We start from the raw sequence: 72,089 nt of genomic DNA, 5'->3' as shown, positions 1-72,089 counted from the left end.
TTCAATCTTGATTTCTTGCCTCATGGTAACACGAGTGCCCACCATGTCTTCCAAGCAACTCACCCTTTCATATCAATGTACTTTCCATTGATCAAGGTGCTTTGTCTTTATGCATTCAAATGAGAACTCATAGAACTCACATGCATAATTAACTCAATTGGAATGGCACAGAAAAAGAGTATGTCATCCACGATAGGCTTTAAACCTCAAGTCGTGTGCTAGTGATGATCAACTAGGTTTAACTCTTGATTTGTTCTTGAAACCTTTCAAGACCATTAAGACACTCACTGACTCCTTGACATATAAGATTCTCTTGTCAAGAAACATTCCTTGACAAAACAAATATTCAAGAGTTAGTGTAGTTTTTATCAAGACTATCACTTCACATAGTTGGTTCTAGTTGGTCTTTGTCTTATCCAAGACATCACAACTTACCAATATCAAATGTGCAGGAATAAGAAGACTTTTTCCAATTCCACATTTGTTGAGTGTTATAAACCTACTAAAGACGTGTCACTCAATTCGCAATCTTGGAGTATGACTCTAAGATTCGATATTGGAACGAAGTATGATTGACTTCTTGATTTAACCATTTCCTCAATTCCCGATTCCTCTTCTTAGACATACAAATGTACTAAGACTCACTTAGATGATCAATTGAGATATGGTTCTTAATCATTAATACTTTATCATAAAACACAATAAAAGGTACTCTCCCTTCTTCTTAGAACAGAGAAACTTTTATCTTTCTGCCTTCTTGATTCTTCTTATTCGTTCTGCCATTTATTGAAACCTTTTCAATCAACTCAGAATTACACTTAGTCTTATAAGTATAATCATATTTACTAAACTTTAGTAAATCATGACGAATATCTTTATCACTCTTGTGGTGGACTTGATCAGCGCACAACCAAGTGTACCTGATCCCTAGCCCTTCACTTGACTCTTTGTCAAGGAATTGGTCTAATTTCCAAAATATGAAGTTTCTCATTCATCACGCAACCAGGTTGTATGATTCCAAGTTTCTGTCCAATTGAAACTTGGGCGATGCGAAACGCTCCCTATTTGGTAAATTCTCGACATTTCACAAATAACATAATCAAGAATCACACCCAATTCAACATTGCTAAAATTAGAAATACATAAACATCCATTTTCACATATGCCATTGCAAGGATAAATAAATAGGATGAAATCAAAATTCATTTTATTGCGGAAAAACTTGTCCTTACAATGCAATTCAAATGAAAACTATGCTATTTCAATTTCTAAGCAATCTATTTAACTCTAAAGTAGTAGCTCAAAAATCCGATCTTCAAGCAATGCGATCAAAATCCATTTCCTCACGATCAGGTTCAGCCTACTTCTTCCCTTAAGTTTCCTATCTTTTCTTCGATCCTACAAAACATCAAAATGTAATCTTATCACATCATGTATTGAAAATCAAAGAATAGGAACTTATTGTTGGATTAATGTCTAAGTCCATAACTATAATTGGTAAGACTTGACCCGACCCGGCATGGTCCATTTGGGTTGCATGGCATCATGCATTTGGATAGACTATAATGAGAGAAATAACACTTAAGGTTGGTTAATATATTATAAGTTCTAATATATTAATAAGGTTATTTAATTAGTATTGATCAAGAATTAATTTGGAATTAATTAAGTGATCAAAAGGAGACTAATTAAATATATGGGTTGATTGTGTAAATCATTCATTCTTATATATGTGGGCTTGTGATCCAAGATTCCTTATGTTGAACTAAGTCCATGGGGTGACCCATGGATACTCCATGGAGGTTAAAATCCATGGAGCATAAGGAATGGGTAAAGTTATGAGTTACATGGTGTAACCCTAATAGCCACCATATAAAAGAATCCCATGGCTCAAGAAATCGTGCACTAATGTGTGAATATGAGGGCTAGACGATTTCAAGGAGTGTTCCATTTCTCTCAAGTCATTCCATGTGCATTTGGTGTTGTGTGAACCATTTGAGGTATCACACTTGGGGCACTAGGCACTCAAGCTTCATGGAGACAAGCTACATCAAACAAAGGTATGTATTCTATCCATTTGATTACCCAAGTATCAAGTATTGTATGCTAGATAGGGTAATACCTTGGAAAGTTCATAATTGCATATATAATAGAGAAAACATAGATCCAAGGTATTTAGGGTTGCATGTACACTTAGGAGTGTTAGAATGCTCAAAACCCATCAGTGGTATCAGAGCCAAGGCTTGTTTTCTTGTTATACTTGCAAAATTAGCTGAAAAATCAAATTTTGGAACCCCTTACAGCATATATTCGACTGTTTTGGCTAGAAATGGACTAGGAACATTACCCTTAGATGTTTTTGGACTTATAAACTTGTTTTTGATGTGGTAATGTTCATGCTAATCCAATTTCAAATATAATTGTCAATAGATTCATGTTTTGTATTAGTTTAAAAGTTATGCTAATTACTTGAAAAAACATTTGATGTGAATTATCTTTGTTCATATGAGTTTATTAGATTAATAGAAAAGTTAATTGATTATGTGTTTTCAATCCATTTTAATCTAAGAGTTGATTCTAAAATGTGTTTTTGTAACTTGTCCTCAAGTTATATGAAAAGTCACATTTAAGTTTCATAAAACTCATAAAAAGTTGGCAATGGTTACAAAAATGAAGAATCTTGTCCTCATTAAATGGTTTTATGACTCCATAACTTGTCCTCAAGTTATGGAGGTTCAAGAGTTACTTCATTAAATGATAAAATGTGTAAACTTAATTAGTTCCATAAGTTACAAAAATAAAAAAAAGTTACATTCTTTTATTAGTTTAAAGTCTTCCATAACTTGTCCTCAAGTTATGGAACTTGAAGAGTTTTTTTTAATTAAAACTACTTTAAACACATAAGTTACGGAATTAATTAGTTTTGAATATTTTCAAAACTTGCCCTCAAGTTTTGGAATTTGTAAAGTTTTCCCCATGAATACTTTAATTCCAAGTTAGCCCTTCGAATTTTAAAAGTTAAAATTCAACCCTTATACTTTATAGTATTATAAGTTAATAATAAATATATGTATAAGAGCAAGTCAGTCGTACCGTTAGTAGGCCTCATTCACGAAGCCGGTCTATAAGGGGGTATAAGGTTACTGCCTATAAAATGGCAGTTTAATGGGTGTCCACTCTCACCCACCGCTTCCTTGACTGGTGGAGGGTCGTTAGCCGAACGGGTAGGACAAGGACTATAATTCTCCCTTCATTAAAAGTATTAATGATAAATACTAAGTAACTAAACTTTTTAAAAATTCCCAATCTTAGTTACTTAGGAAAATGTGAATAAGGTGCTAATCCATGAAATTACACTTTGCACTTTGTTTAAGCTGTTAGTGGAGCGTGTGTGGTTAACCGGCACACTAACCTGGACTTAACAAGGTAGGCAAAGGGTAACTTAATGTTTATCATAGTATCGTTGGAACGTGTGTGGTTAACTGGCACATCGATTGAGGGGTAAATATTAAGGGTACCAAGTAATTTGCATGGTTACTTCACACCTTGTTTTGTGATCCTCGGCATCCCAGTCACAAAACCTGAAGGGCACACTCGAGATCGAAACATGCCATTGAAAAGTTCAATGAATCTCAAAAGATCTAGGAGTTTCAAATCCAATTAAAACCTAATAATACATTTCGTTTTTCGTGGTGGAAATTGGTGAATCGTCATTCACCTACCTTCAAATATTTTATAGCCTGGATTACGGCATCCCTCTTCCAAGTTATAAAATATTGTGTTGGGTCCTAGCCTTAATATCTCATATTGGGTGTTATATTAAGGACTTAGATCAACTATCTTGAATATCTCCCAAAAGATGTCTAGTTCAGACATCTATGATCTTCCCAATCTCTTGAAACTTCACTTCCTTCTCCTCCTCCAATTATTCTCCCTAACTCACAAGTTCTTGAAAAATTTAAGGTCACTCAATCCCTATTGGCAAGCAAGGTCTATGTGTGATCACATCTTGGAGATGAAGTCACATATTGACAAGCCGGGAGAGTTGGGGTGCTTAATCAGCAATGATTTGGAGCATTGGCAGAGCAAATCTGATTAGAAGATCAACTTCTCAATGGACATTGACAATGGTAACGTTGGATACCCAGAAAAAGCATTCTCTTCCCAATGGAAAGGGATTGGCCATAGTCAACCCGGTTGACCAAATGGTAAAGAGAAAGGCTAAGTCTGAGATAGTCCCATTACTAAAGAGTCCATATGTTTATCTTGCCAAAGGAAGGGGCATTGATTGTGAAGCTGCCTATTTACCTGAAAGATCATAAGGTTGATCAAGTCAAGAAGTTTGACTCTACTTTAGGTAAAAGTCCACTATCTAACTCTGTTAAGTTTCTATTTTGAGATTCTTATTACATGATGTGACTGGGTCACATGTTGATGTTTTAAGAATCAAAGAAAAGTGAAGAAACTTAAAGGAAGTATATGCTGATTCTGATCGCGAAGATGGATTTCAATCGCATGGTTCAGTGATCAGAATTTTTGTAGCTGTTACTTAGGAGTTATGATATATTGCTTAGGAATAGATAACAACAAGTTTTTCATATGCATTTGCACTGTAAGGATAAGTTTTTTCCGCAAAGTTTTGAAATAAAATAAAAGGTTTTAATTTTATATTTATTTTAAAATATCCTTACGAGTGGCATTTGTGAAAAATGGTTGTTTATATGATTCCATTAATAGCAATATTTAGAAAAAAAATGGACTTGATTCTTTCGTTTGTGGTAGTGTCATAATTTACCAAATAAGGAAAGATTCTCATTCCCAAGGCTTCAGTTGGATAGAAACTTGGAATCATGCAAGTTGAATAGTATGATGAATGTGAACTTTCAAGCATTGGAAAATTAAGACTTGTTCACATGGATGTGTGAATCAAGTAAAGGACTAAAGGGATCGAGTACACATTCTTGTGCACTGGTCAAGTCCACCACAAAGATCGATAAGACTGTTCGTCATGATTTACTAAAGTTTAGTAAATATGGTTATACTTACAAGATTAATTATAATTCTGAAACATTGGAAAAGTCTCAATGTATGGCAGAACGAATGAGAAGAATCAAATTAGGCAGAAAGATAAAAGTTTCTCAAATCTGAAAAGATGGGAGAGTACTTTAGTATCATGTTTTGTGATCATCTTAATGATTTAAGAACCACATCACAATTGGTCTTCTAAGGACATCTTAGTGCATTCTTATGACTAAGAAGAGGAGTCATGAATTGTTGAAATGGTTAGATCAGGAAGATGAGTCATACTTCGTTCCAAAACAATTCTTAGAGTCATACTCCAAGATTGTAACTTGAGTGACATATCTTAAAGAAAGGTTTAAAACACTTGTCAAATGTAAGAGTAAAAGTGTCCTACTCTTGTACATTTGAAATTGGTAAGTTGTGATGTTTTGGATAAAACAAAGACCAACTAAGGCCAATTGTGTGAAGTGTTTGTCTTGATAAAGAATCCGTACTATCTCTTGAATATTTGGCAAGATAGTCTTATATGTCAAGAGGACAGTGGGAGTCTTAAAGATCCTAAAAAGAATTTCAAGAACTAATCAAGAATAAAACCTGAGGTTCTTCACTAGCACACGACTTGAGGTTTATAACCTATCGTGTTGACATATTCTGTGCCCATTCCAGTTAAAGTTGGCTTTGCATAGGAGTTCTGAAAGTTCTCAATTGGTTGCATAACAACTTGGAAGCAATGGCAGGCCCTGTACTGCCAGGTGGTAAGAATTTAAGATTGCATAAGTTCAGTCCATATGAGTTTGGATTTGTCATTATCCTTGTCTTGTGACTATGGTTTTGACGATTCACATGGATAAGAACACATACACCATAAAATCTAAGGGTCATAAGGTTTCTCTCCGATTCATGAAAATGATGGTGAGGAAACACTTCCACCAAGTAGATTTGAAGCAGATGGCAAAAGGTCTAAACAATTGAGACTATGATTACGGCATCCCTTTTCATAGTTCTGAAATTGTTTAGACACACATCCATGCTATCTAAGGTAAGGTGTATGATTTTGATAAAGTTTTATCAAAACATCTCGTATCAGAAATCTGAACTTTGGTAAGAAAGTCAATAAAGTATTGATTTCTAGAAGTCCAGCTGATTTCTGAGTACATGTCAAAGCTAGTGGGATCATAAGTGTTATGCTAATAATCATCATGTTAGTGGGAGCATGATAATTATTGTTAGTGTTGCAATTTAGCAATGTTAATTATAGAAAACAAAAGTTTCAATTCGTGAGGCTGCAGGAATTGAAAAAGTTGTTTTGCTATAATTAAGGGAGAGGATATACTTCATTTCAGTTCTAAAGGCTTAGATTGAGACCTTAATCATCTTTAGTCAAGAATATATATATGAATTTCATGTTGGATTGGTTCAACTTAAGGAAATTCTATATATTGCGTTCTCAAAATTCGATTATGATTACGGCATCCCTCTTCATAGTCAAATTTTGAAAACATGGCAAATAAAAATATTGTAGCAAAAGACTGGTCTAGAATCATGTCTTTATGTGAGACATCATGAATCGTGTACCATTTGCTTTGGGTACAGGATCGATTGCATGTGCTATAATATTTGTCATTTCTAAATTTTTCCAAATGCCCAGAGGCATTAAGAAGGGAAAAGGTCTAGAATTGGATATGACTAAAACGATTAAGCAATTGTCGAGGACAATCTGAGGTTTACCAAAGATTGGTTGCTCAGGGACAGTTGGAAGTATAGTGCTAATTTTGGAAGGACCATATTGACATATTCTGAAAAGAGGCATCTCTTGTTCAGAAGTGATAGTCAAAATGAGAATATGGAGTAGTCTCCATAGGTGGAAGTTATCTGTGTAAGATTAGAAAACTTAATGCAAGAAGCATGTCCAAAGCAATGTACTTTAAATATGAGACTTAGTTTCCATGGAGTTGATCTCCATTGGAATACCTTATAATGACTGTTGATAAGTCTTTGTGACTTTGTACATATTCATTACAGGAGGGTCAGTGCATATAAGTTTAAAATCTAAACAGATTTCGATAAATGATAGGAATTTGAAATTCTCACATTTTTCGATAAGGATTTGGGAGTGTGAAATTAGAATCATTGAAATCATGTTCAATTGGTTTATTTCACAAAGTAAGGATCATAGACAAACATAGAGTGCATACTTGGTGTATGGTAAAGCTATTGTTTAAGAAAAACATAGTGTACATGCTTGGAGCATGGGACAACTAGTGTTTTTAATTCAAGTATAAAGTTGATAAAACCAAAACAATGAATAATGAGTAATCAGAATGGTGATAAATAAAAGTGTTTATTTATATTCATAGGGTTTGATACCATATTTGATTCATTTATTCTTGTGTTTCACTTTGCATGTTTTGACTTCCAGAATAACTAAGTCGCTCTTCCTGGATGATTAAGTTATTCAAACCATCCACAGTCGGTCATATGTTGGAAGTAGATATGAATCAAGACTGTCATGGGTTGGTTTGTAGAGGTCCAAGTTGGTGGACAAAGTGGTGCTACAACACTCATGAGTGCTCATAAGTTCTGAGTATTGGATTCAACCCACGCTCATTTGAATCACTTCATGGATTTTATCACGAGTGATCATGAGACGATAATATCGTATATTCTTAAAACCTAGAGATATGAGTTGTTACTATGAGTTGGTTATACATTGATTGCACGAAAACGCATTGGTAACTCGATGTTATAAAACGTGCCTTTGTGTATGATTCAACAAGTAGTAGAACAAGCCATATGAGTCGAAGTTTATCCATTCCTTTTACCTTCGGGATAAAAGCGATATATGTGGGCCCCTCGATGATTTAAAGATGATACATGTGAGTGCTTGGCCAAGCCAGGACTGATTTGATTTGTTCAATCAGTCAGTCATCATGAATCGGAAATCGGGAAACAACAAATGGACAGAGAGAATGATTGATAATCCATGTCTCAGTCCATATGATATCTAGAATGGAGGAATATATGATCCCTTATCTAATGGACAAGTCATTGACAAAGGTCAGAGTTCATCGACAAGGTCAGAGTTCGACAGAAGCTTTTGAGAGCTACGATTGCTGATCGGTTCCTGAAGTCATACGCAATAATAGTTTTAGACTTATCCAAGTGGGAGACTGTTAAATTAATGTCTAAGTCCATAACTATAATTGGTAAGACTTGACCCGACCCGGCATGGTCCATTTGGGTTGCATGGCATCATGCATTTGGATAGACTATAATGAGAGAAATAACACTTAAGGTTGGTTAATATATTATAAGTTCTAATATATTAATAAGGTTATTTAATTAGTATTGATCAAGAATTAATTTGGAATTAATTAAGTGAGCAAAAGGAGACTAATTAAATATATGGGTTGATTGTGTAAATCATTCATTCTTATATATGTGGGCTTGTGATCCAAGATTCCTTATGTTGGACTAAGTCCATGGGGTGACCCATGGATACTCCATGGAGGTTAAAATCCATGGAGCATAAGGAATGGGTAAAGTTATGAGTTACATGGTGTAACCCTAATAGCCACCATATAAAAGAATCCCATGGCTCAAGAAATCGTGCACTAATGTGTGAATATGAGGGCTAGACGATTTCAAGGAGTGTTCCATTTCTCTCAAGTCATTCCATGTGCATTTGGTGTTGTGTGAACCATTTGAGGTGTCACACTTGGGGCACTAGGCATTCAAGCTTCATGGAGACAAGCTACATCAAACAAAGGTATGTATTCTATCCATTTGATTACCCAAGTATCAAGTATTGTATGCTAGATATGGTAATACCTTGGAAAGTTCATAATTGCATGTATAATAGAGAAAACATAGATCCTAGGTATTTAGGGTTGCATGTACACTTAGGAGTGTTAGAATGCTCAAAACCCATCACTTATAGAGTCAGTTATTGGATTTTACCTGAAGTAGAGCCATACGTCTTGACTCTCCCATCTCTTAGATCTCTTAGGTAGTTTGGGCAGCTTCGTCTCCAATGCCCCTTCTCTTGGCAATAAAGCAAATGGACTCCTTTGGCACAGCACATCGGACAATCACAGACTTAGTTTTTTATGGACTTCCAATGTTGCCAGTGTCCATTGAAGTTTGGGAGTTTGATTCACCAGACAAATTTGCTTGACCAGCACGCCAAATCATTGCTGATTCAGCAGCTATAAGCAAATAGGTGAGATCAATGAGGGTCACGTCGTGGTCCATCATATAGTACTCTCTAACGAACTCACTATATGATTCAGGAAGCGATTGAAGAACCCAGTCAACAACCAACATCTCTGAGATATCGACACCCATCATCCTTAACCTATCAATGTGTGACTTTATCTCCAAGACGTGTGCACACACAGGTTTCCCATCTTCGTGTTTACTTGCCAATAGGGCTTGAGTGAGCTTGAACTTTTCAAGCCTTTGAACTTGTGGGTTAGGGAGAATAATTGGAGGAGGTGGAGGAAGTGAAGCATGACTCTCATTTCCTTGATCGTATCGTGGAACGTCATCTTCATTTGGAAAGCTTGTTCCAAGGGACTTGGGAAGACCATTGTAAGATTAGACATCTACAAACCGGGAGAAAAATCAAGTTAGTTGATAAGAATCCTTGATGTAACACCCAAAAGAAACATCAAGGCTAGGATCCAACACAATACTCTACAACCTATAAGAGGGATGCCGTAATCTAGTTGCAGAATATTTGAAGGTAGGTAAATGACAATTTACCAATTCCCACCATGAAAAACAAAAATGAAGTTTAAGTTTTAAATGAATTGAAACTCCTAGATCTTTTGAGATTCATTGAACTTTTCAATGGCATGTTTAATCTCGATTATGCCCTTCTACTTGTGACTATGCCCTTCTACTTGTGACTGGGATGCCGAGGATCACAAATAAGGTGTGAATAACCATACGAATCTACGTGATGCACTCAATGATACTATCACCTAATCAATGTGCCGGTTAACCACACACGCTCCATTGATCTATGATAAACATCGAGCCACCCTTCACTACCAATGTCAACCCCAAATTAGTGTGCCGGTTAACCACACACGCTCCACTAACGTTTGACAAGGGTACGAAGTGTAATTCCATGGATAAGCATACAATTTCACATTTTGCCTAAAGTAACTAGAATTTGGGAATTTGTAAAGCATGTAGTTGCTTTGTACTTCATTATACTTATAATTGAAGGTTTCGTCCTATCCTACCCGTTCGGCTAACGACCCTCCACTAGTCAAGAGTGCGGTGGGTAAGAGTGGATACCCATTCAATCGCCATTTTATAGGCAATTTCCTTAAGCACCCCTTATAGACCACCTTCGTGAATGAGGCCTACTATATATATATATATATATATATATATATATATAATATTAGACTTTTAATGTTATATATAGTATAGGGTGTATTTTACACTTTTAAAATACTAGGTGGTCTAATTTAATAAATTATACTTTTAATTTTAATTAAATGTAAACCAAAACTTTATGGGTTTATAAAATCTCATTTAATTATACACCTTAATTAATAAATAAAACCATAAGGGTGTAATTTGAACTTTTTCAAAATACGAGGGTTTTTAGAATTTAACATTTCAAAATTAAACTTTTAATCAACTTTTAAATTCCAAAACTTGAGGGCAAGTTTTGAAACATTTCAAAACATTAGGGTTTAACTATTTAAAATTCAAAAACAAAACTTTTAAGTTCAAACTTAAACTATAAAACTTAAAGGGAGTAATTTGAAACTATTCAAACTTTGTCAAGAACATTCTAGATCAACAATACAAATAAGGGAATTATATAGTTTTGACCTAGTCTAATTTCTTGCAAGATAATACACCAAATAATTCAAATAATTAAATTTAATCATATAAGGAAGTAATTATTCAATTAATATGAAATTATCTTTTATTTTGGCAAAGATAATCACCCAATATCATAAAAATCCGATTTCTATCAATAAAAAACGTTTTGGTAATTATCCCACAGCAAAAATAGGCAAGAAACCCGAAAAATCCTCCATCTGACCCTCTGACTCGTCGATTCAGGCTTGGACTCGTCGAGTTCACTATGGACTCGGCGAGTCACCCAGTTGACTCGGCGAGTCAAGTCGAAAACCTCAAAAAAATTCAATTTTCAGCCAAAATTCGATCAAATAAGCATCAAATTCACTAACAAATAGCCCTAGACTCTGATACCACTGATGGGTTTTGAGCAATACATCAATCCTATGGTGTACATGCAAACCCTAATAGCTTTGGATCTAGTTTGTCTAATGAACATGCAATTGATAATCCAAAGCCATAAACCCTAGATCTAATAAACTATAACTGAAATTAGGGTTTAGATCTTACCTTTGATTGTTATATAGCAATAACAATCAATCCTTGGCTTCAGAAAGCTTAGTGTCTCAAGTGTTGCACCTCTAATGGAGTCACAAACACCACTAAGCAATTGGATAAAGGAGAGAAGAGAGAGGAGGCACCAAAAACGGCTGGAAACCCTAATCCAAGTGTTAGCCACGTTTTTGGTGCCCAAGGGTTCCTTATATACTTAGGCTATTAGGGTTATCCAACAAGGAAACCCTAATTTGACTGCTTAAGCCCTAAGCAGCCCATGGACCCCTTCTGGAACATGCCTTGGACGATTTCTAATGGGCTTCCCCATAGAATTCGTCCAACCTATTATTCCAAGGTGATCCATAGCCCAATTGCAATTATCCTATAATTACAATTCCAGTCCCCTAAGTTTAATTAATCTCTTTTAGCCACAGAATTAATTCTTTATTAATTCTTGACTAATATTAATTAAACAATATGATTTCTCCTTTAATATATTATTCTCATAATATATTAATAAATCATAATTAAACCTTTCTCTCCTTAATTCATCCTACATATTGTTATGGTGAAGGCAACCCAAAAGGACCATGCTCATAATCGGGTCAAGTACATACCAAAATAGTTATGGACTTAGACACTAATCCAACAAGGACGTGGTGCATTTTGGTAAAGGTAAGTTGAGCCTCTGACAAGTTAGACATTCTTGTGATTAACGAACGAATTGGAGAGATGACCTATCCGTTAGAGCTTTCAAAGGAAATGTGGGGAAGTCATATCATATTTCATGTCTCCGACGGATGAGGCCACCAAAGTGTCACTGCGATCAAAGTTAAAGAAATGTTACATTATATGGAAGAGCCTATCATAATTCTATATCAAAAGGTCAAGAAGTTAAGGAATGTGGAGATAACACTTGTGAAAGTTCATCAAAGTATCATAAGGGATCACATGCCACTTGGGAAACTGAACAATATATGAAGACCAAAAACGTTCATTTGGTTGCTTGGTTCAAATTTCGAGGACGAAATTTTTCTAAGGGGGGAAGTTTGTGATAACCCAAATAAAAATATAAATAAAGGTAAATAAATATTAACATTCTTAGTTAAGTAATTAAGAGAAAATGATGGTAATCGGGGTTAACTTATGTGTATTAATCCTAAATAAACGTCACTCATTATAGATGCATAAATTTGGAAGATGTAGAGGCTTTCTTCGGTTACAACCATGACATTATGTATAGCTCGAAAAATTGAGCGAAACGCCCATAAAATTTACGAAAAACAGTGAAGAAAAGAAGGATAAATTGGAGCTCGAAGTTCTTAAACTTTTCGGAGTTGTTCTTAAAAATTAAGGTATGTCTCTCCATTTAAGCTCGAATTGGTTGTTTGAGTAGTTTTATAATCATGTTTTATGTATTTTAGTTCCACCTAATGCCTCAGTTCGGCTGAGTCATGATATATTAGATGAAATTTTAAAATGATAAAATCTTCGATAGTAAAACCTTGACTACGTCTTGATTTGGATTGATTTCTGAAAACTGTTTAAGCTTATATGTTAGTAAGAAATGGAGACAACTAATGCGTATTTTTACCTAATTATTTGACGTTATTTGGGGTAAACATCGGAGTTGTAGTGTGGTAATAATGACATATTTTTTTCGTGTAAGGAAGAAAGGATATCGGGTCTTTTTTTTCTTCTTTTTTTTTCTATTGGATACGTTAGAGAGAGATCAAATTGAAAAGAATTATATTGGTTTTAAAAACAAATAAAAGGAAGTGGGTAGGAGGGTGTCCTCTTTCTACTGGAAACTAGGGTTGACAATTCTCGACACGACCCGCGACACGGCCCGTAACACGACACGAAATAAATGGGTTTGGGTTGAGTTTTTCAACCCGCCAACCTGCCGACCCGCCAACCCGTTTATTAAACGGGTCATATATGGGTTTCTCAAAAAATAAACAGGTTGACCCGCCAACCCGTTTATATTTTTAAGAAAAAATATATTTTTTTATTTTTAAATGTATTTATGTATCAAGTATCAATATTTAATAAGTATAATATAATAAGTATTTGTATTAATGTTTAGTTTGAACATGTTTCTATGAATGTTTTTAATTTTCATTTGGATGTTTAAGACTTAAGTAGTTACGTGTCTAAAATTCGGATATGTTTGCATCAACCATCAAGAATTTATTCATGTTTAATTGTCAATTTTATTTATGGAATCTGACCCACGAACCCAAATCTGACCCACAGACCCGCCAACCTGTAAACCCGTATAAATAAATGGGTTGGCGGGTCATATATGGGTTTATGTTCCAAACCCGCCAACCCGTGCCCTGTATATTTAAATGGGTCGTGTTTGGGTTGGCATATTTTGACCCGCCAACCCGCGACACGCCAACCCGAACACGACACGATTACCAGGCCTACTGGAAACCCAAGTTCGAACACTCGTTTTTTTTTTTTTTTTTTTTTAAATTGAAGTGTACAAGGCGATTTTTTTCCAAAGCATCTAAAATCCATGGGCGGTTCGACTTTAACTCATATAGCAAAGCTTACACAATTTTGAAAGTTATATTTCATGAGTTACATAATTGGTCCCTATTATAGTTCTGTAAATATGTTGCTTTTGGTTTTCTTTTCTTAAATGAACCCTAGATTTCATTATCAGCCCCTGAACTTTGGTAACTTAAAGTTTTGTATATTTTATATAATAAATAATTATTAACTAATTTCTTTGAAAATTAGTCATTTTAAAATATATTTTTTGATGGCCGAACGAGACATACGGGTAGTTGAACTAAACGCCACAAACATATAGGATGTTTTTTTTAGGATTATAGCCTTAGAAAATACTTGTTGATGGAATGTAGGGTGTAGGTAGTGTGACAAGCTTCGGTTAAAACCTAACGACAGCAATGTGAGTTTTTCGTGTTCTGTGGTTGCTCGCACATAAATGTTTATCATGTGGTTTATATGCGACTTTTCACTTATTTATTCACAATATATTTTGTGATAAGTATGTTTTTGTGCAAATGTTATTTTGAGTTGTTTATCTATTGTGCATTTTTTTTAGTGACATGTTTAGTGAGAACGGATGGGGTGTTTAATCGCCGTGAGCATGACGGATGTGTGTGATCGGCGGGGATGAGAATTGAGATTTATACTCATTTCCTTAGATATTTAAAATACTTTAGTACAATGGATGATGAGTTGTCACTAGGAGAAGGAAAATGAGTCAATGGTTCTTTCTCTAGATAATTTATTTTTCCCCTAAATTATGTCATCGGGTGATATGTTTGTTGTATGATTTACTGAAACTATATGATAAAACATTTTGTAGCTTTTTAAGTGATGGACATGTATGTGCAACACGAACTCACCAGGTCCTAGGCTTATATTTTTTAAAAACTTTAAATGTGCGCAACCCAAGAAACTATTTAGCAAGTGGCAGAGAAAAGTCCAATGAGAAGGATTGATCCAAAAGACAACAGAGGAATTCCGCAAAGACGTAACACCTGAAGTTGTTCAATTGAAGACTTTATTTTATTTTATTTTGCTTCCGCTGTAGTTTAGTCTATAAGTAAGTTCATAATTGATCTTGGAAGATGTTGGAACGATTATTTTTCATTTAATCAATATTTGAAAATTAGGGTGTTACAGGTAATAAGTTAAATAAAAGAATTTTGGTAATAAATTTATAAAATGTAAAAACTATATTTAAATATTTATTGAGTTTATCCGGATTAACTAAAATAATTAAAATTTAAACAAAATCCAACCAAATAAGATTCTCCTTATTCAATTAACCAAACCAAATTAACGAAAAGAGTAAATTACACAAATGGTCCCTATGGTTTGTGGTAATTTGCATGTTTGGTCTCTAACTTATTTTTTTAACTCGGAAGGTCCCTACAGTTTGTTTTTGTTGCGTGTTTGGTCCCTGTCTTACCTCAAAAGACTATTTTGCCTTCAATTTTTTAATTTATTTAAATAAACACACTCCCAACCCCACTTCCACCTTACCTTACCTACCTTACTTTATTTAAATAAATAAAAAAATCAATGGCAAAATAGTCTTTTTAGGTAAGACAGGGACCAAGCGCGCAACAAAAACAAACTGTAAGGACCTTTCAAGTTAAAAAAATAAGTTAGGGACCAAACGTGTAAATTACCACAAACCATAAGGACCATTCGTGTAATTTACTCTAACGAAAACCATGTAAACCAAACAAAATAACCCAAACATGTTATTTGGTTTTCGTTTTTAATCCCACTAGTCCCTCATCTTTTACGTTTAGAATAGCACTTTGGCCCCTCATATTCGTTTAAGATGTCAATTACAACCCATTTTCACAATTAATTTCAAGGTTTGTAATATTAGTTAAAAAAAAGTCCATCTTGAATCAATATCCTTTAAAGAATATTTAAAATTAGCAATATAATCCTAGAACATCTAATCCTGATTCATAGATGTTACATACATCTTACTCTACATTCCTATAGGATTAAGATACTGCTATTACTATTATTATTGTAACTAATTCCGAACGTTTTTCTTTTCCAATGTCTCAACTTTCTTGTTCGTTGCTTCAACCAATCTCTTGTCTTTCAATGAGGAAAAATTGTTGTACGAAATCATGTTATGGGTGCAATGGTTCTTGTTATGGAACGACATACATGTTTGAATATGGATAAATTAACCAAACAATTTAACAAAAAAACATATAACTGATTATTTTTCAAATATATAATCATCTTGAATTTTATTGATTTTTTTTTCTTCGAAGAACCAGTTTATTACACCACCAAAAGCGGCTGCGAGAGACTAGGAACACAAGCTGACGAACAATTTGAAGGGGACATTTTTATTAATTTCAGTTTCTAATAAAACGGTAAAATGCATGTATATTGGGGTAAACATTAAAAGATTGGTCACATGATAGGTGAAAAGTGGTTGATGAGAACGAAAAATGCATGCAAGTAGAAAAAAGCATACACTCATGCGAAGGGAACAATCCATCTCTCTCTAAATGTCTATAAATCTAACACTATAGACCTATAATCCACCATCGTTTCAAAAGCATGGAGCAACATGATCTTAAAGATGGTAATGCCCACCCCCTTGCAAGTAAAAGGTTGGATCCATTTTTGTTCGGTTATTATATATATCTTGATTACTTTTATCATACCATGTATAATTCTCTGTAGCTATATAATAATAAAATTATTTGCTAAATTTCTTTTTAGTTAATTGGTTAATAGTTGATCATTTTATTAATATCTGTGGTAAATAAAAAAAAACTTAAATACCGTTTATGAATGTCTTATCTTTTAGATTTATTTATTTTTGAAAATGAATTAAGTGATTATTACAAATTTAAAGAAGGAATACTACATATTGATTTATATTTAGCTATGACTATTTCAACATCCAAACACACGCACTCCGAAATCCAAATATCTAAACAAATACTGGCTATTGTTAAATTATCTGTCACTTTATTCCTTAGTTTTATAGGTATCATCATGGATGGTTTTTGGTATGATAAATTAAATACAAAAACATATATGAAAGTACTCATTTCATTAGAATAAAAAAAAGTTGTTTGTTTCGTACAATGAAAAATTACATTTTGATTAAATTACATTTCATTAGTATGCAAATCTTATTCTGATTAAATTACATTTTGTTGATTAAAATGGTGTTTTTGCATATTCAAATTTGGAACAAAATGAAAAATTACAATATATATATATATATATATATATATATATATATATATATATATATATATCATATCATATCATATCATATCATCATATCATATCATATCATATCATCATATCATATCATCATACTATGTGATGATATATATATATATATATATATATATATATATATATATATATATATATATATATATATATATATTCCTTTCACCACATTCATTTGAAACTCACATTACTTTTCAATTTCTTTCTAATAATGATTATAAGTTGGTTAATAAGGTTAAATAAATATTAAACCTAAAGTGTAAACTAAATTTATTAATTTTAATATATTGTTGAATGTAAACCATTATCATTTTAAAGCTATAAATTTTGAACAATTTGTATTAAATACTTAAATTATTAATATAATGTCATATTACATGGTCAACTTAAATATAAATTTTAGTTTAAATTAAACAGCCTAAAAGAATATTTTATAAATAATTAAAAGTGATAAATTGTAATGTCTTTCTAATAATGATTATAATTTGGTTAATAAGGTTAAATAAATATCAAACCTGAAGTGTAACCATAAATAAACTAAATTTCAATATTAAAATAATATCTTTACTTCTACTTATAAAGTTATGACTTTAATTTTTAACATATTATACTTAATTTATTAAATTTAATATGTTATTGTATGTAAACCATTATCAGTTTAAAGCTACAACTTTTGAACAGTTTGGAAAAAATACTTAAATTGTTAATTTAAATATAACATTACAGTGTCAACTTAAATATAAATTTCAGTTCACTTAAAAAACTCAATGAATATTTTGTGAATAGTTAAAGTGATAAATTGTAGTGTTATACTATAAATGAAGCATTTTTTCCTTTCTCCAGATTCATTTGAAACTCTCATGCATTTTTCTTTTCACCACATTCATTTAAAACTCTCATGACTTTTCAATTTCTTTCTAATAATGATTATAAGTTGGTTAATAAGGTTAAATAAATATCAAACCTAAAGTGTAATCATACATAAACTAAATTTCAATATTAAAAAATATCTTTACTTCTACATATAAAGTTATGTTTTTTAACTTTTAAAATATTATACTTAATTTATTAATTTTAATATATTGTTGAATGTAAACCATTATCATTTTAAAGCTATAAATTTTGAACAATTTGTATAAAATACTTAAATTATTAATTTAAATATCATATTACATGGTCAACTTAAATATAAATTTTAGTTTAACTTAAACAGCCCAAAAAAATATTTTGTAAATAATTAAAAGTGATAAATTGTAATGTCTTTCTAATAATGATTATAATTTGGTTAATAAGGTTAAATAAATATCAAACTTAAAGTGTAACCATAAATAAACTAAATTTAAATATTAAAATAATATATTTACTTCTACTTATAAAGTTATGACTTTAACTTTTAACATATTATACTTAACTTATTAAATTTAATATGTTATTGTATGTAAACCATTATCAGTTTAAAGCTATAACTTTTGAACAGTTTGAAAAAAATACTTAAATTGTTAATTTAAATATAACATTACAGTGTCAACTTAAATATAAATTTCAGTTCCACTTAAAAAACTCAATGAATATTTTGTGAATAGTTAAAGTGATAAATTGTAGTGCTAAATGCAAAAACTAAATTGTAATCTCAATTTAACTAAAATATTTCCTAAAGATATTTTTTTAATCGTTAAAAGTTTTCAAATAAGTAGCTTAAAATAACTTATAATAACAATAGTTAAAAATAAATCTATATAAATGATTATATTGTTACCTTTAAAATCAAAAAACAATGTTTGATGTTTTAATAATTATAATGATATAAATTAAAACATTAAACAAATAAATTTTAAAAAATTAATTAACAATAACGACAACTATACATAACATTAAACCATATATTATATTTAATTTTATTCATGAGTAACTCGCAGGTAGAATTCATTCAAACGATTGAGATTATGCAATTATAATAGATGTATATATATTATCATATAATTCAAAATAGTCAATATATTATATCAATTTAGTATACAACTTGTTATATCAAATTTAACAACAATGTTATTGTTATATTTAGAAAAACATATATTTGTAAAGATTTCAACTATATAGGTCTTTCTGCGCAACGCGTGGGTATTCGCCTAGTATATATATATATATATATATATATATATATATATATATATATATATATATATATATATATATATATATATATATATATATATATATATATATATATATATAAAGAGAGAGAGAGACAGAGAGAGAGAGGTAGATGTTCATTTGAGAATATGTTAACTTTATGAGACATGAGGACGCGATCTTAACCATTTATCATGGAGATCAAAAAATAAAAAATCAAATAAATATAAAATACAAAATAAAAGGAAAACTCTGAAAATTATTTTTTTAATTATTATTTTTGTCATTTTATTTATAAAAAAAAATTAAAACAAAATTATCGTTTATTTAAATATATGTAGAACATTCTAATAGAATATTATACTGTAAATATTCAAATGTAATTTTTCAAAATATTCTAGTATTCTAATAGATTTGTTAGATATGTTAAAATATTCTAATATTGTATTAAAGTTGTTAGAATTTGTAGAGTATTCTAATATTCTATTATAATTGTTTGAATATTTAAAGTCTAAAATTCTAGTAGAATATGTGAATATTTTATTAAATTTGTTGAAAATTTTATACTATAGCATTTTATTAGAATATTTAACAGATATTTCAAAAAAAAAACAATAATCTTTTTTTTGAAAGTATAAATGACAAAAATAAAATTAAAAAAAATTCAAAAATTTTCAATTATTTTGCATTTTAAAAATATTTTTTTGATCTCCAAAATAAATGACTATATGATTGCATCCCTATATCTCATAAAATCTAGTGGTCTCAAATGAGTCTAACCCTATATATATATATATATATATATATATATATATATATATATATATATATATATATATATATATATATATATATATATATATATATATATATAACAATCGAGTTCATTCATATTTTGCGCCTAAAATCTATATACCAAATAAGATTTGAACCCATGATCTCAAAGAGACACAACAATTCAATTCTAGACCAAAAACACTTTGGTATCTTTAATTATAATATGTTTTGGATATTTACGAGCTTTATCATTTTTATTATTTTAGTTTTTGTGAATAATAGCTCATAAGTTATAATCAGAGTAAATTACATATATTGTCCCTATGGTTGGGGAAAATTTCAAGTTTCAACCCTATCTCTTTTTATTTCACTAAAATTCGATGGTTTGAAATTGTTTCGGTTTTGGTATCTAATAGACATAGACTATATTAGTCTTACTAGTTATTTTTTTTATATAATTTTTATTTATTTATTTGTTCTTTTATTATTATAAATTTAAGATATGATCACAAATATAGAACCACTATAAGATTTTGTATTGTCATACAATCTAATATCTTTTTGATCTCCATCCGCCTTTTATCCAACTAGATTGTCACCCTTTCTGCCATTACTTCCTTTGTTTTCTCCGACCATATCAAATAATGGTGAAAATTTAACCAAAACACAAAAATAAAGCCAAAATAAAAATCAAAGATAAAAATTAAAAACATATCTAGAAACTAAAATGTCTTAAAAATCAAGATTCAATCATTGTCTCCTTAATTTCTGTTACTAAGTAGCAAAACCAAACACACAAATAACATAGTTTAATCACAATGAGATCTAAGCAATATTTTTTTTGGAATCGAACAGATATGATAAAACAAAGCCACAACTAGCAAGAAGCTAGAAGGGGACAAGGTACATGAGAAAAAACAATTTAAAAACATAAAAAATGAAAACAACTCCAAGTATGTCAATTGGTGCTACTCCTATTCTCCTTATACTTGAAGCAATCAAACACCAATGCAATTGTAGTGCCATCAATCGTAGTAGAAGGCACCTGAGAATGGTTGGAAACCATTTTATTTCTCGCCATCTATATGCTGATTATCTGGTAAATAATCGCCACCAACATCTTTTTCTTCTTCGGAAAGTTACCCCAAAAAGCAACATAAGCCATCATTTCACGGACCGAGAAGAAGGATCTTTGAGGTATGTCACAAAAAATAAGAATCCATAATAAAGCTTCACGGGAAAAAGGCCTAGAGAAAAATATGATCAATTATTTTAGCTTCCATATGTTACCAGATACAAATACATACAGATACATGCGGTTGTAGTGATGGGAAGTCCACCAATTTATAGGGACAGGGTAGTAGGGTAGTGTGAATTCACCAAAAAATAGCCCTTCAAATAAAGCAACTAACTTTTCAGAGGTATCAACATTAACCACTAAATATGATAATCACTTGCAATCATGATCACCAAGTCAATAACAAAACGCAGGGCTTTTACGGGAAATTTCCCATCAACATTAAGACTGAAGCCACATTCATCAATTTGATCATTTAGTGTAGGGGTGGAATGCTAGTGGTGAACTGGGTTAGTTCCTACAATTCAACAAAGAGGAAGGAGTTGTCTTCCAGTCCCAAGTAAAAGGTGAAGAGGAGACTCAATCCTTAATAAGACGTAATTTTTTTCTTAATGTCATAGAGAGAATGGGACGGTTTTGTAATTTCGTGTCACCCGACCATAAGCCCTTCCAAAATAATGTATCATCCCCTTTTCCAATCGACCGAACCAATATGGAATGTGACAACTAAACAAGCCGTCTAAGATCATCCCCATCTTTTGAAAATTATTCTAGGCGATTGTGATTGTTTTAAAACATAAATGGTATTTGGGTTTTCCATCCAAGTTTTGTATGTCTCACCCCATGACAACAGACATTGTATTTGACTGATCGGAACCCCCAATGCCATTTGATGGAAAAGCTGATTTTAAGAGCTTTTAAGCTCCCAAGACCAAGCATACCTCTTTATTTAGATGCTAAAACCTTCTCCCAACCCACATAATAGAGCCTCATTCTTCCACAAATCTACAAATCAACTTTCCACACGAGATATGAGAAGAACTTGAAATGGAAGTAGAGTGATAAACCATACATGGAGGCAAAGAGGGTTCCATTTCAAGCTAGAGAGGCAGTCACTTTAACTTTAACAAAGAATGGGTGGTGCTTCTATAGACATAAAACATAAAGCAGAATGGGGACATGTGGGAGTGGGTTCTAGGGTGGGGGTGAATTTATTTCCTATTTTATTTTATATAATTAATGTAAACGGGTATTAAAAAGATTAAAATTTATTATTAAACAAAAATAGTATTTTCAACTTGATTCGGTGTCAAAACCAAAACAAATTCAAACCATATGGACAATTAAATGAAAAAATAGGGAAGGAACTCGTAATTATTCCATATCAGAGAAATGATTTATGTAACCAAGCTCGATTAATGACTGATTAATGTCACCAAGCTCGATTAATGACTAATCCCGCCTAATACAACTTATTAGCATTATTCATAGGCATCTTAGAGTGCCAAACTTGTAGTTATCGATTAGTCAACCATCTAGACAAATATTTAAGACACTTTTCTTATAAGTAAGTAGTATATACAATGGAGTTAAAAATATGGGAGCTATAGACAATATTTTTCTCTCTACAAAACAATTTATGTTTTATAGTACAACAATTTATGTTTTATAGTTTTGTACTGTACAACCCTATAAAACATAAATTGTTTTGTATGAAGAAAAAATGTTATTATGTGCCACCCAAACTTGATTAGAATCTATAATGACTACTTACCTTCTTATTCGATTCTTTTTCATTTCATAACATAAGACATTCGTAGAATTATTTTAGAATGGCTAATACATCAATGCACTATCCTACTCCTAAATCATATAACTTATATCTCCAACGAGACTTGGACCCTTAACCTTTCTTTGTGGAGCATTTTTTCTATCAATCCTGATACCACTAGGATATAAACCTTTTGGTACATCCTTATATATATATATATATATATATATATATATATATATATATATATATATATATATATATATATATATATAAATTATTTCTTTTAAAACATTTTTATCCATGAGAATTTTGATGAAAAGATCGTCGTCGGAACTAATAACCACTTTACATGTATGCTATCAATTCTTGAGTTGTTTTGTTAGTTTGTTATACAATTGACATTTTCATACTTAAAATTATCCTGATTTCAAATGAACTTGATGTTTGTGTTCATGTTACAAGGTTAATCAATAAAGTTGTGGTGGTAACTGGTGGAGCGAGAGGAATCGGAGGTGCCACGGCCAAGTTAATGGCGGAGAACGGTGCACATGTAGTTATTGCAGATATTTTGGATGAATTAGGAATAAATCTTGCTAATTCAATCAATGGTCGTTATGTTCATTGTGACGTCTCAGTCGAATCTGATGTAGAGGCTGCAATTCAATTTGCTATAACTTGGAAAGGGAAAATCGATATTTTATACAATAATGCTGGCATCGGGGGTACATTCCTATTTGGTGCATGGGTCGATCATACAATATATATATATATATATATATATATATATATATATATATATATATATATATATATATATATATATATATATATATATATATATATATATATATATATATATATATAAATAAGTTATTATTATCAACTTAAAATTATGGAGAACTTGACAACAAATTTAAAAACAAAATCTAAACACCCCAATAGGCAGGTGTAGATTTTGTTTCGGTGACTCCCAAGTCGAAAATCACCAAAAAAGGAAATAAAAACTAGTTTTTTGTTCGAAAATGTGTATATATGCATATTTTGTATTTTTTTTCAAATTTTTTTTTTTAAGCTTCCATACCTTGCGATTTTATGTTCATAATGAAAACGAAAAAAAATATTATAAATGTGTATACATACATATTGGATGAATATTCAAATTCGTAGAATGTTGGGCAGATTAGGATTTCTCAAGTTCTCGACTAACTTTGAGTCTTTGAAATCTCTCTCTCTCTCTCTCTCTCTCTCTATATATATATATATATATATATAAACTATGTCTTTTGTGAAGACAAAATAAGAAATGTTAACGCGCGCCCGCACACACACACACATATATATATATATATATATATATATATATATATATATATATATATATATATATATATATATATATATATGTATTAACATTTCTTATTTTGTCTTCACAAAAGACATAGTTTATTCAATGTATCTATTAATAACAATATCTAAAGAAAATCTCAGAAATTTATTTTCTTTGTAGATATCGGAGGAAGTATCACCACTATCGACATGAAAAGGGTTTCAAAAATAGTCGGAGTAAATGTGAATGGTGTTGTACATGGGATCAAGCATGCTGCACGGGCAATGATCAAAGCAGGTACATGTGGTTCTATTATAAACTCGTCAAGTACTGCTGCAATAATGGGAGGCCTTGGATCACATGCCTACACGTTAACAAAAGAGGCGATTCTAGGAGTAACAAGAAGCTCATCATGCGAGTTAGGTTTGTATGGGATTCGTGTCAATTGTGTTTTACCTCATGGAGTGTTATCAGAGATGCTCGTGGATGCATATCGTGGTTTCAAAAAAGATGCAACAGTTGAAGAAGTGCAACAATCTGTAAGTGAGACTGCAAGTTTATTAAAAGGACGATGTGGAATGGTTGAAGATATTGCCCATGCTGTGTTGTTTTTAGCTACTGATGAGTCTGGATTTATAACTGGTCATAATCTTGTTATCGACGGTGGCTATACCACTTCGTCCGTCAAAATGAGTTTCATATATCGTGATAAACAACCAGAGTCAAATAAAAGTAGCTAGTATATGTAAAAAAAAGGTCAAGTTCGTTGCTCTGGTCAATTTTCATACTTATAAATATATAATAAATGTATTATGATGTTATTTCTTATAAAACTTACCAATTAGGACCGTGGAGTGATTAATCTAAAGGTAAAAAGACACAAATTTATAAATAAGGTCTTGATTTAAATTAGAACATTACATTTTTTATTTTATGAAAATATTATGATTAATCTTCTCAACATTATCTATAAGACCATTATAAGGCCATTAGGAGTGGCTCGTTTTTTCTGTAATGAATAATTTTGGAGATTTTCCAATGTTGGATATTATTTTGAGGTTCCTAGCATTGTCAATGTCATTCCATATATATATATATATATATATATATATATATATATATATATATATATATATATATATATATATATATATATATATATATATATATATATATATATAGTAGGTTACAACCCGTGGAAACCACGGGTAATAGATTTATAAAATTTTATTAAACTGATAATATATAAGTTTTGTTTAGACTTTTATATTGATTATTTAAAATTAATATATATTTTTATTTGAATATCCGATATACTGTTATGTATGTAAAAACATTTAATATAATTATGATTTACAGAACAGAATATAAATTTGAATAGAATGAAAAAACACAGTCAATAATGAAAATTATATTGTTATACGAAAAACTAAATATAACATAAATGTAAAAAAATAAAATAAAATAAACCCAACACAATAAATTACAAATTAAAAACTACAAATTGTTTATAATATCTAAAAACTTTTTTATTAAAAATAACTTTCCAAAAGCAACATTCTTGATTACTTTCAATGTATAAACTTACAGCCTCTAATGAATTACAACTCAAATAAGAAAAAGATTTGGAAGTATAATGCTAAAATGAAAAAAAAAATCAAAGTAGACTGCTGAAATACATAGTTTCAATCTACAATGCTGAAAAAACGCAAATTAAATCACCGAGGATAATAACGTCCACACCAACTAACATGAAAAATAACCACCAAAAAAGAGCAGTAAGAGGAGCCAACAGGGGCAAAATAGTCCAACCCAAAACTCCAACCACTTAGAACAAACACACCAGCCGATCAAAGAGGCAAGAGTAGAAACCCCCGAACCAAACTCTCCAAAGAAACCAACACACTAACCATCTAAAAAAATAGCAACCAACTTGAGAAGTCACCTTAAAAATAGTAGTCCACTTTCAAATAAAGGACAACTCCTAATCACCGAATAAACAAATACAACATATGCTTGGAAAAAACTTAATGAAGTCATAGAATTTGAGCAGTGCCAAGACATAAGCATGGAAAAAACATAGATAAAGTAAACAACACCAGGACCATGCTCTTGATATAGCACATTGTAAGGAGGGCAGAACCATAATTATGTAAATAGCACCAGAACCATGTCATCCTATAAAGCAACCATCATCTGCCCCAACCATTTTTGTAACCACCATAAGGACAACCAAATTTGGAACCACTTGAAACATCTAGTAATAATAAGACTGGAGGACCAAGTCCAAGTCTCATTACATACAAAAACAGAGACCTGATGACAAAATGTCAACTGCTAAATAAAAGTATACATTTACAAAATAGATCCCTAAACTTTTAGTGTTTTAATTTTTTTGTTTTTTAACCTTTTTAATTGTCTTCTTTCATATTATAGTTTTAAATTCTTTGTTTTATATGATTTTAGTTTAAGCATTTCAAGGTTTTAACTTTATATATTATAATTCAAGTTTTAACTATTCACGACACATATCTTATAATAATTTAAAACTTTATATATTATAATTCAAGTTTTAACTATTCACGACACATATCTTATAATAATTTAAATTAATATTAGAAGATACATATTATCTTTTAAATCATGAATTATTATTGAAACAACATTCAATTTATATTTTTTGTATTTTTGTTTTGTGTTTTTATATTTCACATTGGTAAATATATCATGGATTTAATAATGATAAAAAGTCCAAGATATGAAAGCTATATGTTCTTTAATTATTTGCGGTTATTTTAAATAGAAATTAAAGAAAACAAAATAATATGTCACTACCAAATTTCATTAAAATACTCATACAAATAAACTAATAGCAAGAAAAAAATATATTTACAATGATAAGCATTCCGTTACATAACAATATGATTTCATATTAGTCTTTCATATTTTAAACAATAACAATAACAAACATTTAGATGTGCTCATGAATTTCCTGCATTAAAACAACATATTAATTCTTAACAGTGGCACTTAAATTTGGATTAGACACAACATTATCATCTTCTCCATGTTTGTTTTTCTTTTAGATTATGACAAAGACTTAGTAAATTATGTTTACCCGCATACAATATAGCCTCAGTAGCAGCTGGGAGAGCACTCTTTTTCACAATTTCATTTTTCAGGCTTTTAACAAACACTTGATTGTTGCTCTTTTCAAGAACAACAATTCTATTGTGTGCAATGAAGATTGCAGAGCCACCAACTCCTGTTTTTTTCTTCTTGAATTGTATGGCCTCTTGTAAAGCTACCTTTAGGGACAATGTAGAGTTTGTATGACCCACTATCTGCTTTTGAACATATTAAGACTGCGTTTTATGTAGGGCTATAAGAAAGGATCTGTGGGCCCTAGTTTTAACTGACTGATCATGGCCTTCAGATTGGTAGGATTTGATTTTCTTTTTGTGGTTAGTACTCAAAGAAACGAAGAAAATAGTTTTTGATGAAGAAAAATGAATCACCACTAACAGAAAAAGCAGGGCGTTCTCTTTCTAATTTTAAAACTGTCATGCCACTATCGTGCCCTGCTGCAAGAAGATTTGTTTCAGGCTGACACCTAAGAATCCAAAATCTATCATTTGAATTTCACGTAACCTCTGAATACAAAAGCTCCTCCCGAAACGTTTGAAGAGTTTTCCTTTTTGTAGAATCCCAAAATCTTATGCTTTTATCCTCTGAATTTCACGTGACCTCTTAACGTGTCTACTTCCCAAGCATTTGTATCTGAAACAGAAAAAGTAATATTTTTACCTTCAGAAAAAAGTAATATTTTTTGCATTTAATGATAGGAACCCTTCAGTCCACTTAACCTACAATCATCCATACATTCAACAATAAGTTTGAAGATGAGTAAGCATTCTTGGGATATTATTTACCTTCATGATCATGCTAATCAATAGAAATGTTTAGAAATGTTTTTGATCTCATCTGGTGAATTAACCAAGAAACCCACGCATAGGCAAGTACCTTAAAAAAAGACGCACTTCAAGTAAGGTTACAATATAGTCTTGAAGTTACTAATGTAACAATTTAACCCTTGATACTGTCAATAACGAACTAACTTAATGAACCAAAAGAGACCCATTCTGAAATCATTAGTATAACTGGTAAAAGTGTCATTGACATACCTGAGTGAAACCTTAGGTATCATCCTCTTACACTTCCCCTGCAAAACATAGCAAAATAATTCTTTAACTTAATTAAGACATTTAATCAAACACATAGAAAGAATAACTTTCTTTACAGGTTCGTGCTTAGTAAGTAGGAGATGAAAATAAAATCAATTACCTTCACCCATTAAATCGGAAAGAGTTGATAGGATCAACCTATTATTCTTCAATCCACAACATTGGTTTTGAGAAAAGGAGATGAAAATAAAATCAATTACCTTAATGCGTTAATTAACTGATATATTGATGGAAGAAAAAAAACTTCATTCATGGCCTACATTCAAAAATTCATGGCCTTCGTGGCCTTCATCCAGATCAAAAATTTGTTCGTGACCTTCATCAAGATTGGAGAACAAAACCTATGAATACAACTCAAAACCATCTACAAAAGAAATATTTCTTCAAAATCTACCTGCAAAATCAAAACCCTTCTTGATGAGGGGAGGTAAAGAGGAGAAACAGAAGATCATATCAAGATATGTATTTCATTAATCAATATTCATACAAAAAACCTAAATAAGCTTACCTGGAAACGTCAAGAGGGGGGAGACGGTGTCATGGCTTCAGGAGACATTTCCTTGAATCCAGAGAAAGAAGAATAAGGATTACCATTAACCGTTGATTGGATCGAGGGTTCCAATGAGACAGGTATTGAATCAGATGTTTATTAGAAGCCCTAGTCCATCGATTTCAAATTTAGATAGGATTACATTCCTAATTTGCAAAGAAAAAATCATCGTGATTTCAAAAGAGATTAAATGGAATTCAAGACATGTTGAATCCGAAAAATCAGGGATAGGAATACGAAATAGGGTAAAAAATTAGGAAGAGAATCAGACCCGAGGATATGTAGAGCACTGATTGAATGGTCAAGGGTAATTTCGGAATTTCAGTTGCAAGATTTGAGCGGGAAAAAAACTTGGGGTGGGCTAATAGAATGCCACCTGGCAAAATAACTCTTATTTATTAGATTAGGGGATATATATATATATATATATATATATATATATATATATATATATATATATATATAGGTTTAGGTTCTATGGAAAACAAAAAACCTTAAAAATCATAAAAATGCATAACAAAAATACTTAGAGATCACAACACTTTTTTTTGATTTTTTTTAATAAAAAATCGCAGTTTTTTGTTAAAATTCGCTGAAAAAAAATCATTTTTTTTTATAAAAAAAAAAATTTTTTTTTTCAAAATTTTTTTCAGCGAATTTGTAAAGAAAGCTGCGATTTTTTCAAAAAAAAAATTCAAAAAAAAGTTTTGTGATCTCTAAGTATTTTTTTTATGCATTTTTAGGGTTTTTTTGTTTTCCAAATAACCCTTCCCTATATATATATATATATATATATATATATATATATATATATATATATATATATATATATATATATATATATTCCCTAATAAATAAAGAATTTTTTGCCACATGTCACACTCTCATTTATTTGGCCACGTGTCATTTTGTGGTTATTTTTAATTAATTTTTTTCCACATGACATTCATTTTATTAATTTCCATATAATATTTAAATGTAATAATTGCAATAAATGTAATAATAATAAATGCATATCAATTTCATTAATTGACTTCCTTCTAATTTCAAATTTTTGAAATTAAAATTTCATTAGTTTCATTTATTTATTTATCTAAATTATTCGTTTAATTTAAAAAAAAACAAATAATTTAATTTTAATAATTCAATAATTTTCTATTTTTTTCTTATAAATTCTAATTTGTGAAATGTTTAGAATTTCATATTTTTTTCTTTAAAATAAACTCATGTAATACATGGGTCTTACACCTAGTGTGTGTGTATATATATATATATATATATATATATATATATATATATATATATATATATATATATATATATGTTAAAAGTATGTTCCCTTAGGCCGGACGGAGTGGGAGCGGGGAACGGGCGCGGGGAGCTTCCCGCCCGGCGGAACACCGCACCGTCGGTGCGGGGAAGCGATGTGCGGGAAACGGAGAGGGGAGCCTTTCCCGCTCTCTCTCTCTCTTGCTCCGATTGGTTGTAATTTCCTTTTTCTTTTTTTTTTTTTTTTTTTGAAATTGAACCGTTATTCAACGGTTACAGAAGTAATTTTTATTTTTTTATATTTTTTTTTGGCTGTAACGGCTAATTGTATTTTTTTTAACCTTTTTCCACTCCTATAAATACATACATATTAAACATCAAACATTATTCACACTACCCTCTATTCTCTCTATTTTCTTCTCAAAAAAAAAAATGACTCCCGACAATCAAACCCCAACTTCCGATCGAAGGAAAAAAAGTCATGGTTCGAGTATAAACATCCATTCTCGAAACATTTTTGCTATCGATTCATCCCCGCAAGGAGTTTACCCCCCCCCCCCCCCCAACTCGATGCTCCCATTCAATCCCCACTACAATTCCAATACCAAAATGTTGTACAATATTACCCGATGCAAGTTCCAAATGTTCCGTCGCAAATGTTTTCAAACTTTGTTGTGTTTCCAGATCAACAATCGTCAAATCAACCTCAACCCCAAACTCAAACTCAAACTCAAACCCAAACCCAACAACAACACCAACTTGTCGATGAGTCAGATGACGCGGAAGAAGAAGACATGGTTCCCGAAAGTCAACCAACACCACCACCACAAAGACGTAAAGAGAAAAAACAAGCGCGCGAGGGTGTCGCACAATCGGGAAGACAAAAGCCGACAACATGGGTTCCACACGAAGAGCTAGTTTTGGTCAAAGCTTGGGTTGATATTTCTGAAGATTCGATTCAGTGAAACGCACAACCGGGAGACCATTTTTGGTTTCGCATTTTAGAACGATTTCGAGAGGAGCTAGGAAAAGGTGACGACTACCGTACGAAACATCAAATTAATTCGAAGTTTCGAGAAATAGCAAATGGGGTTTCAAAAATAAACGGGTTGTACAACAACCTAAAAACCCAACGAAAAAGCGGTCAAGGCGACGAACAAATACTTCAAGAAGCGTTGCAGTTTTACCTTGAGGAAGTCGGAAAACCATTCAAGTGGCACGACTGTTGGAAATTATTGGTCCGATGTCCTAGGTGGAAAAAATACGAGCAAAATTTTATTTTTGGAGTCCAACAACTCAAAGCGAACGAAAACGGGCTCTAGTGGTTACACAACCTCCTCAGATGCTCGGTTCGGTCTAGATTTAAATCAGGATGACGAACTCGAGCTAGAAGAAATTGTCCGCCCAATGGGTAGGGACAAAGCGAAGAGAAAGGGAAAAGGGACTTCTTCGAGTGCATCTGATTTCAGCGTGGACATTGACGAAATGCGGAAGATAACATCGTCGTTTGATCGATATAATCTAAATTTCTCCGAACGTTTGGCTTTCGACAAAGAAAAAGAAGAAACAAGGAAAAAGGAGCGGGCGGAAAGACAAGAAATGGAGGACATGAAATTTTTGATGGAAAACATCGATCATCTCTCGGGACCGGCTCTCGAGCTCGTGATGAAGAAGAGAGAAAAAATTCTGAAAAAATATTTTTCGTAGGTTGTTGTTGGTTAATTTGATTTTTAGTTTGTGTGTGTGTGTTTTTTTTAATTTTCTATTTTTTTAAATTTTAGGTTTAATGTAAGTTTTATTTTAATTAATGAAATGCTTTTTATTTTTAATTAAATTTTATGTTTAGTATTAATTTAAAAATTATAATTCATAACAAAAAAATTAATTTTATTTAATAAAAAAAAAGTGAGGGAAGGACTTCCCACCCATTTCTTGGGTCTTAGATGAGCTTGGGTTTTAGGTGGGGGAAAGAAACGTGAGGGAAATATATGACCCACAAAAAGTGAGGGAAACTTCCCTCCCTCTCCTTCCCGTGTTATGAAACAGTACCCACCACGTTCCTTGGGTTATTTACTTCCTGACTTTGGTACCTATCCACCGCCTCAAATATTGTAGCTTCCATCACCGACTCGATTCGATGCTTGTCGATTCTTTAGATAAGCACTCCACCTCCTATTCCTTCTCACCGGTCTTTGCTTTTGTCATCAAGCAGTTTCCTTCACCCCATATCCCCAAATCAGCCACCACTTTCCCCAACCCACCTCTCCTGCTAGGCACCCTGATTTATTTCCATCTTTTGTCTCCCCCTCCCACCACTTCCAGTCACATCCACCATCATTTATTGTTGGCGTTTTGGGTTGCTTCACACGATATTGACGTTTCTACACAAATCAGATGACATCCGTCTCCTTTAATCATATTTATCTCCCACTCCTTTTCTGTTCAGCATTGTTGCACTTCCGCTCACCCTTCTTCGTCCACCTGTAAAGTCATAGTATCCTCAGCTTCGATAAGCTCTTTGATCCCCACCCCGAAAAACTACCTTAGGTGATTGTTGATTTGGGTTAACATTTTAATTATGCCTTTTTGATTCCTACCCCGCTAAACTTCAGTCATGTTTGGGTTTGTCGTTCTGAACATCTTCAAATCTAAAAGGAGAGGACCTTTTGCTCATATTTATGATTTGTGAAGAAAATGAAAGCTAAGGTATGAACAGAAATCACAGACACACCCTATAAATTTGAGCAATCGATTCGATATTTTATTGTCTTCAACCTATCAAAGTTTCATCCTATGAATTATTGTTGAGATGTGAACTAAAATTCAGCACATCTAGGTTAGTCGAAGCTTCATATTTCATTTGATTTTGAAATTTGATAGCAGTCAATTCATGTGATATTTTTTGTTCTCTATTATTTCTTGGTAAAAGATTATCTCCTTACATGTTGGTTCTGATAATGGATTGGGTTTTGGGAAGATTAATGATATAATACGGGAAGTTACCAAAATTCATCCTCCATCAGGTATGCATTCACACATTTTTATGAATTTCGGGAATTACGTAAAAGAGAATTGTAGATCTCTGTTAATTTTTTTTTGTCTCAGGGTGAAAATATCAATTGCTTACTTTTTATTCACATGTTTCGTATCTACAATTTGCAACAGATGTTAAATATGTGTAACATGATCATTCTGGGGCAAAGTTTAACAAATGTGTCTTCTCTTGCATCTGTACTTTCGTGGTCATTGTCTGAAGAAACTGGAACCCCTATCCATGATTTGTTCTGTAGATTAAAAAAAGTTACCTTATTGTGACCAGTCTACCCTTGAGTTTCCATTTACCATTATACCCCTCATTTCTCTTACTTACATATGTACGCTTCTGCAGCTTGGTATGAAAGGAGACAAATGAAGAAGATATATTCTCCATTACTGGAAAGACTTGTAGTTCTTTACCGTGGATTTGAATGGAACCAGGTGCATATTATCATATATTTTGAAATGTTTTAAAATCAAACTTAATCTGTTGAATGTTATGTATAAAAACTGTAAAAAAGTAAGGAAACACACCAAAAAAATTATTAACATAATGAAAGTCTTCCCGTGTCCAATAAAACCAACAATAATTTGTGCTTCCTACGATCTCAGAGAGGTGGAGAAGTGAATTCTATTTTTTTTTTTTTTTACTTTTTTATTTTCTTGATCTTTTTATTCATTGGCTATTGGGTTTTATGGTAATTTGTTTTCATAAATCTGATTATAGAGCCTTTGATGAGCAACCGGTGGTTTGTGACTATAGAGCCTTTGGTAAGAAGACCTTTGAGACAGCGAAAAAAGGTGACTTGACCATTATGCCCGAAAGATTTGAAAAGGTGTGTGGGATATTTTTGATGATATATTTTCTTTTATATCTTGGAGTAAATCAATTTTCCTAATTTATGCAAATATTTTACCAGTTTTTTGTTTAGTTGGTTGAAAAGTGGTGACATGATGTGTTAGTTGCATTGATTGGTAAAAAGGTGAAGCATCACTGCATAAATCTGTATAAAATAAAACATTGTTGCTTAAATTGCTAAAAAAAACCCCACTGAATTTAAATGATATGTTTTCTGGTACTCATATATATATATATATATATATATAATCACTGCCTTTCAAATATAAAAGATCTGTGTATAAGCCGACAACTGTGGTTAGGACACATGGTTCCCGTTTCGCATATTGTAAGAAAAGATTTTGCAGATGGTTATATAACTGGTTGCTGCAACCAGGAATTTGACCTCAACACACCAGAGAGAGCTGCACAAGCGGGAGCTGCAGAAAACACTGTTGCAGTTCCATCAATTTCATCATACTACATCAACTTAAAGGTAGAAAGCATATCATATCTTTATTTTTTATATATAAATAAAAAGAGAATAATTAGAATTACTATTTTTGAAATATCCAACAAATATAAAAATTATGTGATTAAAAAATTGTATCATGTTAACACAACCACAAAAGGCTTGATTTTCCTTTGCAACAGAAAAGTAAACAAAAAGAACGTGAAACAATTTCAAGATTTAAAACACTACCCCTCAACAAAAAAAAGTAATTATTTTTATTCATGTATAATACAATTATTCAATTAATTAGAAAATAAGGCACCATTAATCTGATTTGCAGATATTTTCAAGTAAAGGAGATCTAGAACTTTTTAGAAGTAGCAAGAGGGAGACAACAACAGTTATGGTAGCATTCTATTTTTCAGTTATTTATTCCTTTAATAATATCATTAATAGTAAACAAATATTTTAATTTATCAGACATTTAATTTTTAAAACTGAAAAAGATCTCAAAATACCCCACCAATCGAGCACTTTAACAAGGTATTAACCATGAACCCTGACATTTAATTTAACTTTTTTGTCATTTGCAGAATTTTTGTATAGGCGACCATCACAAGATTCGGTTACTTTGTAAACTTAGCTTTTTTGTTTAACTCAGCTAGAAATTGGTTCATTAACATGAGTTATGAAGTACACAAATGTTTGTTAGAGTATGCATTTAGTTTATTATTACATTGATCACCTACTTCAGTTTCTTGAATATTTAATATATGAAAACATTGTTTTTACCTGTAGAGAGTGAAGCAAATGAAGCTTGATGAAGCATCATCTGTTGAAAGTCAGCATAAGACAACCATCCCTGCCATTAATAATCTATGTCATCCTAATGATTTTTAATAACTTTTGCTTACTAAGCACTATTATGTAAGTAAAATTTTGTACTTATAGGTGTTCGATGCAATTTATGTGATCAACTAAATAGTTGTTTTTTCTTTGTTTTGCTGGGGAAGTGTAAGAGGACCATACATTATAAATAGAGAAATAGAATAATTGAGACTAGTGAAAAAACAATTACATTGTTTTTAGAAGGTATCTCCATCTTCACTATACTTATTTCAATTAGGCGTTACAGACCGAGACCTACTGTGATTTGTATGTGTATGTGAGCTAATCTTTATGTGTGTGTAATTGTGTAATCATATATGTAGTTGTTTATCTATATGTCGTCTGATTTGTATCAACTTATGTGTGTGTCGTCTGATTTGTATCAACTTATATGTGTGTCGTCTGATTTGTATCAACTTATGTCTGATGTGATATGCACGTCTTTGAAATGTGGTTTTGATTTGTGGTTTTGCTTATTTTAAAGGATGATTAATCTACTTGAATAAATTTTAATTGCTATGATATTGAAAAAACCAATTTGGAGGCTTCTTTATTTACATGATATTAATCATTGTTTAACAATTAATTTTGGTAGCTTTGGATACAGGGGTCATAAATGCATACATACCTTGATCCTAGTATGATAAGGTATTATGAAATTGTTTATATGACTTTGTACATGCTTATAAAAAGCCATACATACTTAATATATCAAAACTTACATATATGATATTTTTCACTATGTCTTCATCGTTATGTTTACCGTCGACAACACTAATCTAACATCCCATTTTCAAAACAATTTTTTTTTAGTTTATTAAGGTAAAACTTTTCAATTTATAAATCCATTATTTAAGAAAACCATTTATTCCAAATTACATTTATTAAAAATCAGAGTATCATAGAAAACGCTGAATCTTCAATGTTGCTGATGAGTGTGTACAGTCCAGCCTTCGCCTTCCCGCTATCACGGATGATACCTGAAACCATAAACAACTGGATAAGCATAAAGCTTAGTGAGTTTCCCCCAAAATACCACCAAATACACATAATAAACAACAACATGCATACAGAGCCTTCAGCCTGACTGGAAAACCGCGTCGGCCTACAGACTATCTGGACCGCTCACAGAACCTTCAACATGATTGGACCGCCTCACCGGGCGTTTAACCAGTCTGGACCGTCCTCCAGAATACCAGGGTTTGTTGGACTACCTCCTCAACCCAACCGATCCTCCCGAGCCTCTGTGCCTTCGGCTTATAGCCGGTCCGCACAGGGTATCTTGGCCTACAGCTCAAAGCAGGACCGCCTCAACCCACCACCACCATATGCCGACATATAAACAAACTAGGATCAAGTAGGCACATAAAACAGGAAAAACAATCATACAACTCACTCCCGCCTACTAGTCCTCTCACAGCACACAGTCCCACTACCAGGTAACCTCCATAAAATGCGTAAGCATAAGTAGCCAGAGGTGAGATGGCCACCCAGACATATGATCCTACTCTAGAGTCACAACCAAACAAGGAACAAACAAGAGAGCTTAAACCAAGACTTCTCAGGCTATCCTACATAACTACATACAGTCCTTAGGGCACTCCAACAGATGATAACCAGTAAGTACAGATAACATACAGATCCAACAGTGCACTATAGCATAGCAACATCCTACATACCACGATACCGATAACAGATCACTACATCATTACAATATACTCAATACCAGAATACAGATCTAGCAGATCAGTACAACATAGCAACATACTCGACACCCGAAAATAGATCTAACAGATCACCACAACGTATCAACATACTCGTTACCGGAATATAGATCTAACAGATCACTATAGCACAACGACATACTAAGTAGCAACAATCTAAGAAATATATGACTGTATAAGAGGTGAGATAGCCACTCGGACAGATGATCCTACCCTATAACCATAACCAAACAAGGAACATGTAAGAGGGCCTAGATCAAGAGTCCTCGGTCTATCCTACGTGACTATATACAGTCCCTAAGACATCCCTCTACTAATAATAACCGAAAACTAGTGGGCCAACATTGGTGCCTTCGACCCACGGTATAATGAGACGAAATTCATGTGAAATGAAGAAACCCGAGAATACCGCGATCCGTTCCCTGCTATACTGCTTGCTCTCGCAGATTTACTAACATTCGAACCATCTCAGAATAAGAAACTTCTTGAAACAGGATGTTACAACTCTCCCCCACATAAACTGAATTTCATCTTCGAAATCCGTCTTGGTTAGGATCTCTAAAAACAACGCCAACACATTCCATAAGCTTCCTCTAACCACTTTGAAATCAATGCATCTTATAAATCAAACTCAAGAGACCACTCGAAAACCCATAGCTGCCAACAAACAACCCAAAAACTTGAAAATACTTAACCACAATGCCTATCTTTCTCTCCCTAACTGAAGAGCCAACTTCCAGTGAGAACCAATCAAACCGAAAACTCTCAAAACCACAAACACAAACCAATTCCATCAATATATTTCCCGGAACCAGGAACCCATCAGTCTAAACTTCAGAAACCATACCCTAAGTCTGATGATCATCCATTCATCATACCAACCCCAAGTTCCCTGACTAGGAACACCACCAAATCATGTAGAAAGAATACTCAAACATCCTGACCATGAATTTCACTTAATCGCAAATCCGGAAACTATGCCTAAAAACCTTAAATATATTGTTGAATTCCTGACAAGTCACCACCAATCCACTGACTTCATGGGCATAAGGATGGTCAATCCAATAATTCTCATGTTGCATCCAAATCCCTTACCAGCTCAGGTGCGCATCCACCTGAAAAATCACTCGAGGCGTTTACACGAACTTTATGACTCGAGATTTGAGAACCAATATACGACATGGGTAACCAAACTCCCAACAAACAGACCACAGGAAAAATAAGGTTCATAACGCAAACATTCAGCAGGAGACTTTTGATGCAAATTTAATACTCCCAAGAAACGTTTTACAGTCCACATGATCCAAACAAGTTAGTCATTGAGTCTCCTGACTCTCAACAATGCACTAACACCCAAACATGCCAATAAAACTAACGATCCTAGACCAAAGAGTCTCAATCAAATGACTATTGGGTCCTACTCATATGAATCATACAACCACTGGTTCACAATACATCGTGACACCTCCTAACCACTAAAACGACAAGCTCCCGGTACTACGCCAATCCTGCCGTCATTCCTTTACTGGCCTAAAGACTCACGACCAGCACCACGGGGGCCTAAGGATACTCAACCATCAAACCATTGACTTGCAGGAACCTAATAAACATCCCTCTCAACACTAACCAAACACATCATGGTCCATACTCTTCTATCGTGCACAATACCTTTCACAATACAGTCTGCTACAACACAATATCGGAAGAAAATATGGTTGCACACAATTAGAGAATGAGATCGGAGGTCGTACTCTTATTCCAATTTAAAGGCTACAAACTAATTAAGAACCATACCAATAAATGCGAACCAATTGCTCCTTTGCTATCTTGTTTAGTCCATATACACCCCTCCCGACAATATCTAATGAACTTACTACAATGCACACCCTTAAGAGGACCCAAAACCAATCCTACGTCTAGTGCATTCCTTCTTCCTCATAACCATACTCAAAGGGAGAGGTACCAATAGATCTAAAAAAATGACGAACCTCAATCGTTAGCAGAAAAGTCCTCATGAGCGACCGATACAAGATCCCACACTTCGATTGAAAATGAACAAATCCCACTAATACGTAACTAGCTCGATAAAACTTCCAAAATTATCCAGATTTGTTGCTAAAACCCTGGTCAGATCAATCCAAATACCAACCTTGTCGATACGACGTGTCAAAATTGGATCCTACGCAGGCCCAAAGCCACACCTGAAAAGCTAAAGAACACCTCTCCAACGTCCGAACTCCCAATAACCATGGACAGTTTCCAAACCTGAGCCCGCTATGAACAATACTTCCATAACCAACAATTAAGGGTATCCATACCCAGAAACAAAATGTACAATGTAAAGATTTTATGATAGGTTGACACATCCATTGAACTTCAATAGATAAAGCTTGAAACTTTCGAAGAACCTCGGCTACTAACAATGAAGGAAATGACCAACGATCGAGAATGCATTGACAACTAATCTAATGACCCAATACACTACTGAATAGAACCCATGTGAAACTAAATATACCAAATTCTGAAGTTGATTTACCGATCAACAACTGCTCAGCCTAGACTATGGATAACAAACTATACAACGGGTTGACAAATCCCTCAAAAACCGATACTCAACCTGAGCGATCTAAACGTCTCTTAACCTATTCATTGGCCTTCCCAAAAGGAACTACTATCTACTACGATCTCCTTATCCACATCTTTCTACAGCGAAGATAACTCATGCATTCCTAAGCATATATATCTAATAGAAACCTACTATGTGCCCCGTATTGACCAATATTGAACCAAAGTCTCGCATACCCGAACCGTAGATCTCTATGACCCATTCTTCTGAAATCATAATCTTGAACAGATCGATGGTCCTCTAAGAAGAATATCAGCTTCTCCCCCACTTAAGGTTCGAACTACCACCAATTGACGTTGCAAACAAACCAAATTTCAAACCGGCTCAACCAGATACATAACATCCCAGAACCTTGGAATGTATAACACAACATAATATGATCTTCTAGATAAAGAGCAACCAAACTCAAAGAGATTCCAAATCTCAGATGGAGACCTTGGAAACTCCCCAATCATAACCACCTCTAACATAAAAAATCCCATGGAGATCCACACACAATAATTCTAGCCATTCATCACACCGATTCTCTATCTAGAAACAAATGGACTACCACACACCTCGTCTGCAAATACCTAATCATCAATTCATCACATGAATCATTCTTAAATATAAGAGGCATCATTCTCATAGTTGGGAGACATCAGAGACAACAAAAATTGTCCTTCCCAATTCACTTCCCTGATCACCTGAAACAATCAACTGACCTGACTATATTTAATGAAAGCAGACCCTTGATCTCATCTCAAGGCAACCATACCACAAGGATCATCTTGTAGATTCCCACACTGCCATACATGCTACCAAAAAACGCAACTAACTACCCCATGCTAGGTCTACATCCCAACTTTGAAATCACATGTCTGCTCTCTCTGTCCCATGAACAAGGAAAGCTGGATGAACATAACCCCCATCGTGGATAGTGCCATCCCAGTCCATCTGCCAATCACTTAGCCTCTAGCTGTGATCCTCGATCCGATCATCACAATTGCTTCCTTCTTGAGTCCCATGACTTAACTGGTACTACCTCGAGCAAGGCCATCGAGACCTCAAATCCAATAACTCACCTAGGTCTACACCATTTGAACCCAATACTGACATCGCTACTAATGCCCAAACAATCATCTGAGATATCCTCAGTCTAAACAACCATAATCGAAAGGCCGATAAAGACGGGAACAAACTGTAATGAATCATGGTGCCATACCATGTTATCTACCCTCAACCAGCTCCTTAGAACCCCCAGAATTTTCTTTAATTCAAGTACAAATCCTGTACTTTCAATAGTACGGGCCCAATACTACCTTCCACAGCTATCCGTACTTTCCTCAAGAATCATTCCAGATCCTCTAAGTAACTACTCATGTACACTATCGCCCGATCCAACCACATATACCCGCTCTTAAATGATCACACACTGTTATTATTCCGACAATCTCCTTCTAGGATTCCTCTTTCAAAAATGCTCACACAAGCACATTCTACCATGCTTCCTAGGCTGTCCTAGGGTTCCCTTCACACCACTCTCCGTCTTCAGCTATAGAAGAGACTCCCTCTAATACCTTCTAACTACCTCACAAATACAATTACATGCTACAAGTACTAGAAAATTCTTCGACTGTAAGGTCTCACACTACAATGGTTGGACTCAAACAAGTGTTGCGCAATAGAGTTAAACATAAACTTCTAAAATTATCTAAGCCCCGCGACATGTAACCTAACATATTCGCTTAATAGTTAGCCTTTATTATTTAATGTACCTAAAATCACAAAGCAAGTAGCATTCGAGCATCAAGTAATCTAATAAGTACCTCACCTAATCAGACCATTCTATCCAACAGTCTGAAATCCATACTAGCATGCAGTTATAAAAGATCAACCAACAGGCATATAAAGACATATCTCCTAGCATTCTATCATGTAATCCTGAGCAGATCATTAGCCCTAGTCTAGCATGCAATTCTCTCATACTCATACCAAAACAATAAGCATAACACATGTATGGGTATTTTGGGAAATACTTAATTGAGTTAGGTTGATTGCATGCATCGCACTCTTTTTTCTTAAAAACCTTTTTAGAAAATCATTTATTCCTTTTATAAAGATTTTAGAAATTCCCAGTTTGAGTTCAGACACACCTAAGAATGTGCCCGAATCCCTCAAACCAAGGCTCTGATACCAATTTGTAACGTCCCAAAATTTCCAAGTAAAAATTTCATTTTAAATAAGTAAAAACCATTTATTCATTATCCTAAAAGACGATTATAATAAAAGTATTCTCAAACATCAGAGTAAAATCATAAATAGTCAGTGCGAAATAAATCTCCAGGGGATGCAGTGTGATTAAGTCGAACTCTTCCTTTTGAAACCATAAGTACCTAAAAACATTTTAAACATAAACCATAAGCACAAAGCTTAGTGAGTTCCCCGAAATACCACATACCATACATACATACATCGGGCCCCGCCCGACATCTATGGGGCCCCACCTGAAGTTTCATACAAACACATGCAATAGTCATACAGACAACTAGCATCCTATAACATAACAGTTGGTCGGCATTAGTGCCTTCGACTTGCAAATAGTGTGAGGTGACTCACCTGAACTATTCAATAGAAGCCTAAAAGCTACCTTAGCAACAGAACATCCAACCCAAGCTTCCTAAATCAAAAACAAAAACAAATCCTTAGCCAAATACTCAATTCTACCCAAGTTTGACCAAAAGTCAAACTAGTCAAAAAGTCAACAACCAACTTAGACAAAGTCAACATCATGTCATGACCATTCCTTGGTCACATTGAGAGAATGCAACGACAAAACAATCATGATTCTAGACACCTTCACGTTGTGACACATCTTATGTCACTTTATGACTTTTGTTCAGAAGGCCAAACTCTTCATTAAGTGTTTAATCACTTAAGAGCAAGGCCAATAACCTCAGATCTAGATCCTAAATAGCTTCATAATGTATAAAGTTTCAAACTTTATCCATTAGGTTGGTCCAAATATCAAAGATCTAGTCTTTAAGTATCAAATGGACCAAGAATGCACCTTTCTCAGCTAAAATCATTAAGTCTAAGTCTCAATCCTTCAGATCTGAATCAAAATGATGTTTAGATGGATAAAGTTTCCAAATTTATCCATAATAATGTATCACGCTTTCAAGATCTAAACTATAATACACCAAAATGGCCTAAATGACCAAAATAACTTGCATGGCTAAAAGGGAAGGAAAAAGATCAAATCTTTCCTAGTGCATGAGGTCCAAGAAAATATTCTAAACTAACCAAAAGGTGATGAAGTCTAGATCTGAAACATAAAATGTTCTTGGGACCTTAGAGAGTAATAAAGTTGAAAATTTTATTGACAACTCTCACTCAAAACTCATTAAAATGGACCAAACACCAAATACACTTAGATAAAAAGATGAAACATTGTTCCAAAACCACCAAAAACTCCAAAAATGGATGAGAGAGGAGAGGGGAGGCTCAAATCTTGAAAATGGAGGCTAGTGTTCTTCTCAAGAGGTTCTAGATATGATGGAGGCTAAGAAAATACCCTAAAATATGAATCCTTACCTTTAAATACCTAGAAAACCCTAAAAATTTCGTTGGCTTTGGGCTTCACAGTTCTCATGTCGTGAGAATATACTCTCACCTCGTGAGAATAGATTTTCATCAAATTTCACTCCAACTTCAAACAATAATAAGTTCTTCATTTCAAATCCGTTTTCGACGTTATTTATATGCACAGAAAGGTATTGACAAGGCCCAGAACCCTAGCTAATTAATTTTGACTTAAAACATATCGAACTAAAATCCTTAATTCATAAAAGAACTCTGAAACAACATTTTTCCCATTTTACCCTTCGACCCCAAGATACAAACCAAGGCTTTAATCACTTATCCAACAATATCATCCTCTAATAAGGTCTAAACCCCATTCCTTTGAAGCCCAAGGCCTTTAGTTGATCCATTTATTTTCCATAATCCCGGAATAAAAAAAACTTCTTGAAATAGGATGTTACAAGTTGATGATACTAGGAGTCAAAGGCTTTTTGAGGAAAACCATATGCCACGATGTGTCATGAAGGGTGTCACTATGTGCATGACAATTGGAGAAAGCGTGCCTCAGATGGACAAATCGATGTGCCATGAAGGGTGTCAAGGCGTGGTGAACGATGAATCCCAAACCCAATATTTTTAGGGTTTCTTCCATATTTAAAGCCATTAACTCATTACCTAGGGCATCATTTTTGGCCTCCAACCCACCTCAACAAAATCCTAGCCCCATTTCATGTTTGTGAGCTTGTTTGATTGATTGGAGGCCTTATTCATCGTTTTTGGTGAAACTTGAAGAAGAAAGAAGTTCATTGTGGTGAAAGGAAGCAAGAGCTAGCTTGGATCTATCATTCTCTACATATTTTTGAGTTGTTGGAGGTATAAAGCTCACATCTTGATCCTTGTTGTTCTTGTTTCAAGTTGGAGTTCATTTTAGATAACTTTGGTCCCTTCCATGAATGCTCTTGGCGTTTGAGGAGATCTTGAGGTTGTTGTGAGTCTCAAATGGTCCTTAGGTTTCTAAGAATGAGAAAAGAATAATGTTTGAAGCTATTTTGGTTCCATGAGCAAGTTAGGGTCATATTAAGGAATTAATGGACTTAGGGCTTAAGATCTTGTCTTTTGGTGAGGTCCTAATGGATAAAGTTGGAAACTTTATCCATTAAGTCATTGTGAGGGATTAGATATGAAGTTTTGAGCCTTGATTTGTATGAATTAAGTTCTTAATAAAGATTTGAGGAAATTTGCAAGTTTTCATGATGTGACCAAGGAATGGCCATGACGTCAACAAGTTCCGAATCACGACTGTTTTGTCCTTGCTTTCCGATGACCTGACGTATGGAGTGCCATGGCGTGACATTGAATGTGACAAGGTTAACTGTTGACTTTGTGGACCTTTGACCATTGACTTTTGACCACTTTGACATTAGGTCAAACTTGGAGGATTTGGTTTGCTGATTGAAGATTTATTTGTGTTGGTGTTAGGCGGTTCAAGGAATTAATTAGTACAATGACTTAGAGTGCTGCTAAACTTCTTCGATTCTGCAATTCAGGTGGGTTTCTTACTATGCCACATATCGTATTGTATATCCTTTGCATGGTAGGATAGAAGTACTCTTAGAGTACAAGTATGCTAGTGGCCTAGGGTAAGTTCTTGTTATACCGTACATCTTAGAACACTTGGAGCTTTAGTATGCTATACCAGTAGGGTCTTCACTATTGATTGTATGATTTTGTTAGGAGGTATGTTTGGTTAGGATAAATGGGGTAGGCCAGTTAGCAGGATTATATATGGATGACTAGCGATGGACTTAATTGAGAAATGGTCAATGGCAGGGTAACTAGGGAAGGCTAGTTGCCAAAGGAATGTACTATGTGAGTTTATGGATGTGTTTATGGGGTAGGCCAGTTAGCAGGATTATGTATGGATGACTAGCGATGGACTTAATTGAGAAGTGGTCAATGGCAGGGTAACTAGGGAAGGTTAGTTGCCAAAGGAATGTACTATGTGAGTTTATGGATGTGTTTATGTTATATGATTATGTGGTAGTGATAGCTTGGGTCCTATGTACTCTAAGTTGGATAGACTGAGAACTCTTAGTGTAATGCATGATTATGTTGTTCTTATCTGATTGTACGCTCTCGGGTGGATCACCTATTCGACTGTCTATCTGATCTATGACTACATATGACTTTATGTCTTGTATGGGATGTGCCCGTTTATTCCTTGGACAGGGCCCGTTATGTTGGGTGGGGACCGTTATGTATGGTTAGGCGGGTGTAACGTCCCAAAAATTAAGAACAAAAATTTCAATTTTTAGAACAATAAAACCATCTTTTTAAAACATGTTCATAAAACCATAATGACACGCGAACGTCCCTGTCGTAAAACTTTGTTTTGCTTACCGGTTATAATAAATTATTTATAACGATATTTATAAATAATTACTAATAGTTTGTTAACCTACAATAGGTGTTGTAAAAGTAACAAAATACTCTAGGTTTTAACCTACAATAGGTGTTGAAATGTTAATATTTCGTGCTAATACTCCTTAAACTCGAAATTTCTCAAAGTCTCAAGTTGTTGGAACAAAGTTATCTTTGTGTAGTTTTCCCATATTTTGGTATCATGTTGAAAATGAAACAAGTTGCTAAGTGAAAATGTTCTATGACATACAACTTAACACTTGTATTATTAAAAGCTTTATGATGGTTAGATTATGACACGCGAATGTCCCTGTCGTAAAGCTCTGTTTTGCTTACCGGTTATAATAAATTATTTATAACGGTATTTATAAATAATTACTAATAGATTTTTAACCTACAATAGGTGTTGTAAAAGTAACAAAATACTCTAGGTTTTAACCATTGAAATAGTACAACCTTTTACGATTATTTTACTAATAAAAACTATGTTTTAGTAAAATATTCAAGTGTTATGATGAGTTTTTAACACACCAAAAGTTCGTTTGAGTGTTTTGTAACACCAAAAAATACTCTACTTTTGTTGTGACTAGAACTTGTCACAATTTACTCAAAATTACATAAAACCTTGAAATTTATTATGTTTCCACAATTTTACAAGTGTTAGTGGTAAAAGTTTATATAACCAAAAATTTACCATTTTTGAGTGTAAGGTCTCATATTTACCATTTTTCAAGCCTTGATAACCATAAATGCTTCAACACTTCCATGAAATTATTTGTGATTTTTAACACACATTTCATAGAACCATTTTCACTTAGCAACTTGTTTCATTTTCAAAATGATACCAAAATATGAGAAAACTACACAAAGATAACTTTGTTCCAACAACTTGAGACTTTGAGAAATCTCGAGTTTAAGGAGTATTAGCATGAAATATTAACATTTCAACACACATAGACATATATACACATAAGTACATGAAAATATCTAAAGATTTCAAACAAGACTTGAGTTGTATTCTTCCCCAAAAGGATGAAAAAACTTGAAAAGAGTGGGGTATGAAGCTCACCTTGGGGATTTTCGAAATGTAGAAGGAGATGAAGAAGAAACTTTCGAGCCTAGCTTGTGTCTTGGAGAGATTCTAAAAAATGTGGGTGTTCTAAGGAGTTTAACACACACCAAAGTGTGTAAATTGAATGTTCTAAGCATAAACATGAAGCAAAAACACTTGAGTTAAACATGGACTTACCAAGTTATTGATCCTTGAAGAAGACTTCCTTGAAGAACACACACACCCACGAATTTTTAGAGAAAGGAGATGAGAGAAATGTTGAATGTTTGAGAGGAAAATGAGTTGGAAGTGAAGTTTGAATGAGGGTGGAGAGAGAGAGGTAGAGAAGGAGAGGGGAGAGTGTAGGAGTTGACCCTAGCTAAGGATGATGGGAAGTTTATGGAGACTTGTTGGACAAAACTTGGTTACATGCTAGATTATATTGAGGTGGCATGCAACATTAACCACTTAATCCCCCTTTTTTTTTCGAATAACCCAACCGGCCCAAGGGGTTCTCAGCCCAATGTTGGCCCAAAAAAAATATTTGTGGGCTTTGATTTGGTTTGACCCAATAAAGATCTTTAGCCCATTGATGCTTAATAAGAGGTTTTTGGTTAAAAGGCCTAAAAATGGGCGTTCTCAGCCCAACTAAGGCCAAATATGGGTTTTCAGCCCATATCATGTCTAATAGAAGTTTTCGGCCCATTAGGGACCAAAGAGGGGTTTTCAGCCCAAAAGGACCAATTAAAGAGGTTATCGGCCCAATAAGGCCCAATAAAGAAGTCTTGGTCCAATAAAGGTTTTGGGTCAAAAATTCTTGGGCTAAGGCCCAAATTGATTGGAAATGGTTTATTCGATTGAATTTTGGCCTTATACGGGGTTGTTTCGACTTGAATGACCATGTATGAGAGTAGGAACTTAATAGCATTGAATTTTGAATTTCACTATATGAAATGTTGCAAGATTACACAAGGAGATCATCTTGTACAAGGATCGACATTCTTAACCTTAATTTTCTAGTTGTGACAATATTGGAACATGATTGATTAGATTGTGTTAATTCGAACACATAATCAAATAACAAAATCAAAATCGATTTTGAGAATGATACTGTTCAGAAATTTCGACTCAAGAACAGAAATCGATTAGTAAATCAAATTAGAACAAATAATGATTAACTAAATCAAATAAGAGTCGTGAATCATGAAATCAAGCAAAATATAAGAATGAATCGCTTAATTTGAATAAAGGATTTCAAGATACAACATTCACGATTTTGAGATGTGTCGACTTGCGTGATTCAGAACGTACGACTTCAAAGAATGAGATATGTGCTAAACAAATGAACAATAATGACTCGTGATTTGGGCTAAATCAAATGAAATATAATCTCAATGAATATGGACTCGAAACTAATCAATCCAACAAAAAATAATGAATTGATAGAGAAATGGGTCGACATTACCACGATGAACAATAACATCTTCATAAATCTCCATGAACAGTAGCTTAAACTTGAAGCTTGATTCCATAACACGAAAATAAAATGATCTTCAATAACTTGTGTAGAAATTCATCAAATCGAGAACTAATACTTCAAAAATCACTTCGATCTTCAAAGATCCGCTCTGATACCACTTGTTGGGAAATAATAACGATGATTTGATGATGCGGAATGTAAGAACTAACACATTCATGAAGAAGTATTTGGTTAACAAGATATTTTATTCAACTATGAAGTGGAAACTACGCAAAAAGGAAATATTGCAATCTAACTAAGCTAAGCTAAGATATCTCATCTCATTCAAGGACTACATCTTGCCACACACACTAAAGGAATACAACTTATCTATTTATAGGTATACAAACTAAGTCTACCTAATTAACCTACATATCATAAAAGCAGACCCATTATCGTCATCCATGGAAGACTTTGAACCTTACATGTTTGGGTTTATCAAGACCACCGTGATTGAGCTATTCGATGATTTCTATGCAGCATTTTCTGAGGCTGCTGTTGCTGCATCTACCGCGGTTGTTGCTGCCATAGGGGTTCAAGGGGAGAGAGCTTTCCAGTACCCAAACTTCGACAATATAAAGCCCCCAGAGTTTGATGGGGTCGGGTACCCGATTGTAGCGATGAGGTGGCTATCTGATGTAGAGGGTTGTTTCTTAACATGCTCTTGCCCTGCTGACCAGAAGGTCAAGTGTGCCCTAAAACTTCTCAAGTTAAGGGCGAAGGATTGGTGGAGATTGGTGACTGGTACTTACACTCCTGAGCAGATAGCTACTGTTACTTGGCAGCAGTTCTCGGAGATGTTTCGTGCGAGATATGTTCCCTTGGTGGAGGCAGAGAGGTTGGCTCAAGAGTACTTGTATTTGAGACAAACTACCAAGACGGTGATAGAGATCACCAAGATGATTGTTGAGAAGGATCTTTTATGTCCTGAGTTTGCTGCTTCGGAGCAGGCTCAGATGACCCGACACTTAAGCATGCTCAAGAAGGATATTCAACAGTTCGTGTCTACCTAGTGTTATTCCACCCTCTTTGAGTTTTAGGATGCCGTGAGGAGACGGGAGATTGAGATGGAGAATCAGACGAGGGAGTTGAGGCAGGCTCCTATTCAGTCACAGCTGGCAACGAAGCGGTTTAAGCCCGCAGATTCGTATTCTGGGGGTCAGATGGGCTGGACATGTGGGAAGTGCGGCAAGGTTCATGAGGATGTTTTTCGGTCTTCTTCTTCTGCATGTCGTAATTACAGCATGGAGGGACATTTTGTGAAGGACTGTCGTCAGCAGGTGTCACACCCCGCTAAAGCGGAAACATGGGGCGCGACAGTATAAAGGGTCTCATAGAAAAAGTTAAAACACAACACCAACTATAGTATTAAAAGCATTACAATTACAATGAGTTCGAACAATTTAAAAAAAATAACAATGTATTTGAAAAAAACAACCGATGCGAATGCTCCTACAAGTGATGTGTCCCTACGTGCCACTTACTCGATAATTCCCTGAAAAAGCATGTAAAACGAGCGTCAACTATAGAAATAGTTGGTGAGTTCACAGGTTTACAAAATTGTGGTTTCATGTATCATAATCAAAGTTTTGATAAAAGCTTCCATAGCTGAAAGTCCATTGCTAACATGAAAAATAAAGTTCGTTGCTAAAACGAGATACAAAATTCATATGTGCATAATGATTAAACCATGAGTTCACAACCCAAGCCTAATGACCGAGGGGTGCCCTATTGAAATCTACATGTACCGATCACATAAATAGAAATGGTAAAATGCACTCCGTGAAACGGGCAAGTGAGGAATTGTCTACCTCTTAATAGCGCTCTATATAATGACCATGGGCTCAAAAGAGTTAATGAGTTATGTGAAATGGTTCAAGGGACTTTACCGTGATACAAACCTCATGAATCAAGAATTGCAACACATACATACAAAATCACATTTGATACAATTTAAAATAAATACAACGAACATAATTGAATAATCGACGTGCTTTTCCACCCCAAAAAAATTTAAAAACCTGAAATAGGGGGAGGCGTGAATACTCACAATTCTTTCAGATGATGCAAATGGTACCTTGAACTACACTCCACTCATTCCACTACCAATTCCTACTACGATGTTACACACTAATGAATATCTAATCGACATCTATTACTATATACTCACTAGTAGAATATAATTATGCCAATATTGTGTCAAAATTGGGTTTTGTATAAGTTGGAAACATTTTCCTGAAAAATTCAGATTTCCAAGAGTAAATTTGTCTAACAACAAATTTAAATGGAAAGCCCCATTTTCGCAATGTTAAATGTAATGTAATTATAACAATTTAGAAGATGTTTCAAATGGCAAATATTCAAAAATCCAACCAAAATTGGTAAATAATTTCCCAAACTTTATATTTATGTTTTTAATGAAGTTAAAGACCTTAAGTTAAATTTTCTTGAATTTTTGATTTGTTTATGTATTTTTCACCATTTTAAATCCTTGAATAATCATAAATTCATGGAAAAATAGTAAATGATCATGAAAAATTCTTAGAATTTTTTTAACGGTTTCACAGTGTCCCTAAACTGGGGAAAAAAATATTAAATTCATCTTTTGATCAATAAAACCCGGTTTTGTAATTTAATATTTTTTTACACCAAGAAATTCTAATTAAATAGAAAATAGTAGTTAAAAATCACACAACTTTTTATTTATGTTTCAAGTGCAGTAAAAGACTTGCAAAAAATGTTTCATAAGTTTTTCATATGGATAACTATTTTGCCCATATTTAACAACTTGAATTCTCACAAATTCATGGAAAAATAGTAAACAGTTAGAAAAAATTGTAAATCTTTTTTATAAAATTTTTACACAATGTATACAATCTAGAAAAATATCAAAACTGATTTTCGAATACTGAAGTCCATTTTTTTATTTATGGATGTTAAATCTTAGGAAATTGTAAATAAATAGCAAACAATTGAAATAAATCTTCAAAATTTTTTGGTAATTTATTTATAGTATTATGAAGTTAGGAAAAATGATTAATAATCTTTGTAAACTGTAAAGGCCATTTGTATGATTTTAGGTGTGTTTGATGCCAATAAATTTGAAATAAATAGCAAACAGTAAAGAAAAATTGCTAAAAATATTATTTGAGATCCTACTATAATAGGCAATACATTGGAAAATTCTCATAATTTATGGGAAAGTGTAACTATTTTTCCCCGATTTAGTCCATTAAATACATAAAAATCATGGAAAAATATAAATAAGTAATGAAAAATTATAGAAATATTTATTTGTGTCTTATATAAGATATAGAAGCTGCGAACGTTTTTAGATGTTCACTTCGTACCTCAGAACTTGATTTTAGGATTTATTTGAGTTAAACATAAAGAAAATTAAAAATCATATCAAACAGTAACAAAAATTTTTGAAACTTCATAGGAAATGTTTATTTGCTTTATGGGTCTTCCAAAAATTTGTCTACGATTTATAGACTTCAAAAAGTATTTTATGAGAATTATTGCTCTATTTTTTTACAAAAATTACAATAATTCGGGAAAAATGAATTATTTTCTAAACATTTCCAGATCACCTTATTTTTTTGTTGGGATTCTGTGAGAAATCAAATTGGTTAAGAAAAGGAGTTTTGGGTATTTGTTTGTGAATAAATCCTTTATGAACATATTTGAAAGCTTTTTAACAACATACTTTGATCATCTACCATCTAAGCTTGAAGATCATCACATGAGTGTTGATTTGAAGACCATGCATGGACTTATTTTCTTCAAAGTGATGTTTTTAAAAGAAAAACACAAATGCATGTTGTTGATGAACATTAAGACATGTAAAAACTCAAATTTTTGGATTTGACATAGGTTTTGGTCCTTTGATTTCACCATAAAGCAACATGTATGGTGTTTTTGGGTGAAATCCTACCACCATCATCATCAAAACTGAAGTGCATGAACATGCACATGAAAAATCATGAAGAAAGGTGTAGAAGAAGAAGATAATGCATGAAAATTTTATGAAAACTTGAAGGGACTTGAAGGAAATTCGGTTTTACCTTGAAGGTTAACTGTTGACGATAAAACGTTTTAAGCGAAAATGGAGTTCTTTAGCTATCAAATTCATGGGTGAAAGGAAGAGAAAGAATGGGGGGGAGGGGGTTTAGAGAGAAGAAAAGAGAGATTCTGTCTCTTTGGATACCCAATATGTCTCGTCATCTCTTTGGCAATTCTCCCCAACAAAATCAGTCACCAAAATACAGTGATGTGGGTAAACTCATGAATAATCGAATGGAAAAATCTCTCCCACTTTTTCCGCTTCTAAGTTCGTGATTGCTAGAGAGAAGGAAGAGAGAAAATTTTAGAGAGAGAAGTAGAAGGTGAAGTGTGTGAGAGAGTGAAAATGATTATGATTTTTGGAAAGAGTGGTCTTGGGAGGGATGAGGCCGATTTTTGAGTAGAGAAAGGATATTTTTTTTATACTTAATTCCTTATTTTTTATAAAATTTCTTTCAATTTATATAAAAGGTGTATTTTATATAAATTTTGTTCATAACTCTTGGATTTTTAGCTTATAAAACTAAGGTTAATGCTCATGAATTAAATTAACTTCCTTGATTATATTTCCACATTTAAAATATTTTAATTTGATATTATAGAGTTTATAAAATTTCTATGGGATTTTAATCTAAGACTTGATAAATCTTTAGATATCAAAATAAATTGAATTTTTGAGACTTCAAATTATTTTATGGTATTATAACTCTTTTCTAGTTATAAAAATGTTGAAGATTTGTTTTTTGTCGGTTTATTCGCATTTCTATGTAGTGATTTTGAGATTTAAGTGAAATTGAAGAATCAAGTATACAAGTCCTAGTTTTCAACTTTGACTTAAGTTCCTACAAGACTCGGACCTAATTTCTATTAGTAGGTCAAGTGAATGATGTGTCTACATAAATGTACAAAGATGCACGATTCAAGGAATAGTCCGAATTTGATAGTCACTATAGTTAAAGTAGTTGTATAATTCACATATCAATGTGAAATCTAAGCATACTAGTCGTCGTTTCTAATTGTTTCCAAGTTTCTAGTAGTTTATAACTTACCTTCAAGTTACTAAGTCTAGTATGTGGCGTGCCTATACGTGCAACTAAGTTTATTCAAACCTAGAATAGACTCGAATTTTGATGGTTGTCACAATCTTCCTCAGTTGAAAGAATTTCATCCTGAAATTCAACTGGTGTTGTATTCAATTATAACTTAGTCAGATACAAGTATATAGTTGGAGAGTTAGTGACTTGAAGAACCTTTTGATAATAGTGGATTAATTCCTCAACGGAGAGTCAAATCCTTTAGCTATAATCAGGTTAGGGTTTCCCTAATTCGAGTTCTACAGTCTAGATTTGTGGGAATTAGGATCATGGAAATCATGATCCAACCATGGCGACCTAGAAGAAAAAGATTATCTAGTTAGGTATTATCCAACTTAAAAGAGCGTTATAAGTTTTGCTGAAGCACCAACTGCATTGAGTACTAAGTACGTAATGATCCTTAAGTCGTGTTCTAAATCAACACTAAGTGTAAATTCGCCGCCTAATAAAGAAGAGATTAGGCACAATTTGCTCGCTTCCGGGTTGGCTACTATATATGGAAAATATATATTCCGAAATGAGAAGGGGTAACATGAATGAAAGAGAAGAATTCGAGGGTAAGTTCCTAAAGATACGTGCTAAGGGTAGACAACGAAGTTTTGGTGCATTTCAAATGTAAAGATTATTAAAGTGTCATCTACACAATAAATTAAATGATCAAGGATCTTCAAGGCCAAATTTATTACTACGGTTACTCTTATTGCAATAGAACCATATTCGAAGAATATATATATATATATATATATATATATATATATATATAAATAGTAATTAAGGGAACTTATATAGAAACATTGGGATTACAATTTTTAAAAAATTGTCCAATTGTTTAAGTCAAGACAAATTCAAGTTTACGAGGAGTCAGAATATTTATGAAAATAAGTTTGAGAGTTCAGGAACTCACTGGAAATTGCAAAGTAGAATGCTATTTTAAGAAAGATGTAAAAATATTGATCATTGAAAATAGTGCATTCTTAATTTAGTGATTCTACAAAAACAATCATTTGGAGGATAGATAATCATAACATTTAAAACTTTTTATGTTTTTAAAGAAAAGAAGAAACATAGGAAAATGTTTTTCTTCACATATGTTTATTGGATTTAGAAAAATAATAAGCACAAAAGTATTCATCTTGTGTATTAACTGTATGGAAAATTCAATGAAATTTGCATATTAATCAAATTTCTAAATTTAGAACGAAAGAACAAATGAAAATAAGGATTAATCGTTTATAGTAGATTTCATAATAAAAACAAAATATATATGATAAGAGGTGTAGTTGAATATATCAATGTTGACCAAGTCAAAATTATGCCTCATGACTATACACATATTAATCGCTCAGAATGAAAAGGTAGACTTCTAGTCTATATACGTATGAATCTGGTAGCCGCAACAATGATTTAGAGCATGTATTGTGTAATGTGTTATTATTATGGGTGTGTGAGATCTCAAATAAGATAGAGAGCAAGAATTTGAATGCGAGGGAAAGAAAAGGAAGGTAGCCACAACAATGATTGTTATTGTTAAAACTTTAAGGACATTATTTGTAGGTAGATTTAAAACTAGGTTGAGATATATTTCAAACTTCAATCATTGATGTATGTTAATGGTTACATAGATATGTGGAAGGTTTAAAGTGTTTGCTAAAAATTCATGAGTTATCTATTAAGTTAAACTCCAATTGTGAAAAAGATCACTAAAACTGGTAATTGAAAATCTGTCAGTTTTGACTTTTTATACTGGAGTCTAACAATGGTTAAAACGGATAACGTAAAGACTCAGTTTCTTTAAAATAATAGTTAGATAGTGTCGAGAGAGCGTTATAGGAAATTTAAAAGTGAACACTAAGTTTTGAATTCTTTAAATATTTAGAAACTTTATATATTAGAAAACTAATTTGAAATAAAATAAACAAACGAGGTGTGTTTTGAAATGTAAGCATTAGGGATGTCTTATAAACATGTTTGAAGTAGATAGTTGTAAGGATATCATGTTGGATTTCAAGAAACACAATCAAGCAAAGTAAAATGCCTATATGAGAAGGTGGTCAAAAAGAGTCAAAACAAAAGTGGTTTGAAAGGCCAATGAAGCTTTTACACGTATCATGAACATCAATGTCGTTTTACTTTTTGAATTAGGGTGTTAAAACCATTTGCTTTGCATTTATGATTAGATGAATCCTTGAGATTATGGATTAAATTGCTATTTGGATTTTTTATTCTTGTTTAAATTATTTTTTTCAAGTTTGTTTGAAAGATCCATATGTGTTAAAGATTGCTACTTTATTCCCTATTGCTGAATTAGTAGAGTTTAGATGACCATTCTGACTGTGTTAATTTGAATCATAGTTGCCCATGATCATTGGTAATTATGAGTAGATTTTGATCATAACCTAGGGTTAGGATAATAAAGTGATGAAATTTAATGTGTGTGCATGAGTAGATGATAATTCTATGCATGATTTAATTCCAATGATCATTAGGATTAATAAATATCAAACCTTTCTTAGTACGAACACAACAATGAATTTATGGATAATAATGAATGAATATCCATTGCACTTGAGTAACTAACCATGGTTTTGAGATGTAATCCAATCTAAACCAGAGAACCTGGAGTGATTCATTTCCAATCAGTTTATCTAGTTAGTTTAGTTGTTGATTTAATTGAGATTTAATAATAAAACCCCCAATTTTTATTGCTTTCATTTATTTATTGTACCATATAATCAAATATTATAATACTAATTCACGACCGTCACCCTTGAGTTTTACACCCTTGCTTATCAAAACTATACTATACTCGATCGGGATCACTGCCTGTAAAGTGCGGTTTAGATGCGATAGACTATGAATTATAAATAAAAAACTAGTGCATTAAAAATACACATCATATCTGCATCATCTTCTTCCACTAAACCCATTATGAAGGACACAACACAACTGATATCTCTTGATCTCAACAATTATGACGATTATCTTCATGTCATGGTTAAGTTAATCTCCCGCCATCCCATAGCAGCCCCTTTAACCAAAGTTCCAAACCCTAACTTCCCATTCTGTCTTGTATACAAAGCTTTTGAACAAATCAAGATCGAAAACGATACCCTTTAATGCATGCTCACTAAAGATATGATCGTTCTTGTGGCTCAAGATACCTTCCTCAGAGCCATTGGGGTTTCCCTAAATCTAAAGGGTTTTCATGTTGTTGAACCAACTACATACGACTTTCAAAAGTTATTGAACCAAATTGGGTTAAAAGGGGTTTACAAATCAAAAGAGTTCAAGAAGTATTCTATTCATGGGATTTGGACGATAATGATATGCATCATCATAAAGGGCTTGTCAGGCAAGCATGGAGGATCTGACTCCATGAGCAAAGATTGGTTGTATGTCATCTACATCATCTTCACTAGACAAACAAAAGTTGTGGATCTACCAATGGTTCTATGGCAGGATTTCAGAAGTTTCCCATCCGTCGGAAACTAAATGATATCTCTAGTCCGAGATTATGGGCTCTTACATTGCAACAAATCTACTCGGATAGAGGTCAGCATATTCCACTAACGTCAGATCCACCTAAGGTATATTGTACTTTCAAACTCATTAATTCATATCGTTTACCTAGGTCCCATTTGATAGTTGCTGACTGAGAAAGTGATGACTGGGAAAGGTCTGTATGGGTAAGAGATCCTGACTGGGTAAGAAACCATGTTGTTTGATTGTACATTTGACTGATGAAAAATTACCATTTTTACCATGCTAATAGAGATGGATGAAGTTACTGAAAGTTAAATAAAAAAACTATAAAAAAGTAATTAAAAGCATACAAGATGTACATGAAACTTAAATCAAAAACTTTAAAAAAGTAATTACAAGCATACAAGATGTACATGAAACGTAGATCAAAAACTATAAAACATTTTCTAGTTTATCAATCGATTCACAAACACCCTTTTTCTTATTAATGGTTTTAATAAGGAACTTGTTTTTATGTTGTTAAAAGAGTAATATACGTAAGTGAATTCAAATATTCAATCCCTAAATGTACAATGGAAAACGAAGAGATTAGAGAAGGGGAAAACAAAGAGAATAGAAAAGTTTAAATAAGATCAAAAGATAATAAAACAACCCAAATTCAACGTACTGAATAAGCACAAATGTGTAAAAAAATCACAAAACAATTGCAACTCTTATGAATCTTGATCTGATCATGATGAGTTTCAACAATCTATTCAAAAATCACATAATTTAACCTACCAAGTACCAAATGTTTTCACATTTATAATTTCAAGAACTTTAATGAAAACTAACAAATAATTGAACATGAACTACCAAACTGATCAACATCCCTATTTTGGTGTTCAAAATTGCAAGAACCTGATTGTAGATTCTTCTGGACATAATCAGAAAGCGTGTTTGTATCTATAAAATGCATATCATCTAAAAACATGCCAAATGACTACTAGATAGCCCCAAAGATAACAAAAATAGAAATAGGATGCCAAACAACCCCAATTCAGACCTATAAGAGTGTAGTATAGCTTGATTTTAACCATTATATTCGACTAAAAGTGTCAAAAGAAGGTATATATACAATTGATTCAACCCTAATTTATATAGCAAAACAATTTGGATATAATTTGATTACTAATTCTTTTTCGATTTCGAGAAAATATTTAGGAAATCGGTTTGATTTTGTAGCATCCTGAAAATCGAGGGTAAAAATTTCATTTTTATTTTAATTAAAACACCATTGTAACTTTATCCAAACTTTTAAACGTATTTCAAAATAAGACAATTATCAGAGTTCATTCCCAAAGATCACACATTGCGGAAAACACGGGTGTATGCGTTGAGATCAAGCCGAACCCTTTCCTTTCGAAACGGAAGTACCTGAAACAATAAACCACAAACTGTAAGCACAAAGCTTAGTGAGTTCCCCAAATACCACATACCACACATACCAATCGAACCATAAATAACATTCATATCAGTGAGCCATACTTAGCATAGATATACCACAATCAATAAAGGTGCTTTGTGCCATCCATAGTCGTGCCATTATGCCACGAGCCACCTTGTGGTCTTCCTTGCCAGGCCGGGGGCCAAAACCCTGGGTCTTACAGACAAGTGTCAAGGGCCACCTCCGGGACTTCCATGCAAGCATAACAAAGACAACTAGCATACAATCTACACTACTTAACTAGTTAACTGCTAGAGTTCAGACTCTTGTCTTGCATACAGTTTGCCAGGATCCGCCTCCTGGTCTTTCATACAAACTGCCAAGGGTTACCCCCAGTCTTCCTACAATACGTAAACCAAATAGGTCGGCATTGGTGCCTTTGTCCCATAGAACAATAAGGAGACTCACCTCAGATGCAGAAGCTCACAGAAAGAAATCCCTAGTTGCTGCCCTGATGACACCTCCGAGCTATGAGATAAAAATAACACCCAATTAGCAATTGGGTTCCATTCTAAAGCCCAACATCCATACTAGGGTTAAAATGATCATTTTACCCCTGAACCATCATGAACAAAAACTAAGGCCCAATTCCATTAACCAAAAAGTTCAAAACCAAAAGATCCACAAAGGCCCGCTAATGGCCTAATTTTCCAAATTGGGCCCATGCTCATATGGGTCTTATCCTAAGCCCATAATTTCCTTAGGACAATTCAAATTACCTCAAGGACTCCCCTTAGGACAACTTAGTCCAAGAAAAAAGTCAAAAAGTCAAGATCAACAATCCATGTTGACCCAACACACCGTGTTGACCAATCAACTCGTCGTGTTTCTCCATCAACTTGAAATAGGGAAAACCAAGTCAACTCGCCGAGTTGACCAACAAACTCGTTGAGTTCGCCCAAGAACCAACAACTTAATGCATTAAGCTGCCTTCATCAATCCAAGAGCTCCAAAGCTCAGATCTCGACCAAAATGAGATCAAGAAGGGAAAAGTTTCCAACTTTACCCCTAGGAACCACCTAAATGGGTCCAAACCCAAACCCTAGACTTAAAAGAGTGAGGGATTAACCATTAAGCACTTAATCATCAAAGACAAAACCCCAAAATGCAGATCTGACCCCATAAGGCTAGATGGCCACGTAAAGTTTCCAACTTTACGCTTACGTATGACTAGGGGAGCTCAAAAGCTAAAAAAGGGCTAAATGAAAGACTTAATGAATGTATGGAGCCCTTAAATCCATAAAGTTGGCACCTTTATGCCAAGAGAGCTCACGAAGACCTTAGATCTGAAAGAATAATCATTTGGGACGTCCTAATCCCCAACATCCACCCAACCATGGCTAAAAGCATAAAATCTAACCCAAGAAGAGATTTAAGCAACTAATAAGCAAGGTGAGAACTTGATATCTCAAAAACTTGGAAAATAAGACAGAGATTCTGGATCCAAGACTTCTTCTTCAAGCCAAGCAACTCCTAATTCCTTAGCTCCTTCAACATGCACCAAAAATGAACACTCAAGGCCCTCCCCAAACCCACACACTCAACAATGGAAGATAATGCTTAGGGTTTCTAGACAGAGGAGGCTGGTAAGGAGGCCAGCCAAAGAACTTAAGGCCTTTAAATAGGGTGCAACACTCTAAAAATTAGGGTTTCTCAATAAACGTCCAACTCGCCGAGTTCCCTTCACCAACTTGCCGAGTTCCCTTCATAAAAACGCGAGTCCTAAAAGCCTCCAAAACATCGAGTTTCCCACCATCAACTCGTCGTGTTGGTCCCTAGGAAAGGGGATTTATTTCCATAATTAATCTTCTAGATTTCGGGTGTTACAGATTGCCAGCGAGTTCGAGGACATCTATGGAAGAAGGAAGCGATGGCAATGAAGATGATGGAGGATTGTTGATGGCGCTGGAAACAATGGAAGGCGGAAGTGATGGTGATGGGGACAAGGATGAGGATTTTCATCGCTGAGAATAAGAGCGATTTGCCTCAAGACGAGAGGAGATGGATGAGGGGTAATCTTGGGAAGTTTCTCAATTAGAAACTTTTTTTAAAGGACACGGTCATATGGAAAAGTACCCAGTCAGAGTTCTAAATGTGGAAATCAAACGGGATGTGTCAGATTGGGTCGGATAAAAGGTCTGATCGAACCCAGTCAGACCCAAATCAAACAGGACCCTAGTCAGTCTAGTTTCGTCCTATCTGACCTCTGCCTCAACACATTTTGGATACTCTCCTTCTGACTCTCCTCACAAATCTTAAACATCTTGAGATTTTAGAGCTAGTTGACCCACTAGCTCCCACCTAAATCTCGAATGCTCAACCATTAGAAGCAGAGACTCAGACCAAGAAAAGAAGTCGTCTCAAGATGATTTCCAAGAAACGTCCTACCTCTCCTCCTACTAAAGTCAAGGCCAAAAAGAGAACCAAAGCAGGTGATTCCTCTCAAAGGGATTCACAAATTGGTTTCGGACCTGACTCTGGGTCATAACAAACCCCACTCGCCCACTCTTCTGATATACCCATTAGATCTTTAATATCACAAGCACACATACACACACGAGGAGCCAACTCAAAATCTGCCCCCATCCTCTCAAATGGATAGTGCTGACATTAAATAAAGTTCCTTGCCCCCTCTTAGAACACACACATGATACACAGTTAAACATATTCCTTTAACGTAATCATGATTTGTGGCCCTGCTACAGATCTCATGCTTTACGAGCAAAGGACAGTCCCCCAAGCTCCGAAGCCACACCCGAACCGATACCTACCATGGGTAACGACGTTCGGGTATTACTAAAGAAGATTAGAATGAGACTCTTTACATGGATCAATTCAGGCGTCCTGATCTGACAAGAGATCAAATCGAGTTTGTCATTCTCGAAATGAGACACCGAGCTCTCCGCAACAAAATCATAATAAAGCGTCTCATGGATTCGGAAATCGATGCTCTTTTGCCTGCATTTGAAAAACAACCAATTGATGATGTTACCGGTAACACTGATGATCCATCGACCAACGATGCTGTGAAGATTCCGAGTGCAGAAGTGCTTGAACCAATGCCAATTTCAGATGAACCTCCTCAGACCAACGAACCTGCAACATGAGATATTCCCTTTACCAATCTGCTTTCAGATAATCCTCTTCATAATGATAGTGATGATGTTGATGTTCGGATTGAGTTTACAAACATTCAAATTGATCTTTCAAGTCTTCTTCCTTCAAGAACTAAATTTCAATTCCTTCAAGCCTCTTCCTCCAAACCTTAGATTGATCTCGACTTTCAGTCATCTTTATAGGAAATGGATCTTGGAGATGGTGTTGATGATACAAGAAAGGGTGGTGATGATGACAAAGGAGCTGATGATTCTGACAATGATGAAGAACAATCTAAAATTGAATCCAGTTGGGACAATAGATCTACTGATGAGATCGCAGATCCTTTTGCTCTACTCGACATGCAAGAGAAAATTGATAAAGTTGATGCTATGGTAGAAAATGTCAATACTTAGGTCAGAGCACTTGATTCAAAATTAGATTTGGTTCTCAAATCTCTTTCTGAAATCAAGTCAGCTGCTCCTTCACTGTGAGCAACAAATTGATCAACTTATCTCTCTTTGGTTGAAGCACACTTCGGAAGAAGCAGAGAATAAATACAATGATAACCTAGATCATCACATTTCTACTACCACCACAATGCTCAAAGTTCATGACGATATGCTTGCTGCTGCAAGCAAACTCATTAAGCAGACACATGTCCGTCATGAGAAGCAAATTCAGAGGATAGAGAAGGAGATCCGAGCGAAAGATAGCATGAATATGATCATGCAACAGATAATGATCAAAGTAATTCGGTCTACCCAACACTTTTTGGACATTCCGAATTACATGTTTGATGCAGTTCTGCAAATTTTTGATGACGTGGTAGCTACTCTTGAAGCCAAAGTTCTGATTGTTGATGCCTATGACAATCTCACGAAGATTGTCAATGTAAGCTTTCAAAAAGTGTTTCATAAGCTCGGAGTGCTACAAGAAGGTGTTGAGCTTGCATCCAATTCCAGACCCTTGGTTACAAGAGGGGGAGAAGGAGCCAGTTCTTGTGGTCTACGTCAAAGGCCTCCAATAAAAGTGTTTGAGCTCCAAGATGAAACCTCTTCAGAAGAAGATGGAGAAGAAGAAGAAAAGAATGATGAAGATATATTTGATGAAGATAACAAAGTTTTCCTTGGTCTTCAAGCTAAAAAGATGCAAAATGGCATTCATGGCCACAACTTTAAACACCTCCCTAAGATCTAGTGTCACACCTCGACCGATGGCGGAAGTGTCGGGGTGACCGACATAACGTTAGATCACAAATAACACACATAATGAACAATACAATATCTTATAATAAATATTACATAATTTCATTAAAGTAGAATAAGGTTTAAATTGTCGAAATTCTAAAAGTACATTAAAATAACACAAGTTCAGCAAAACCTAAGATGAAACAAAACAAGTGCCTGAACAGTTAGGCCACAACAAAAACAAGGAAATTGAACATGCGTTTAAAGGTGTGTGTACTCTAGCTCTTATGTTCCCAAGAATACATGAGTTTTGTTATAATGTTGTTGAGTTCCACGGTGGGGAGGTCGCCCCATACAGATCTATACAAAACATTCAACGCTCCTTTCAGATGAAGAGAAAGGAAAATGGCATTCATGGCCACCCCTCCATGCTAGAGAAACAAGATTGGGCATTCAAGTTTCCATAGTGGAAACTCAATTGAAGATCAATGAATTATGATACCTCGAAATAAAAGCTTCAACATCTCATCTTGAATATTTAAATTCATTTATGTATATTACTCTTTTAACAAAATAAAAACTGGTTCATTATTAAAACCACTAATAAGAAAAAGTGTGTTTGTGAATCGATATAAAACTAGAAAATGTTTTATAGTTTTTGATTTAGTTTTCATGTACATATTTTGTGCTTGTAATTACTTTTTTTTATAGTTTTTTTATTGAAGTTTCAACAACTTCATCCATCACTATCAGCATGGTAAAATGGTCATTTGTAATTAGGGAATTCTTGAGTTGTTTAGTCTATCCAGAAGGTATATTACATGAACATCACATGGTTCCGTGCATGAGCTACGACCTTCCTCCATCGAATGTTGATCAAATTGACTTGCCAAGATCTCTAATGCAACATTCTACATAAAGTTTGCTCCTTTACATCTGAATGACGATCAGGAGATTTTCATCCGAACAGAAAGAGAAAGACTACAAACCTTCTACTCCACCAACACCCGTCCTAAAAAAGAAATGTGGTCCAAGAAAAGAATCAACCACAATAGTGGATGTGTATGGAAAGTCTTGAGCAAATTCGGACAAGACTGCCTTCTATATAGATACATTGTCACTAAGAACTCCAAAAATCCATTACAAGCACAAATGCAAATTTTCCAAAGATTAACCCAAACGACATACTCAAGATCGCTGTTCATATCAAAGATAATCAATACAGTGATACAAGTATTGGAGACTACAATACATAATTGAACTTTCGAAAAGACTTCATTACTGAGTTTGATCGTACAAATATTGAGTTCGCTCCATTATTCAAGACTAAGAAGCTCCTTACTCCTGCTGACACTAAATTGGAAGCGATTGATCAACTGAATGATGGTCCAATTTTTGAACTAGGACATGGCTACATCTACAAGAGAAAGAATTCAGAGAAGAATGAATTTGTCAGAGCTGAACAAAAGTAGTTGGTTCACACCAGCGTGCTTCAGAAAATCATTTCCAAAACTACCAAGTCGGATGCTTCCAAACAAATCAAGGAACAATTGATAAAACAGCTCAAGTGGTGGATTGAAGTGAGAAATTGGTTGCAAACTGTATATCTGTTTTCTTTTCGAGGTCAAGTGTAAAAGCTGAATGATTGCCAAGTTCGATTGTATTGTAATGTTTTTTTAATTGTTTAGAATTTATTGTAAATTGTAAAGCTTTTTAATACTATGGTTGCTGTTATCTTTTAGCTTTTGCAATGAGACCCTTTGTACTGTTGCACCTCATTTTTCCGCTTTAGTGGGGTGTGACAAGATTGGACTTTCGGATTGCCAAGGGATCACTTTTTTTTTTGTGCCAACAATATCCCCTAATCGAAAAACAACACATGCATGATGCTTCTATAAGTGATGTCTCTCTAGGTGCCACTTACTAGATGATACCTGAAAAAGCATGTAAAATGAGCGATCAACTACCAAAATAGTTGGTGAGTTAACAAGTTTACAAAAATAGTAGTATATGAATCATAATCATACTTTTAATAAAAGTTTCCATAAATGGAAGTCCGTTGCTAAAATGTGTAACAAGTCTGCATAAACAGTAGTTTGTTGCTAAAATGAGTAACAAGTGTATAAACAGTAGTTCATAGCTAAAATGAGTAAACAAGTACGTATATATAGTAGTTCGTTACTAAAATGAGTAAACAAGTTTGCATAACAACGTTCGTTGCTATCTTGAGAAATAAAGTACGTTACCATCATGAGAAACATAGTTCGATGCTAACATGAGAAACGATTGTATATGTGTATAATAAACAAACAAGTTCATTGCTATAACGAGTAAACAAGTATGTTACTATAATGTGTAAACAAGTTTCCAGTAATAGAAGTTCGTTGCTATAATGAGTAAGCTAGTTTGTATGTGTATAATAAGTCAAAGAATGGGTTCACAACCAAGCCTACGACAACCTCCCTATCAAGATCTATGCTTATCGTTTCATAGATAGACATGATATTATGCACTCAAGCATTCGGGCGAGTGAGGAGTTGGCAATTTCCAATAGCGCTATCCACAATGACCTTTGGCTCAAAGAGTTAATGGTTGGAGTAAAGTGTAAGATACTTAGTGACGATAATGCCTCATCTTTCAAGTTGCATATACATGCATATCAGAATATATCAATCAAGTTTGATACAGGTCAATTTAAATACAACAAACAATAAATAGTTTTCGGACATGCTTTTCCACCCCAAAAAGTAAAAATAAAAAATAGGGGTTGTGAATACTTACAACATACTTTGCAATGATGCTAACGATGTCTTGAACTAAGTTCCACTCATACACTAGTGGGTCTCTAATCAAAATCTTATACTAGCGTACTTAACTTCTACAATAGAGCAATGCCAATATTTTATCAAAATTTTAATGTTTTTATGTTACAAACATTTTTTTGTGAAATTTAGATTCCCATGAATCAACTTGTTTAAAAACAAAATTAAATGGAAAATCTCATTTTTTTTCAATGTTAATTGTAATGTACTTATAACATTTTAGAATATGTTTCAAATGATAAAATATTCAAAACTAAATCAAATCATTTATAAAAATTTTCAAATGTTATATTTCATTTCTAATTGTAATAAAAGACCTCCAGATAAATTTTCATGAGTTTTTGATATGCCAAAATATTTTTCACCATTTAATTCCTTGAAAAATCATAAAATCATGGAAAAATAGTAAATTATCATGAAATTTTTTTGGAATCTTCGTGTTACTTTTTCACAGTGTTCCTAAAATGGGAAAAATATTAAATGCCACTGTTGAAGAATAAAGATCCGTTTTTAATATTTAAGTGTGTTTTATACAAATAAAATCTAATTAAATAGTAAACAGTAAGTAAAAACTACCAAATTTTTATTTGTGATCCAAATGTATTCAAAGACTTCCAAATAGTTTTTCAAGAGTTTTGGATGCTTCTATCTATTTTTCCTATAATTAATCACTTGAATCCAAACAAATTTATGGAAAAATAGTAAACAGTTAAGATAAATCTTTAATATTTTTTTACAACTGTTATATGGTGTATATTAATTACGAAAAATGTCAAAATTGTTTCTAAATGGTAGAGTCGGATTTTATGATTTAAAATGGGAAAAATATTAAATGCCACTGTTGAAGAATAAAGATCCGTTTTTAATATTTAAGTGTGTTTTATACAAATAAAATCTAATTAAATAGTAAACAGTAAGTAAAAACTACCAAATTTTTATTTGTGATCCAAATGTATTCAAAGACTTCCAAATAGTTTTTCAAGAGTTTTGGATGCTTCTATCTATTTTTCCTATAATTAATCACTTGAATCCAAACAAATTTATGGAAAAATAGTAAACAGTTAAGATAAATCTTTAATATTTTTTTTACAACTGTTATATGGTGTATATTAATTACGAAAAATGTCAAAATTGTTTCTAAATGGTAGAGTCGGATTTTATGATTTATGTGTGTTTAATCTAAGGAAAATCAAAATAAATTGTAAGGAGTTAAGATAACTACTCAAAATTTTTGGATAATTTATTTATAGTATTTTGAGGCTAAGGAAAATGATCAATCAAATTTGTAAATTGTAAAACCCATTTTTATGATTTTAGATGTGTTAATGCTAAGAAATTCAATATAAATAGTAAACAGTAAATAAAAACAATCAAACTTCTTAATTTTGGTTATACTGTAATAAAAGATGTTCTGGACAGTTTTCATGATTTTTAGAATGGTTTGACTATTTTTCCTCATTTATTGCATTAAATAAGCATTTAAATCATGAAAAAAGTAAACAGTAGATAAAAATTGTCAACTTTTTATTTAACATCCTATTATAATAGAAGATATCATGGTAAACTTTCATGAATTATGGATTAATGTAATTTTTTTTTTATCAATTTAACACCTTGAACATTCATTAAATCCAGGAAAAATAACAAATGCTCATGAAAAAATCTGTAAATTTTTAATGGAGATTTTATAATATCCAGAAGGTGTGAAAATTATCAAAAATGGTTTTCAACTTTCATAATTGTGTTTTACCACTTATTTGTCCCCAACAAAAACAAAATCGAAATGATTAGAAAATAGCCTTAAAAATTCATCCAACTTCATAAAATCTTTGTAATCAATGTATAGGTCATCCCAGATTTTTTCGAGAATTTATTGACATTAAAAAGTATTTTATGAGAGTTATTGCTCTATTTTTTTTCAAAAGTTACAATAATTTGAGAAAAATGAATTATTTTCTTAAAGTTTCGAGTTCTTCTTATTTCGTTATCATCCCAGTAAAGCCAACGTAATAGCGGACGCCCTAAGTCAGAAAGAATACTCTGGTCGTAGGGTCAAATCATTAACTATGACTATCCATTCACACTTGTCCACACAAATTAAGGAAGCTCAGCTCGAAGCTTTGAAACCTGAAAATGTGGCGGGTGAATCCGTGAGAGGGATGGATAAGAACTTAGTGGTCAAGGGTGGCGGAGCCTTATATCTCATGGATCGGATCTGGACACCGAAACACGGTGGGTTCAGAGACTTGGTCATGACAGAAGCGCACAACACTCGATATTCTGTCCACCCAGGTTTAGATAAGATGTATCTGGATCTTAAAAAGTTATACTGGTGGCCTAACATGAAAGCAGAGATTGCTACCTTCGTGAGTAAATGCCTTACTTACGCCAAGGTTAAGGTCGAATACCAGAAACCATCAGGTTTACTTCAGCAACTGGAGATACCCGAATGGAAGTGGGAGCGGATCACGATGGACTTCATAACTAAGTTGCCCAAGACAACTGGTGGTCTCGATACCATATGGGTAATCGTAGACAGGTTAACAAAGTCCGCACACTTCCTGCCTATCAAAGAGACCGACAAGATGGAGAAACTAACAAGAACATACATTAGGGAGTTAGTACGACTGCACGGTGTTCCTATATCCATTATCTCTGATAGAGATATTAGATTCACTTCGAGGTTCTGGCAGTCGCTACAAAGTTCCCTAGGAACTAGGCTGGACATGAGTACAGCCTACCATCCGCAAACCGACGGACAAAGTGAGAGGACTATTCAAACTTTGGAAGATGTGTTGCGAGCCTACGTGATAGACTTTGGGAAGGCCTGGGATACTCATTTACCCCCTTGTCGAGTTTTACTACAAGAATAGTTATCACACGAGCATAAAGACTGCTCCATTTGAAGCCTTCTATGGCCGTAAGTGTAGATCCCCTCTGTGCTGGGCTGAGGTGGGCGACACTTAGTTAGCTAAAGGACGAGTTCCTGACAGCACTCTCACAGGTCCGAAAATCATTTGGGAAACGACAGAGAAGATCGTTCAGATTCGTGAACTATTGAAAGCGTCTAGAGACCGATAGAAAAGCTTCGCAGACAAGAGAAGGAAACCGTTGGAATTCCAGGTGGGCGACCTTGTTCTATTGAAGGTCTCACCCTGGAAGGGCTTGATACGCTTCGGAAAGCGTTGCAAGCTAAATCCAAGATATGTAGGGTCTTTCGAGATTATCGCTAGAATCGGCCCTGTAGCTTACAAACTCAAACTACCTCGCGAACTTAGTAACGTACATTCTACTTTCCAAGTCTCGAACTTGAAAAAGTGTCTGTCCGACGAGACTCTTGTAATCCCACTCGACGAGATCGAGATCAACGAGAGCCTCACCTTCGTGGAAGAACCTGTAGAGGTCATGGACCTAGAGGTCAAGCAAACGAAGCAAAGTCGTATCCCGATAGTGAAGGTTCACTGGAATGCCAAGCGAGGACCTGAATTCACTTGGGAGCGCGAGGATTAAATGAAACTGAAATATCCTCATCTTTTCGTTTAGTTATTTGTAATAGCTTATTTGTTAAACTCTAATTTCGGGACGAAATTCTCTCTAACGGGGGGATGATGTGACAACCCGAAATTTCTACCTTGAATAGTTATTCAAATCAATCAAAGTTAGACTTGTTTTGCTATCTTCTAGCATTATTTAGAGTCATTTAGAGCGTTTTAAGCCTAGTATATCCAAGAAATGAGTGATAGGAATTAACTGCTTGAGTCCGTTGTGCACCAAGCAAACCATAAACTTCATCATGAGGAGTTTACGGCCACACCATATGAGTTTACGGCCGTAAACTCAAGGTGGTCGTAAACTCGGGCCTTAAACATGATATCCCACCCTTTCTTCCTCATTATTCACCGTTTCAACCTCAAGAACTCGATTTCTCTCTCAAGTATCATAAGGATCTTCATTTTATTCTTCAAAAATGTAAGTATTTCATCCTTTGATTAGTTGATACAACTCGTTATCTAGTCTCATCCTTCAATTTCATCCATTAACTTCATGTTTTGGGTTTGATCTTCAAGATCACCAAGAACACCAAGAACACACACTAGTGTTTTGGTCTGAAATCAACCCCATTTGCTTCCATAACATAAGTATCTCTTTCCTATACTTGTTATCTAGTAGGAAACCTTGATTCGCACCTTGAAACCGTCCAAATCCCATGAACAATAGGAGTTTACGGCCAGGAGCATCTCCCTTGGCCGTAAACCCTTGTTTAGGGTGCATTTGTCGGCCTTAGACCCTCCTAAAGGCTTCTAAACTCTTAAGTACCTTCCTATGTGTAGTACTTACTAGTTATGCTACTTGAAATTATCCAATATCCAAGATCAAAGAGAGTTTACGGCCAGGAGCATCTCCCTTGGCCGTAAACCCTTGTTAAGGCTACAAGTTGGACATAAACTCTTCTTTACGACTTGGATTGAGTCTAGAACATTTCCTGCATACTTGAAGGACCTTAAACCACCTCTTTGGTACAAAACTTCATGAGTTTACGGTCGTAAACTCATAGGGCCGTAAACCCTATGGCCGTAAACTCAAGGGCCGTAAACACCTTGGCCGTAAACACCAAAGTGTAGCCACACACCTTTTAGATGCAACCCTTTGTACTTCTAACACTTCAATCTATGTGTTTCCTAAGTCCTAGGGTGTTTTCCTTACATGATTAGTTGTATAAACACTAATTATATACATATATGTGTCATTATATGCTTATTAGGATCTGTTGTGCTCAAGTCTTCACTTGACACTTAGCATCCTGCAAACCGATCTTTCATCCGTATCACTCACTACAGGTGAGTTCATACCCCTTAACTTATCTTTTAAATGATTTTAAATGCTTTTATGGGGGGGGGATACAAGTAGAACTATTATAGTTATTATATCAATCGCTTGTGATTAATAACTATCAAACAAATGGATTTTTGTTACATTTCAAACTGTGTTATCAAACAAACTGCTTCAAATTGTTTTATAAACTATTTTTACATGTTAAATACTTTCTATAAAACTCTTTTAAACTTATACTTTGTCAAAATCATGTCTATATAGATATAGTTATATAAGTAGGATTGAAAGGACTTAGGACTGATAACTCGCCTTATTTCCTGTTCCTTGTTTGGTTGTGGACTTAGGGTATTGGTTATTTGTCCGAATGTCGTTTTAACCCACTTTTATATATTATTGGGTGGCAAAGGTGTATAAACATGTTCATTCACACAAACAACATTGCTAGTAAACTATAATAGGTATAGTTTAGGAAGTCACTAATACTATTTCTAGAATAATGAAACATACAAGAGTCAATTCATACATGAGTCAGTTCAAACATACTATAAAGAGAAACAGATAGAGCATACTATAACGAGAGACAATACTCACTATAAAGAGAAACAATACATACTATAACGAGAAACAATACATACTACACACTATACACTAGAGAACATACTACACACTAGACAGAGAGAACATACACTACACTAGAACATACTATACAAATACGAGAATACTATAACAATAATGTGAGATACTACTTCATGGTTCGGCAATATACTGCTGCATCACGTTTTGTACCCAGAGTCTCCTGGATGGAGAGCGTGAATTTGTGTATAGATCTATACGGGACTGACCCTCCTACACCTTGCTGCTAGCTAGAGTGGGACCTACAGGTCTACGGGTGATGAATGTCATATCATTTCGACGTCTAGAACGTCGTGTTTTACTGGTCGATCAAGTATGGTTACAATCATATCACATTTTACCTTAATTAACTAACAAGTTTAAAGGTAGTTAGTACATGAGTAGTCACCTAGATAAAACTACAGTACATCTTTATTTTTCCCATGTCATTCACATTGTGATCTTCTCACATAAACAATAATGAAAACTATATTTTGGTAATGATAGTCATACTTTGGGAAAATACTCACTTTTACAAAAGAACAAACATAAAGAACAGTTGGGTCTTGGTAGAAGACTGCTTTAGTAGAAAATATAGGATTTTCTAGCAAGGTTACAAACATTTACATCAAATACTTACAAACTTTTACATCAAACATTTACAAGCACATTCTTCAAACTTATACAAACAATGACACTAAAATACTTATGAACTCACCAACCTTAATGCTGATCTACGCTTTCAAAATAACTTGTATTCTCAAGTCACCAGTAGACAGGTACCGATGACCAGGTTTTGAGAATATGGAGCACGTTCAAGACTCATCTCTTATTTTGATTCATATTTTTGGTGTCTTATAAACTACATCACACACTTGTATTAAAATTTTACTATTAATGCAATGGATGATGTTGTTGCTTGTTTACTATTATGCATTGTTGCGA

At 33.6% G+C, this 72,089-nt stretch overlaps 2 long non-coding RNA genes and 1 pseudogene across 9 annotated transcripts; 2 read left to right on the top strand and 1 right to left on the bottom strand.

Annotated features, from left to right (window-relative positions):
* The first annotated feature begins 21,151 nt into the window (after positions 1–21,151).
* On the top strand, positions 21,152–25,019 carry LOC145111902 (short-chain dehydrogenase reductase ATA1 pseudogene; annotated as a pseudogene).
* A 2,929-nt stretch (positions 25,020–27,948) lies between these two features.
* Positions 27,949–28,525, bottom strand: LOC145114297 (uncharacterized). The gene is made up of 3 exons (XR_013710965.1): positions 28,464–28,525; positions 28,212–28,302; positions 27,949–28,059 (listed from the first exon to the last, which is right to left on the bottom strand). It is a non-coding gene; the product is annotated as an uncharacterized LOC145114297 (long non-coding RNA).
* A 3,892-nt stretch (positions 28,526–32,417) lies between these two features.
* Positions 32,418–36,041, top strand: LOC145115535 (uncharacterized). 8 transcript variants are annotated; one of them, XR_013711604.1, is made up of 6 exons: positions 32,418–33,048; positions 33,731–33,819; positions 34,106–34,214; positions 34,614–34,712; positions 35,011–35,076; positions 35,469–36,041. It is a non-coding gene; the product is annotated as an uncharacterized LOC145115535 (long non-coding RNA). The 8 variants fall into 8 exon arrangements; XR_013711601.1 differs by having other exon boundaries at positions 32,418–33,178; positions 33,272–33,819; XR_013711603.1 differs by having other exon boundaries at positions 32,418–33,365.
* Positions 36,042–72,089: the final 36,048 nt, after the last annotated feature.

Source organism: Lactuca virosa, chromosome 5 (genome assembly GCF_052849685.1).
Source record: "Lactuca virosa cultivar CGN04683 chromosome 5, Lactuca_virosa_CGN04683_v6, whole genome shotgun sequence".
Lineage (NCBI taxonomy): Eukaryota > Viridiplantae > Streptophyta > Magnoliopsida > Asterales > Asteraceae > Lactuca > Lactuca virosa.
Note: the sequence above shows the minus strand (reverse complement) of the source record. Positions and strands in the feature narration are given on the sequence as shown.